We start from the raw sequence: 72,089 nt of genomic DNA, 5'->3' as shown, positions 1-72,089 counted from the left end.
AGGCACAAGTTTTGAGATGGACTCTGAGGCATCTGAGTGACGGCGAGATCAGTGTGTGCTCTCCCCAACACCGCACCCAACTCCACCCCACACCCCTCGCCCCTGCTGAACAGGGCTTGCAGATCAGATCCGAGGTGCGCACATCTGTCCCTGAGTTTCCCCAGAACCCTGTCTCACATGTGTGGACTCCTGAACACACGTAGTCACCTGCTGACTCAGAGGCAGTCTCAAGCTTGAGGAGGATTGCAGCATCAGGGTCTAGTTCCTTGCCATTACCGCCCAAATGGCCAGGCTGTCCCACTTGATTGTCCAGGACATTCGCCCTGTGGCTCAAGCAAACAGATTTGGTGGACCAGCTCACCACTTTGTCTAGAGCTGACATTGGCAGCTGGATCACTGCTGCCAGAGTGGCCAAAATTCCAAGGGGCATATCTCTGTAAGGAAAGGCATTTGGGCTTCACTTGATTGGTTCCTGATGGGGTTTGGAGATCAGGCTGTGGAAGTCGACCCCCACTAGCCAGCATACAATGTTTGTAGGAGGTCACAAGGCTCCAAGCACATGCGTATATCAACTTTTCTGTTGATAGGCTGTGGCCGGCAACAAATTTGCAGGGACTGACTGAGGCTTTGCAATGATTTTGGTGGTCACCTAGTGTGTTATGTTGTCCAGGTCCTTTGCAGGTCTCAGCCATGGCTAGGGCCACATGGAGAGTGAGACCAGAGGAAGGTGGGAGCGCCCCGGGACCACCCTGGATCTTCTTCGGTGTGAGCCTGAGTATTCAGGGAGCAGGGGTCCAGAGACCTGCTGGTATGGCGGGACCGTCGGGGATGTTGCAGGCAGCAGGTGGCCCACGAGGCAAGGAGGCTGGTCTCTTCAGTGGGGAAGCAGTGCAGGAAGGTGAGGCCCAGGAGGAGGGAGAGGTATCAGGGATCCGCATGTGCTCCGGCTGCTGGTGGAAGACATAATTGAGGAGGTTGAAGTGTTGGTGGAAGAGGAGCAGTAGAAGGTGTCCTCATAGGTGCAGGAGGAGAAGACAAAAGAGCAGGGCCAGGAACATCTAAGGCCTGGAGACCTGAGTGAGCAGCCCACGCTGGAGGAGTTGGAAGCATTGGTGGCCCTGCAGATGGAGCTGAGGTCTGCGAATGAGAAAGACCACAGGGCCTAACTGGCTCAGGGGGAAGGGCCATCAGAGGAGAAATGTTCCCTTGGTCCAGAGAGGCACCATCATCGAGGGCATACCTGGCTTCTGTGACAAAGCTGTATTCTTACTGTTGCTTCTTGAAGGTCGGCTGCTCAGGTTGTGGAGAAGGCACAGGAGCAGAAAGAGGGGTGTGGGTGATGGCACCAGCCAGGCGTGTGGGGCCAAGGGAATTGGGGGGCAAGGGAATCTGGGGCAGGTGCAGTCGCAGGCTCCAACAGTACAGCTCCAGCAGAGCCTGGGCATAGCTAGACCAGTTTGGGTGTCAGCAAATGGCTTTGTGAGACTCCTTTTGGCTCACATCTGAACAGAAGCTGTACCATGGGGCAGGAAATCTACATAACCAGTGACAAGAGGGCCATGAAACAGTAGTATTCAATGACAGTTATTGAAATTTTGGATTATCCAGGGAAGTAGGAGAACTTTCGGTAGCCGCAAAACACATCCCAGTCAGGTTGAGAACCTGTGGTTGTTCCCTTTAATGCATTATAAAAGCAGGAGGTTGTCGACACGCCAGGTGGAGGTGGAAGGGGAGACATTCTCCTACAAAGTTAGTTCTGGATGGCTCCAGCACATCCATGCCACCCCTCGTGCAGACAGGGAGCAGTTCAGAGACCCAGTGTTCTCTTGGTAAATGCACAGACAAACGCACTTGCTCACGAAGAAAGCATGCTGCAGGGCAGCAGATCCTGAAGTTTTAAGCAACTGACAAGCCACTACCCAGGACACACATGTCAGGCATACATCAGGAGAGGGCAGAAACATATCCTCCCTTGGGCGATGCAGACAAAGGTCCTAGAGGACCACAGGGTCCCAGAGGGATGAGCGTATCTGATGGTGTGGCAGGGGCTGGAGACGTCGGTGTGGCGGCTAGGAAAGCGGGAGTACCCAGAGCCCTTGCAGATGCCTGTTGCGGGGTGCTTGCTCTGCCCGAGGCTAACTCTGTTACTCAAGACTCTTCCATGCATGACATGTGGCATGACTGGTTCCTTGAACTAAAGCAGATTGTGAACCACCGACAGATGCTGCTCATGATCAGCGAGAAAGATGAAGACTTGCTTAGCTCCGTGAAGGCTTTGAAGGGCAGGGAGGGAGCCTGAGGACTGGTGGCTGGGGGAGCTGGGCAGGGAAGTAGGAGTGAGGGGATTCTATGACCCCAGAGCGTGTGTTCGGTGTGAGCCTTTCGAAAGGAATAACGGTAGATGTTGATGCCTACTTGGCAAACAAGGTGAGGACCCTAGAAGCTTACACCTTCAACTTTTCCATCCTCCTGCTCCTGGCAGGTGCAGGAACTAGGCCATTCCCAGTCCCGCTGCAAGCTGCTATTTTCCTTTTGGGACAAACAAACTTCAGGAACAGAGAGATCGTTAAGGATTAGCACGTTGGCATTGCTGGGATCACCTTGCTGCTAGGGCGTTGTGGGTGGGAGGGAGAGGGAGGTGGATGTTCCTGCTACCTGACTTTTCCCTGTCCTCCCGGACCTGCTTCAGGATATAGGGCATGTACTTCCTCTCCAGTGCATTGGTTCTGTGATGATGAATGGAGAGCTCCAAGCCTCAGGCTGGACATCAGCAGCCTGGACCTCCTTAACTGGTTGTTGGGCCACAACTGTCCAGGATGGAACAGGATTGCTGAGGTGGGTCTTTCTGGGCCCCCCCCCCCCAAGAATGGGCGAAGGATGTTGGTGTCTTGGCCGCCCATGGCAGGACTCAGGCCTGATCATCCCCATGCTGACCTCCCTCCTATGGCCAACAGATCATTGGCGAGGGCCTGTGGGTAAATTCCCTGCAGTACCACCCCCAGGACGAAGGTCCTGCCATGAGAGGTAAGAGATAAGACACAGATTGTGAGGGCATCAGGAGGTGAGGCCTGAAGGCAGATCCGTGTAGAGGCCAGGACCCTCTCTTTTCCCCAGTGGGGAAGCTCAGGCTCATGCCTCCTGGAGGCAGAGCCTGGATTAAGGTCATGTGGGTAGTAGGCGACAGGCTGCGACTGGAGATCTGGGTGCTTAATGTGTCCTATTGTCATTCAGAGCAGCTCTGCTTACAGCATGTGAGACCCAGATCATTCTCATGGAGGCAGAGTGAATTAAGCACTTTTGTCAGCATCATTCTTCCCTGGGTCCTGCTGCTCATGTAGACTGTGTGTCTTGTTTGGAGTTACCCCAAGTATTCATGGTGCTGTGGCCCTGAGACATGCCAGTGCGCTAGGACCGTCAGGTATGCCGCAGGCATCAGGTGGCCCACCAGGTGAGGAAGCTGCCTTCTTCAGTGGGGAGGCAGTGGAGGAAGGAGCAGCCCTGGAGGAGGGAGCAGTGTTGGGGTTCGGCAATTGTTCCAGCTGCTAGTTGAAGACATCATTGAGGAGGTTGAAGTGGTGGCGGAGGAGGAGCAGGGGAAGCTGTCCTCACAGGAACAGGAGGAGAAGCCGGAGGATCAAGACCAGGAACATCCAAGGACAGGAACCTCGAGTGTCCTCGAGTGACTCTCCAAATGTGTGTGGAGCATGGGCTCAGTGGGGTCCAAGTGGGTGGACCCACCTCGGTCGATCCAGCGGCCAGGGTAGGCAAGACCTTCCAGAACCAGCTTGGACCCAACCGGCAGGCAGACCAGCTTCCTTCTCCCTGGGGCCATAGAGGGGTGTCTCTTGTTATTGCTCAGAGTCGTGGCTGCCCAGGAAGGACTCTAAGTTCCATGGTCCTTAACATCCTGTGGGCTGTTACCCGTTTTACCTGTGTGATCTCTTCTTCCTCAGGCAGAACACTTTGGGCTACATGCTTGGAAGAATCAACTGGAGAGGTTCAAGTTCAGTTCATTCGCTCATTTCTGACTCTTTGCGGCTCCAAGGACTGCAGCATGCCAAGCCTCTGTGTCCATCGCCAACTTCCAGAGTTTTCTCAAAGTCATGTCCATTGAGTCAGTGATGCCATCCAACCATCTCATTCTCTGTCGTCCCTTTTTCCTCCAGCCCTCAACCTTTCCCAACATCAGGGTCTTGTCAAATGAGTCAGCTATTCACATCAGGTGGCCAAAGTATTGGAGTTTCAGCTTTAGCATCAGCCCCTCTAATGAATATTCAGGACTGAACTCCTTTAGGATGGACTGGTTGGATCTCTTTCCTGTCCAAGTGACTCTCAAGAGTCTTCTCCAACACCACAGTTCAAAAGCATTAATTCTTCGGAGCTCATCTTTCTTTATAGTCCAACTCTCACATTCATAGATGACCACTGGAAAAACCAAATCCTTGACTAGATAGACCTTTGTTGTCAAAGTAACGTCTCTGCTTTTCAATATGCTGTCTAGTTTGGTCATAATGTTTATTCCAAGGAGCAAGAGTCTTTTAATTTCATGGCTGCACTCACCATCTGCAGTGATTTTGGAGTCCCCCCCACAAAATAAAGTCTGACCCATCTAATTGCCATGAAGTGATAGGACCTTTGTTTTCTGATCATCTTAGTTTTCTGAATGTTGAGTTTTAAGCCAACATTTTCAATCTCTTCATTCAATTTCATCAAGAGGCTCTTTAGTTCTTCACTTTTCTGACGGTGGTGTCATCTGCATATCTGAGGTTATTGATATTTCTCCCAGCACTCTTGATTCTAGAGTGTGCTTCACCCAGCCTGGAATTTTGCATGACATACTCTTCATATAAGTTAAATAAGCAGGGTGACAATATACAGCCTTGATGTCCTCCTCTCTCAGTTTGGAACCAGTCTTCTCTTCTATGTCCAGTTCTAACTGTAACTTCTTGACAAGCATACAGGTTTCTCAGGAGGCAGGTAAGGTGGTCTGGTATACGAATCTCTGAGAAGTTTTCACAGTTTGTTGTGATCCACACAATCAAAGGCTTTCATGTAGTAAACAAAGTAGATGATCCTCTGGAACTCTCTTGCTTTTTTGATGATCCACTGGATGTTGGCAATTTCATCTCTAGTTCCTCTGCCTTTTCAAAACCCAGCTTAAACATCTGGAAGTTGTCACTTCACATACTGCTGAAGCCTGGCTTGGAGAAATTTGAGCACTATTTTGCTAGCATGTGTGTTGAGTGCAATTGTGTGATAGTTTGAACATTCTTTGGCATTGCCCTTCTTTGAGACTGGAATGAAAACTGACATTTTCCAATCCTTTGCCATTTGCCAAAACAGGTATGTGTGTCTCTTTGTGGTCAACTCCAAGAAAACATAAGCATTGCCAAACCTCACGGCATTTACACCTGAAACACACATTTTCTGGTTACTTCCAAAACATCTGTAATCAATGCACAAACTTTGCAAGAGGTCTCCTTCCCCACTTCAGAGGGGTGTGTTCTTTCACGTTCAGATTGACCACGCTCACTATCCAAGCATTAGAACATGCAGGTTAGGGAAAAGATAAAGGACCCCACACCAGAGCAACACAACCAGTCAGGCGCCGTCACACACCTGTAAACAAAGAAGGATCTTACTTTTATCTGCTACATAAAATCTGTTCTGTAGGCACATGATGGGTTTCACCCTGTGTGCTCAGCCTTGTCTGTCCCCTGATTTCTGCAGAGCCTGTCCCTATGATGTCAGTGTGTGGGGTGTTGCACCTTGGGGGTCAAGGCCCAGAGCAAGGGGGTGGGGGTAACGGTGCCACAGGGGGTCACCCCAGTCTGTCACTCCCAGCCTGGGTATCGTTCTGCTTGAGCCACCTCCACGAGGCCTGTTGGGGTTTCCAGCAAATCCTGACCAGGAAGGAAAACAAACTGCACTTGTTGAGTGACCTGGGAGGTGGTGGGGCTCCTCCTGAGCTGTTAGTGGTCCCACCCAGGTCTTTTCCTAACACCCCCATCTGGACCCAAGCCCCTTCCCGCATCCTGCCTCTCCTCCCCATCCATTCTAATCTCCTCCCAGTCCGTGCTGCGCCCCTTCCCTTGTCCTGCATCCCCTCCCTTTACCGATGATCTCCACTGTTCTTATCTCCTCTGGGCCCGTGCCCAATCCCGGGTTCCATTTTCTCTCCCTGTCCTGATCTCCCTGTCCACGCCCCTTCACTTGTCCTGTGACCCTCCCTGGTCATCTGCCCAGCACTCCATTCCCACATCCCCCATCCCCGACCCTCCTACCTCATCCGGATTCCCAGCCCAAGCTCCAGGGCCACTGCACTTTTGCCCCTCCCAATCCAGATGCCCTCTACTGACCTGAGAAGCCTCCATGGCCCCGCAGGTCTGTGAACTGCAATCGCTCTGCTGACCCAATAACCACCACTTAGAACCCTGCTGGGAACCCCTGGGTGGGCACCTTCCTTTCTTCCTGGGGATTGGCAGGACACGTGGCTCCTGGCACTTGCCAGAGCAGGGTAATATGGTTAAAACAACCCACTTTATTTCAGTTTGTAAATAAGTACACTGACTTTTAGAGAAAATCTGTTCATGTCAGACATGAAGTGATTACTGGCTGTGGGTGAATGGGGAGCTTCTCTTCTTTCTCTGGTATTTCCTAAGGACAGTGAGGTAGTGTAGCCTCCATTCGTGGATGCTGGCTTGCTGTACAGCCATCCAGGCTGAGGCCATCTGAGGGCCCAGGGGCCCTTCAGAATGAGTGCTTCCTCTAGGGAGGCCCCAGACCCACCCACAGTGCTGCAGCTGGTCCTGGGGATCCTGTCCCCCGACTCCATGCCTGGGATGCTGGGCCCAAGGTAGCACTGGTCCAGGCTGTGTGCACTCCCATCACCCCGCCTGCCAGCAGGTCATTTTCACCGTCACAAACTGGACCTGAAAGTTCCATGGGCTACTGCTCCTGAGCCCATGGTCTTACCCCACATACCAAGGGAGCTAGTGGCTGACAGGCAGTCAGCCTGTGAACCTGGACATGGCGCCATGGCAGACCAAGCCGCCTCCAAGCAGCAGGGCAGGAGTGTTCCTCATGGGCACCAGGGTCACACTTTCCCTGGGACATTCTGACCCCTTGTCACAGGGGCAGGTGTCACTCAGGCTTCAATAAAGTTGCTGGTGGCCCCTGCAATAGGATATGGTCATGAGGCAAGCTCACCAGGAGCTGCACCACGGAGATGAGAGGGGGAATGTGTGAGCACAGGGGTGGGCTAGGGGAACTACTGGGGGTCCTGGGGGCACTTCTCCACACAGTCACACAGGACACACAGCTCATTTGAACAAAATGAAATATTTGACTGTTTCCCCATCTATTTACCATGAAGAGATGAGAACGGATGTCATGATCGCACTTTTCTGAACTGTGGCTTTTAGCCAACTTTTTCACTCTACTCTATCATTTTCATCAAGAGGCACTTTAGTTCTTCTTAACTCTCTGCCATAAGGGTGATGACATCTGTATATCTGAGCTTATTGATTTTTCTCCCTGAATCTTGATTCCACTTGTGCTTCATCCAGGCCAGTCTTTCTCATGATGGACTCTGCATATAAGTCAAATAGGCTGGGTGATGATATACAGCCTTGACATACTCATTTTCCTATTTGGAACCAGTCTGTTGTTCCATGACCAGTTCTAACTGTTGCTTCTTGACCTGCATACAGATATCTCAAGAGGCAGGTCAGGTGGTCTGGTATTCCCATCTCTTTCAGAATTTTCCATAGTTTATTGTGATCCACATGGTGAAAGGCTTTGGCATACTCAATAAAGCAGAAATAGACGCTTTTCTGAAATTCTTGCTTTTTGGATGATGCAGGTGATGTTGGCAATTTGATTTCTGGTTTCTCTGCCTTTTCTAAAATCAGCTTGACATCTGGAAGTTCACGGTTCAAATATTGTTGAAGGCTGACATGGAGGATTTTGAGCATTACTTCGCTAGCATGTCCGAAAGTGAAACTGTGTAATTTTTTGACATGGTCTTTCTTTGGAATTGGAATGAAAACTGACCTTTTCCAGCCCTGTGGCCACTGCAGAGCTTTCCAAATTTGCTCGCTTATAGATTTCAGCAGTTTGACACCACTATCTTTCAGGACTTGAAATAACTCAACTGGAATTCCACCACCCACACTTGCTTTGTTCATAGTGATGTTTCCTGTTGCCCACGTGGCTTCACATTCCATGATGTCTGGCTCTAAATGAGTGATTACACCATAGTGATTACCTAGGTCGTGAAAATCTTTCCACTAATTCTTAATATCTTCTGCTTCTCTCAGATCAGTTCAGTTCAATCACTCAGTCATGTCAACTCTTTGTGACCCCAGGAATCATAGCACGCCAGTCCATCACCAACTCCTGGAGTTCACTCAAATTCATGTCCATCGAGTCGGTGATACCATCCAGCTATCTCATTCTATGTCATCCCCTCTTCCCCTGCCCCCAATCCTTCCTGGCATCAGAGTCTTTCTTGTGAGTCAACTCTTCGCATGAGGTGGCCAAAGTATTGGAGATTTAGCTTTAGTCCTTTCCAATGAACACCCCGGACTGATAGTCTTGAAAATGGACTGGTTGGATGTCCTTGCAGTCCAAGGGACTCTCAAGAGTCTTCTCCAGCACCACAGTTCAAAAGCATCAATTCTTCGGCGATCAGCTACTCTCACAGCCATACATGACCACGGGAAAAACCATAGCCTTGACTAGATGGACTGTGGTTGGTAATGTAATGTCTCTGCTTATTAATATGCTATCTAGGTTGGACATAACTTTCCTTCCAAGGAGTAAGCGTCTTTTAATTTCTTGGCAGCAATCAGCATCTTCAATGGTTTTGGAGTCCAAAAAAGTAAAGTCTGACACTGTTTCCACTGTTTCCCCATCTATTTCCCATGAAGTAATGGGACCAGATGCCATGATCTTAGTTTTATGAATATTGAGTTTTAAGATAACCTTTTCACTCTCATCTTTCAGTTTCATCAAGAGGCTCTTTAGTTCCTCTTCACTATCTGCCATAAGGGTGGTGTCATCTGCATATCTGAGATTATTGATATTTCTCCCAGTGACCTTGATTCCAGCTTGTGCTTCTTCCAGCCCAGTGTTCCTCATGATGTACTCTGCATATAAGCTGAATAAGCTGGGTGACAATATACATCCTAAACATACCTCTTTTCCTATTTGGAAATAGTCTGTTGTTCCATGTTCAGCTCTAACTGTTGCTTCCTGACCTGCATACAGCTTTCTCAAGAGTCAGGTCAGGTGGTCTGATATTCCCATCTCTTTCAGAATTTTCCACAGTTTATTGTGATCCACACAGTCAAAGGCTTTGGCATAGACAACAAAGCAGAAATAGACGTTTCTCTGGAAGTCTCTTGCTTTTTCCATGATCCAGCGGATTTTGGCAATTTGATCTATGGTTCCTCGGCCTTTTCGAAAACCAGCTAGAACATCTGGAAGTTCACGGTTCACGTATTGCTGAAGCCTGGCTTGGAGAATTTTGAGTATGACATTACTACATTGTGAGATGAGTGCAATTGTGCAGTAGTATGAGCATTCTTTGACATTGCCTTTCTTTGGGATTGGAATGAAAACTGACCTTTTACAGTCTGTGGCCACTGCTGAGTTTTCCAAATTTGCTGGCATATTGAGTTTAGTGCTTTCACAGCACCATCTTTAAGGATATGAAATAGCTCAACTGGAATTCCATCACCTCCACTAGCATTGTTTGTAGCAATGCTTTCTAAGGCCCACTTGACTTCACATTCCAAGATGTCTGGCTCTAGGTGAGTGATCACACCATTGTAATTGTCTTGGCCTTGAAGATCTTCTTTGTACAGTTCTGTATATTCTTGCCACCGTTTCTTAATATCTTCTGCTTCTTTAGGGCCATACCATTTCTGTCCTTTATCGAGCCCATCTTTGCATAAAATGTTCCCTTGGTATCTCTGATTTTCTTGAAGAAATCTGTAGTCTTTCCTATTCTGTTGTTTCCCTCTATTTCTTTGCATTGATTGCTGAGGAAGGCTTTCTTATCTCTCTTTGCTATTCTTTGGAACTCTGCATTCAGATGCTTATATCTTTCCTTTTCTCCTTTGCTTTTCGCTTCTCTTCTTTTCACAGCTATTAGTAAGGTCTCCCCAGACAGCCATTTTGCTTTTTTGCATTTCTTTTCCATGGAGATGGTCTTGATCCCTGTCTCCTGTACAATGGCACGAACCTCTGTCCATAATTTATCAGGCACTCTATCAGATCTACTCCTTTCAACCTATCTCTCACTTCCACTGTATAATCATAAGGTATTTGATTTAGGTCATATCTGAATGGCCTAGTGGTTTTCCCTACTTTCTTCAATTTTAGTCTGAATTCGGCAATAAGGGTTTCATGATCTGAGCCACCGTCAGTTTCCCGTCTTGTTTTTGCTAACTGTATATAGCTTCTCCATCTTTGGCTGCAAATAATATAATCAATCTAATTTTGTTGCTGACCATCTGGTGATGTCCATGTGTAGAGTTTTCTCTTGTGTTGTTGTAAGAGGGTGTTTCTTATGACCAGTTTGTTCTCTTGGCAAAACTCTATTAGCCTTTGCCCTGCTTCATTCTGTGCTCCAAGGCCAAATTTGCCTGTTACTCCAGGTGTTTCTTGACTTCCTACTTTTGCATTCCAGTCCTGTGTATTGCAAAGGATATCTTTTAGAGTGTTCTAAAAGGTCTTGTAGGTGTTCATAGAACCATTCAACTTTGGCTTCTTCAGCGTTACTGGTTGCGGCATAGGCTTGGATTACTGTAATATTGAATGGTTTTCCTTGGAGACGAATAGAGATCATTCTGTTGTTTTCGAGGTTGCATTAGGTACTGCATTTCGGACTCTTTTGTTGACCCTGATGGTTACTCCATTTCTTCTAAGGGATTCCTGCCTGCGGTTGTAGATATAATGGTCCTCTGAGTTAAATTTATCCATTCCAGTCCATTTTAGTTTGCTGATTGCTAAAATGTCAACGTTCGCTCTTGCCATCTCCTGTTTGACCACTTCCAATTTGCTTTGATTCATGGACCTAACATTCCAGGTTCCTATGCAATATTGCTCTTCACAGCATCGGACCTTGCTTCTATCACCAGTCACATCCACAACTGGGTATTGTTTTTGCTTTGGCTCCATCCCTTCGTCTTTCTGGGTTTATTTCTCTACTGATCTCCAGTAGCATACTGGGCACCTACCAACCTGGGGAGTTCCTCATTCAGTATCCTATCATTTTGCCTTTTGATACTGTTCATGGGGTTCTCAAGGTAAGAATACTGAAGTGGTTTGCCTTTCCCTTCTCCAGTGGACCACATTCTGTCAGACCTCTCCACCATGACCTGCCCATCTTGGGTGGCCCCATATGGCATGGCTTAGTTTCATTGAGTTAGACAGGGCTGTGGTCAATGTGATCAGATTGATTGGTTTTCTGTGATTATGATTTTCTGTGATTGTGATTATGTGCCCTCTGATGCCCTCTCGCAATACCTACAGTGTTAATTTGGTTTCTCTTACCTTGAACTTGGTAGACCGTCACAAAGCCAACTTTAGCAGATACCTTTAACTCACCCTTAAAAAAAATAATCACATGAAAAGCTGATAAATTTTTAGATATTAGGGAAGAGTGTTCGCACCAATCAGAATGGTGATTGCCAAGCCCTCTACAAAGGTTAAAATGCCAGATACCATGAAGAAAAGTGAACTCTCCACCTCTGCTGCTGTAAATGAAAATAAAGAAAGCCACTATGGAGGAGAGCGTGGACATGCATCAATAATGAAAATGAGAATGAAGTTAGAATATTCCTCAAACAACACACAGATATAAACTTCAAAGAAGATAAAGATCTAAATGTAGCACAGATACTATGCAATTTTGACGACAATATGGGGGACATGATGTAACATCAATTCCACCAAGTGTGTCCAGAAAAATGAAAAAGGAGCCAAAACTAAGAAAACAGGACTGAATTAACCTTAAAGGCATTTGAACAGCAAAGGAACCCTAAATGAAAAAGACAGTCGTCAGAATGGGAAAAAAAATATTTGCAAACAAAGACGTCCCAAAGGAATAAAGAAGATGAACTGTCATTCAGCCATAACAATAGGAAAGAATGTCATGGGCGTCCTGAGGGAATAAAGTAGAAATGATCGTAGCAAGTGAGGTGAGGGAGACAGGGATTGATATTAGCATATCTCTTGTAGCTGGGATCTAAAAATGGATACAGATAAACTTCTTTACCAAAGAGAAACAGTCTCACAGACTCAGAAAAGTATCAGTGGTCCCCAGAAAGAAAAGACAAAACAAAACTGTGGGATATGGAGTAATGAATTGCTTCAGTTTAACAGACAGAGGCTAATATTATTTTTTAAAAAATCCACCAGGAACCACTGTATAAACAGGCATCCTATTCAACACTCTATAACATCCTATATCGGAAAAGAACCTGGAAGAGTAGATATACACATAGACGTACAAGTGAATCAAGTTGCTGTCGATCCGAAAGAAAAACAAAAAAACTGCCCAAAACCTTATCATTAAGTGACGTACTCCAATTCAAATTAGGAAATAAAAGTATAAAAAAGGATCAGAAAGTCTGACTCTACTGCACTCAGGACATGGTGACCAGGATGGTGTCACATCCCTGCAGCCTTAGCTGGCTTTATTCCCAAGACTGGAGGGCCTCAGTGCAGATGGAGCTAGGAGCACGTTGTAGGATATGTGACCCCAAGCCCTGGCACCACTCATCTGCTTCGTCTTTGTAAATTTGCCTCTTCTGCATATCTCTTATAAATGGACATGTAAAAGTGTCCTTTTGTGTCTGCTTCTCTCACTGATCATTGTGTGTTCAAGGTCCATCCATGACGTAGCCTGTGTCAGAACTTCACTCCTTTTCATGGTGAGTCATACACCACTGCGTGCATTGACCACATGCTGCTGACCCACACATCCATCCATCCACCCACACACCCACCCATCCACTCATCTATTTGTCCACCCACCCACTCACCTATCCATCCACTCATCCATCCATCTAACCACCCACCCATCTATCCATAAATCCACCCATCCATCCACCGACCAATCCATCATCCACCTATCCACTGATCGATCCAACCACCCACCCACCATCCATTCATCCATCCACCATCCACTTATCTATCCACCCATCCATCCATTCTTAAGTAACATCATCAAATCAAATTTTATTATGAACTTATATCCTCCTTCTCATCCCTTGACCCTGAGAATAAATAAGAAAAAAAGAAAAGAAAAAAAGGTAGTCCAAACCTATGTTCAGAGACAGAAGGGAAGGATTTCTGGGTTGTCCCCAGGTGACTGCTAAAGTGTGAATCTCTCCACACTTGCTTTGAAACAGATCACACAGATTTAAAAGAAAAAAAGAATAAGTGAAAGCACACATAAATGACCCTAAATAAATGACCACAACACTGGCTTCATAAAGGCCTGAAAATACTATGAATAACAAACATCAAAGTACTTCTCTAACTAGAGAGGGTCTGTTTGTGCACAGTCGTGTCTGACTCTTTGCAACCACATGAACTGAACCAGTCAGGCTTCTCAGTCCATGGGATTCTCCAGGTAAGAATAAAAAAGGATTGTCATTCCCTTCCCAGGGAATCATCCCAACCCAGGGATCACCCCTGCAGCTTTTATGCCTCCTGCTTTGGCAAGCAGGCTCTGTGCCATGAATACCACCTGGGAAACAACAAACCATCAAATCAAAAGCCATCTTAAGCCTTTCCTGTCCAAAACGGGATTCCTTAAATAAAATGACTTTCAGTTTCTCACATGTGCAGAGACCCCATTTCGAGACACGATTCAGTTCCCAGGACTCAGTGGATATGACTTTCGGGACTTCCCCATGCCCCGATGCGCTATATCTATGCATTCTTAGGGCCACTTGGGGGCACAGCAGACAGGCTCAGAGGGTGACGTGTCCCCCTCCTGGTTTGCCTGCAGAGAGCCACGTCATGATGACATACTGTGTGAACAAGAAGTCACACATCTCTCACAAGGAGTCGAGGCTACTGCAGCTTCTGGTCAAAGTGCTGCCATGTGTCACACTGCTCATGGTGCTCAAGTGATCCACCACCCAGGTGAGGGTTGGCAGGCACTCCTGGGCCATGGACCAAACCCCAGCATCTAGTATCACCCACAGGGGGTATTGTCCTTATCCCTGTTGGGGAAACAGGATTGAGAACAAACCTGCTTAAAGCAGAATTGTTGTTTAGTTTCTCAGTCATGTCTGAATCATTGTGACCCCCTGGACTGTAGTCCGCCAGGCTTCTCTGTCCACGGGATTCTGCAGGCAAGAATACTGGATTGGGTTGCCATGCCCTCCGCCAGGAGATCTTCCCCATCCAGAGAACCTCCCAGAAAGGTAGGAAAGGACACAGATTTACTGTGGAACCAGCCTGAAGCCAGAACTGGGACCTCTGTCTTAAGTCACAGAGGCTGGGGGCGCTGGGAGGGGAAGGGGGAGGCTGGGTCCCGCCTTTTGTGCAGCTGAGCTGACACCAGAGCTCCTTCTTGGTCCCAGATAAGCAATAGCTGAGTTCCCATGTCCCCTGAGGTGGGTTTGCATTTGCACCGTGGCACACCCTCCAGGGACACTTTCTTGATGGCTGAGATGGTCTAGAATCAGCCTGCAATGCACAGGATCCTGGTTTGATCCCTGGGATGGGAAGATCCCATGGAGGAGAAAATGGCACCCCACTGGAGTATTCTCACTTGGGAAATCCCATGGACAGAGGAGCCTTATAGGCTACAGTCCACGAGGTCACAGAGAGTCAAGAGGACTGAAGTGACTGAGAACACATGCAGGCACTCACACCCCTCCACTGTAGTGCTTCTCCAGGGTTGGTTGGGGGTTTGATGGGTGGAGAGGAGCCAGGGTGGGAGGCAGTCATTGTGGAGGATCGAGAGGAGTCAATGGCGGGGGCCCTGTATGTGGGGAGGGTCCAACTGACAGCGGTCCTGTCACTGGCACACAAGCTAGCCAGGGGGTGGATGCAGGACGGGGGAGGGGACAGATGGCCCCTACCTTCCTGTACCCGCACTTGAGGGGCACTCTTATTCCTGTTTTATCTGCTCCCAGACTGGTCCTCCTAAGAGAACAAGAGGCTGTCAAGCACAGCTCTTGCCTTGTGTAACTGCTTCCTCCTGGGAGGTTCCCAATTGCTGGAATCCTCCTCAGGGCAGCTGACTGGCAGAGAACCAGGGCTGGAATGTGCACAAACTACATTCCTGCTTGCATCAGGTGTCTGCAGGCTGGCCTTAAGAGCTCACACCAGAGGAGGGAGCGAGCAGGGGGGCATCCACCAGTGCCCGGGAGTCCTGCAGGACTGGGGTCCCTCTGCTCTGAGGGTCCCTTGGTGCTGGGTCCCTCTCTTCTGGGTCCCTCTCTTTTACGTCCCTCCGGGGCAGGGTCCCTCCATCCTGTGGAGCCTCAGTGCCATGGTCTCAAGTGGTATGCCTGACAAAGAGACCTGGGTGTGTGCACGGGGTGGGGCACGGGTGGTCTTTCGGGGGGTTTGAAGATCATCGTCTTCAGCAGCATTTCATTTAATCCTTGTAGAGGTTGATGGAAAGTACCTGTGTGTAGCTGACAATATTAATATGAATCTTCGCTTTTTCTTTTAATTTGGATTGGGGTGTGTGTGTGACTTCCTCTCCCAATATGTTTTATCCCTTTTTTTTTCCCCCATTATGTCTCTGTGTAGAGAACACAGTACCATTTTTTGCTACTAGTTTATATTAGTTTTTGTTTTCTCTTTTATTTTGGATAGGGAGAATCTATTATTTTCTTTCCCGTTTTTTTTTATCCTTATCATTTTTTTTTTTCTTTTTCCATTATGACTCCTTGTTGAGGACACAGTACGTTTTCTGCTACAAATTTATATTAGGGCTTCCCTGGTGGCTCAGTTGGTAAAGATTCTGCTGGCAATGCAGGTGATTTGGGTTCAATTTCTGGGTTAGAAAAATCTGGAGAAGGGAATGGCAACCACTCCAGTACACTTGTCTGGATAATTACATGACCAGAGGGGTCTGGTGAGCTATAGTCCATCGGATCGAAAAGACTTGGAAACAAGTGAGCAACTTTCACTTTTCAATTTATGTTAAAGTTAATTTGTGTTTTTTTAATGTCTTATTTGTGTGGTGGGCAGATGTTTCTTCCTTTTGTTCTCTCCCCTTGATTCCTTCTTGCCTTTCCTAGTGCTGTTTGTTGGGGTGGGCACAGACGTCCGTGGATCTTGGGTGTCCTCAAGTCCAAGGGTCCAGTTTGGGTGTTGTGGAGCCTGGGCTGTTGAACCCACAAGGAGCTTCCACCCAGAAACTTCATGACAGGAGGGTGAGGCTGGACTCTGCAGGAACAGCCCCCATCCCCCACTCCCATGGCCACAATCTGGACCCGGGCTCTGGGCTCCATGTGACCAGTGACCCTGGAGACCCCGTTCCCAGAAACAGGGCCTCAACCCTGGAGGCACCAACGATGTGGCCCTCTGTTGGGTGTCCTCAGTGCATGCCCAGCCCCTGAGCAGGGGGCTGCCCTTGGTGCCCAGAACAGGTGACCAACTTTTGTGTGCAGGTTCTGAGCATCATGAAGCAGCTGGAAGCCCATGTGAGGACCTGCAGTTGGCGCACATGGAGGAGGGCACCAAGAGGAACTTGCACTCTGGACACATGGTGTACATGACGGCCCTCATGGAGGTAGGGGTGGGGGAAGGGGGTACGGACGGCGTGGTCTTTCAGCCAAGGATACCCACGTCTCGTCCAGGCAGGAAGGGTAGGGCCTCTGAGGGGATGGGCACATGTCCACTCAGATGGACATATGGTCACTCCAGGCAGAAAAGGATGACCTCGAAGTGGAAAACAGGTCCACTCCCGTTAGAGGATGCTGACCTCTAAGGGGACGGAAACACATCCACTCAGATGGACACAAGTCCACTCAGATGGACACATGGTCACTGAAGTCAGGAGAGGCTGACCTTTAAGGGGACAACACATGTCCACTCCTGTTAGAAGACACTGACCTCTAAGGGGACGGACACATGTCCACTCCAGGCAGGAGAGGGCTGACCTGTAACATCAGTCACTCAGAATTCCCGACCATTGTGCGTTTCTGAACTCACACCTGTCCCCCTAGCCTCTGGGGTGTCTCTCAGAATTTAGCTATACCAGGTCCCTGACACGTCTTTTCCTGTGTCCGGTTTTGGGGGTGTCCAGTCCATTCTCTCAGCTGCTGGCCAAGTCACTTAATGTTTCACTCTGGCCTCGGCCCCCAGTGCCCCCACCACAGAACCTAATAACCCTTGAGTTCTGGATGTTATGACCTGGGCCTCAGGGTGGATGTACCTGCTGGCCTCACATGCTCCCTGGAGTACAGACTTCACACAATATTTTAAGCACTACTCTCTGCTGCTGTGCACACATGCACACCCAGGCATATCCATGTACATACAGATACTGAATGCATGCACACCTGCGTGTGCACCTGTACCTACTGGAGCATATACATACACACACAAACACACACCAGAGCAAAGTCACAGCTCCCCACTGCCACTCAGGAGAGGCTGGGTCCCTTGGGAGTAGTTTCCATGTTTTATGTCTTTGTGTGTCAAGAACCCCCACCGGTCTGTAGAGTGGCTGTGCTGGGGAAAGTCCCCACCCACTCCTCTGTCTCTCACTGCAAGGCCCTTCTCCACCACCCTAGCCCAGAACATCCTCACAGAGATCTCGGAGTGACTGGAGAACAACCCCCATTATGTGGTTAACCTGGTGTGCAGAAACTTCGAGGGCATGATTGAGGACCTGAACAAGTACCTGATGGGCTACATCAAGAACATTTTTGGGGACATGCTGTGTCCCCGTGGAGTGAGCAGGGGCCACAGGCTCCCCATGCTCTTGGCAGCGGGGGTGGTGGGAGCACTAGGCCTCACAGTAATCAGACTATCCATTCGCTGCATGAGGCTGATTCAGGCACCAGATTACGCTGCTCACGGAACCCCAGTAATCCATCCACCACTGTCTCCATTCAAACACCCCAAAAACCAGCCATCACTGGCACCCCCAATTAATCCACCCTGCCGGTCTATATTCGGACACCCCCAAAATCCATCAATCATGCCTCAAGATGTCGCAGTAACCCACCCGCCATTTCCTATCAGAAACCCCAATAATCCACCCAACTCGGTTACCACTCAGGCACCCAAATAATTGACCCGTCACTGCTCAAGACACCCACGTATTCTACCTATCACCGTCTCCACTCAGACACCCCAGGAATCTACACACTAGTGTCTCTACTCAGACATGCCAGTAACCCACCGATGATTGTCTCTTCTCACAGAGAACCCAATAACCAGCCCATCATTGCTTCAGTTCAGTTCAGTAGCTAAGTCGTGTCCGACTCTCCGCGACCCCATGAATCACAGCACGCCAGGCCTCCCTGTCCATCACCAACTCCCGGAGTTCACTCAAACTCATGTCCATCGAGTCAGTGATGTCATCCAGCCATCTCATTCTCGGTCGTCCCCTTCTCCTCCCGCCCCCAACCTTTCCCAGCATCAGAGTCTTTTCCAGTGAGTCAACTCGTCACATGAGGTGGCCAAAGTATTGGAGTTTCAGCTTTAGCATCAGTCCTTCCAATGAACACCCAGGATCGATCTCCCTTAGAATGAATTGGTTGGATCTCCTTGCGGTACAAGGGACTCTCAACAGTCTTCTCCAACACCACAGTTGAAAAGCATCAATTCTTCAGCGATCAGCTTTCTTCACAGTCCAACTCTCACATCCATACGTGACCACGGGAAAAATCATAGCCTTGACTAGATGGACCTTGGTTGGCAAAGTAATGTCTCTGCTTTTTAATATATTATCAAGGTTGGTCATAACTTTCCTTCCAAGGAGTAAGATTTCATGGCTGCAATCACTGCTCATAGACACCCTAATAATCCACACACCACTGTAGCATCTCGGACACCCCCAATAACTGACACATCATGTCACAAGTCACCCTAATATCCCCTGTGCACACGTCTCATGGGCACCTGGATGATTCTCCCCCCAGGAGGTGCTGACTCTGCACCAGCTGTGGTCCCAGGCCCAGCAGCTCATCCTGTCGTACAAGGACAAGTCATCCATGAGTCAGCATGCACAACTGTGGTGCTGTATCCCCTACTGGTGGGGGAACCAATGGAGCTCCAAGACCTCATCCACTACCTGAGCACATGAAAAACTGCAGCCACCCAGGTGAGTTCCACCTTCACACCGGGACACCTGGTCACACGCACGTCCTAGCACATGGGGCTGGCTTTGTGTTCAAGTGGAGAAAGGGAACAGGACATATTAGGAAACGTTATTCTGTTCACCACTTGGGGAGCAGGGCGTGGACATCCTTTGGGAAGTTTGCGTCCACCACAGGGGGTCAGGATGTAGACAGGACGTGAACATCCGTGCGGACATTATTGTGTCCACCACATGGGGCCAGGACGTGGATTTCTTTGGGGTCACTGTCCAGCCTGCCTTCCCTCTGTAACAGGATAAATTCATGAGTCCACACCGCTGTGATCCCCTGCTGGCTGAACTTTGGTCTTTGTTGGACATCTGAATTGCTGACTGCCACGGAGGACAACGTCTGGGTGGGTGACGGCACAGCTTGGTGACTGCATGGGCAGGTGACCCCATGGGTTACTGGTCACATGGGCGGGAGACCGTGTGTGTGGGTCAGCGTGTGTGTGGGTCACCGTGTGGGTGGGTGACTGTGTGGGTGGGTGACTGGTTTGAGTTGCTGACTGCAGGGTGGGTTACCATGTGAGTTGCTGACCCAGTGAGTGGGTGACCACGTGGGCGGGTGATGGTGAGAATGGGTAATCACGTGGACAGGTGACCCCATGGGTGGGTGACCACGTGGGTTGGTGGCCACGTGGAGGGGTCAATGCATATGGTAGTGACCCCGTGTGTGGGAGACCATGTGAGTCGGTGACCACATTGTTTGTTTGACCACATGACTCCATGTGTTAGTGACTGCACACATGGGCGGCTAACCCCACAGCCGGCACCATGAACAGCATCCCCTCTCCTGTCCCAGGCAGGCTGTTCCTGGCCGGCATCAACCTCACAGAAAACCTGGAGTTTGTCTGCGTCCACCTGGCCTGGTACCTGGAGAAGCTGATCTAGTGGGGGGCTCCCCTACCTTTGAGCATGGGTGCGCCGCCAGCTATACCAACACCATCGCAGGCGCCTTCATTTGGGCCGACGGGTTTGTTGGTGACTTCATCGGGTTGAACTGGAAGCTGCTTCTGGGCTAATGGAGCCCGCTTGTGTGGAGCTGGGCATTGCATAGGCCGCTCCTCGTTCACATCCTGTGACGTCACTGGGCTGAACTGGTTGCTGCTTCAGGGCTAAGGGACTGCTCATGGGTGAAGCTGGGTATCACGAACCTGGGTTTCAGTCACGTCCTGTGACGTCACCGGCCGGAACCGGAAGCCACCTCGGTGCTGGGGGATGGCGTCCTGAGGAGCTGGGCATTGCGAAGCTACTCTCAGTCCTGTACCGAGGGGCTTTTCATCTGTCCGCTCATCCACTGAATGTGGGTGACTGCTGAGGTGGGGCCAGGTGGCAGGGTCCATGGTCTCCTCTGTCCTCCTTATGTCCTCTGCAAATGCAGGGTGTGAGGTGGTGATTAAAGGTGAGTGCATGACTTGTACAATCACGTCCTCAGGGAGACACACCTGGTTCTCAGGTCTGTGACTTCCCCATGGGAGAGGCAGGGGTGTCTCCTCACCCTGGGCGCTGAGAGTAGCACACGGTGACCCCCAGCTGGGGAGGGGAGGAGGCACTATGACACTATGACTGAGTGCATAGCGATCCCACTGTTAAATCCCTGTTATTAGATAAGGGGCTTCCCTTGTGGCTCACTTAAGAGGGCCTTCTTATCTCTCCTTGTCATTCTTTGTAACTCAGCATTAAGGTGGCTATATCTTTCTGTGACTCGTTTGCCTTTCTCTTCTCTTATCTATTTGTAAGACCTCCTCAGACAACCACTTTGCCTTTTTGCATTTCTTTTTCTCGTGGATGGTTTTGATCACCACCTCCTGTACAATGTTAGGGACCTCCATCCATAGGTCTTCTGGTACTCTGTGTGCCAGATCTAAGCCTTGAATCTCTTTGTCACTTCCAACGTATGCTCACTAGGGATTTGAATAAAGCAAAGAAACAGAGGAAATGAATAGAATGGGAAGACTAGAGATCTCTTCGGAGAAGGCAATGGCAAGCCACTCCAGTACTCTTGCCTAGAAAATCCCATGGATGGAGGAGCCTGGTGGGCTGAAGTCCGTGGGGTCGCTAGGGGTCGGGCACGACTGAGCGACTTCACTTTCACACATTGGAGAAGGAAATGGCAACCCACTCCAGTGTTCTTGCCTGGAGAATCCCAGGGACGGGGGACCCTGGTGGGCTTCTGTCTATGGGGTCACACAGAGTTGGACACGACTGAAGTGACGCAGCAGCAGCAGAGATCTCTTCAAGAAAATGAGACACACCAAGGGAACATTTCATGCAAAGACAGGCACAGTAAAGGACAGAAATGTTATGGGTCTACCTAAAGCAGAAGAGATTAAGAGAAGTATCAAGAATACACAGAAGAACTGTTAAAAAAAAATCTTAATAACCTGGATAACCACAATGGTGTGATCACTCACCTAGAGCCAGACATCCCGAAGTGCAGAGCCAAGTGGGCCTTAGGAAGCAGCAGCTTGAAGAAAGCTAGTGGAGGTGATTAAATTTCACCTAAGCTCTTTCAAATCCTAAAAGATGTAGGTACTGTTAAAGTGCTGCACCCAATACGCCAGCCAGCTTGGAAAACTTGGCAGTAGCCACAGTACTGGAAAAGGTCAGTTCTCATTCCAATTCCAAAGAAAGGCAAAGCCAGACAATGTTCAAACTACCGCACAACTGCACTCAATTTACATGCTATAAAGATAATGCTCAAAATCCTTCAAGCTAGGCTTCAACAGTATGTGACCTGAGAACTCACAGTCCACACACTCAAACAGTTGATTCTAAATGCATAGTGATGCCACAAAGATGGTCAAGGCAAAGACACACAGTGTGATTTTATTTATGTCTAAATCAGAGAAACAAAATACTCACTGCAACGTACAAACTTCTAAGCATGAAGAATCTTATGTTTGAACATGAAATATCCTGCTGAAATTGTAAAATATGTTTAAAGTGAAATTCATTCTTAATTGTCAATTATTTTGAGACTATGGAAAGAAAAAAATAAAATTACATACACTGGGGCTGCTTCAGTTCAGTTCAGATGCTAAGTCGTGTCCAGCTCTTTTCATTGGGGGCTGCTTAAACTTTCACAGATGTTTTTTTCTTAAAAATTCCCTTATAGTTTTAGAGTCATAATTACATATAAAATGATCAGTAGATTTTCTACTATGTTTGTTTTCTGGACATTTTAATTTCCTTTAATTTGTGAATGTGACTAGAATGTTTTTATATTGAGTGAGTATTAAAAATTACTCCTCTCTTTTGTGGAACACACTGTTTACACTACTGTTGGGAGATATTTTATTGCCAAAAACCTTTTCTAATTCAGCTCTACAATCTGGGTTTTCTATTTGTTTTTTCTTTGTTTTGGCTGAGAATTTTCTCATCAATTTTTAGTATCTTCAGAGTTTCTGTTAGGAATATATGTCTGTTGTTGTTTACTTGAAGAGTCATGTCCACCTCTTTGCCACCCCATGGACTGTAAGCCCACCAGTCTCTTCTGTTCATGGGGATTCCCCAGGCAACAATACTGGAGTGGGTTGCCTGCTCTTCTGCAGGGGATCTTCCTGACCCTGAGATGGAATTCACATCTGCTATGGTTCCTGCTCTGCAGGCGGATTCTTTACCACTGAGTGAAAATAGGTCTTGTATGCATGAAACCCACTTTAATTATGAAGTTTCATAATTGGTGAAAAGCAAAGATGGAGAAGCCCAAACAATCATTTATCTTTTCCCAATTAATAAGAAAAAAAACCAAAACCCTTCATTTCAGTTTACCTTCATTTATTTTTTCAATTAATTTTTCACTGAAGGATAATTGCTTTCCAGAATTTTGTTGGTTTCTGTCAAACTCAACATAACAGTCTTTTTAAACTCATAGTTCTTTTCATTATCATCTTATTCTGTATAAATAACTTTTAACATTTCTTACAGACAAGGTATCTGCTGAGAATGAATTCCCCAATTTTTTGCTCATATGATAATATTTCCTTCTCCTTTGTTTTTGAAGGATATTATTCCTGGACATAGAAGTTAACTTCAGTAGTTTTTGTTTTTTTTTTTTAATTTTATTTATGGACATGTTGGACCTATACCATGAATTTACCACTTAAGCTGTATAATTCATTGATTTGTAATTTATTCATAGGCTGAATAAGCATAACCACAGCCTCATTCTAAAATATTTTCATCACTCCAATGGGAAACACTCTGCAGACATTTTCCATTCCCCCCTTCATCTGGGCCCTTGCATTCACTCCTCTATATTTTCGGTCTTTAGAGAATTACCTAATCTGGGACATATGCGTTCACATAAACAGAATAATGCAATACACAGCGTTTTGGTCCTGGCTTCTTTTAATTAACACAATCATTTCAGAGCTCTAGGATATTATAACTTGTATAAGAACTCCATTCATTTAATGGCTAAATAATTTTGCATTGCATGTTTTGTTTATTTGATCACCAGTTGATGGCCATTTGAGTTATTTCAACTTTTTAAACATTTTTAATTTATTTTCTTTTACATTTACTTATTTTTAATTTAATAATTTTTAAATTAATGGTTTTTTCTGCATCTGGTTATCGTAAGATTTTTAGCTTTCCTTTGGTTAATACGGTCTGTCTCATTGGTTGATTTGCAAATATTGAAGAATCTTGCATCCCTTGGAATAAACCCAACTTGATCATGGTTTTTGATGTCTTGTTGAATTCTGTTTACCAAAATTTTGCTGAGGATTTTTTGCATATATGTTTATCAGTGATATTGGCCTGTAGTTTTCTTATTTGGTCTTGTATTTGGTTTTGATATCAGGGTGATGGTAGCCTCGTAGAATGAGTGTGGAAGTGTTCCTTCCTCTGCAGTTTTTTAAAAGAGTTTTAGAAGGATAGGCATTTTCTCATCTCTGAATGTTTGATAGAATTCATCTGTGAAGCCATCTGGTCCTGGGCTTTTGGCTTTTGGGTATTTTTGATCAGAGCTTCGATTTGAAGCTTGTAATTGGGTGGTTCATCAGTTCTATTTCTTCCTGGTTCAGTCTTAGAAGATTGAGCTTTTCTAAGCATCTGTCCATTCCTTCCATGTTATCCATTTTATTGCCATAGAGTTGTTCATAATAGTCTAATAATCCTTTGTATTTCTGCATTTTCTGTTGTAACATCTCCTTATTCATTTCTAAGTTTGTGATTTGATTCTTCTCTCTATTTTCCTTGACGATTCTGGTTAAAGGTTTGTCAATATTGTTTATCTTCTCAAAGAACCAGATTTTAGTTTATTAATCTTTGCTAATGTTTCTTTCATTTATTTTTCATTTATTTATGTTAAGATTTTTACGATTTCTTTCCATGTACTAATTTTCACTATTTTTATTTTGTTGTTGTTCTTCTTTATCCTATGTTTTAGGAGTCAATCGAGGTTGTCTCTTGGATGCTTTTCTAGTTTCTTGAGTTAGGATTTTATTGCTAAAAACTTCCCTCTCTGAACTGCTTTTCCTGCATCCCATAGGTTTGGAGTTGTTGTGTTTTCATTGTCATTTTTTTCTAGAAAATTTTTTTATTTCCATTTTGATTTCTTCACTAACATGTTGGTTATTTAGAAACATGTTGTTTAATCTCCACGTGTTTGTGTTTCTTATGTTTTATTTTCCTTCTAATTGATATATAGTATCACAGTGTTGTGGTCAGAGAAGATGTTTGATACAATTTCAATTTTGTTAATTTTCAGTTCAGTTCAGTTCAGTTCAGTAGCTCAGTTGTGTCCGACTCTCTGCGGCCCCATGAATCACAGCACACCAGGCCTCCCTGTCCATCACCAACTCCCGGAGTTCACTCAAACTCATGTCCACAGAGTCGGTGATGCCATCCAGCCATCTCATTCTCCGTCGTCCCCTTCTCCTCCCGCCCCCAACCTTTCCCAGCATCAGAGTCTTTTCCAGTGAGTCAACTCGTCGCATGAGGTGGCCAAAGTATTGCAGTTTCAACTTTAGCATCAGTCCTTCCAATGAACACCCAGGATCGATCTCCCTTAGAATGGACTGGTTGGATCTCCTTGTGGTACAAGGGACTCTCAAGAGTCTTCTCCAACACCACAGTTCAAAAGCATCAATTTGTCGGCGATCAACTTTCTTCACAGTCCAACTACTGAGGTTTTATTTGGGACCCAAGATGTGGTCTATCCTGGAGAATATTTCATGTGCACTTGAGAAGAAGGTGTATTCTTCTCCATTTGGATGGCATGTCCTGAAGATATCAATGAGATCCATCTAACTCACGTATCATTTAAGACATGCGTTTCTGTATTAATTTTCCGTTTTGATGATCTGTCCATTGGTGACTGGGGTGTTAAAGTCGACCAGATTGTTTTACTGTCAGTTTCTCTTTTTATGTCTGTTAATGTCTGTCTTATGTATTGAGGTGCTCCTATGTTGGGGGCATTGATGTTTACAATTGCTATGTCTTCAACTTATATTGACCCCTTCATCACTCCGTATTGTCCTTCCTTATCTATGGTAATGTTCTTTAAAGTATGATATGAGGATTGCTATTCCATCTTTCTTTTGATTCCCATTTGCCTAGCATAAATTTTTCCATCCTGACCCTTTCAGTCTGTATGTGTCTTTAGGTCTGTAGTGGGTTTCTCGTAGACAGCATGTACATGGGTCTTTTTCTTTTAAAAAAAAAAATTGTGTATTTAGTTTAATTGGAGGATGCTTATTTGCAGTATTGTGGTGGTTTTTGCCAAATATTGAGTTGAATCAGCCATGGGTGTACATGTCTTCCCCATCCTGAAACCCCGACCACTTTTCTCCCCAGCCTATCCATCAGGGTTTTCCCATCGCACCGGCTTTGAGTGCCCTATGTCATGCATCAAAGTTGGACGGGTGATCTATTTCACATATCGTAATCTACATGTTTCAGTGCTAGTCTCTCAAATCATCTCACTCTGGCCCTCTCCCACAGAGTCTAAAAGTCTCCTCTTTATATATGTCTCTTTTGCGGCCTCACATATGTGGACCTCATTACTATATTTCTAATTTCCATATATATGTGTTAATATACTCTGTTGGTGTTTTTCCTTCTGACATACTTCACTCTGTGTATTAGGTTCTAGTTTCATCTACCTCATTGGAAGTGATTCAAATACCTTCATTTTAATAGCTGAGTTATATGTATCACGGTTTTCTTTTCTATTTCTATGCTGAAGGACATCTAGGTTGCTTCCATAACCTACCTGTTGTAAACAGTCCTGCTATGAGCATTGGGATACACATGTCTTTTTCAGTTCTGGTTTCCTCAGTGTGTATGCCCAGCAGTGGGATTTCTGAGTTCTATGGCAATTCTGTTCCAGTTTTTAAGGAATCCCCACACTGTTCTCCATAGTGGCCGTTCTGGTTTGCATTCCCACCAACGGTGTAAGAGGGTTCCCCTACTCTGCAGCCTCTCCAGCATTTATTGTTTGTAGCAGCCATTCTGACCAGTGGGAGATGATCCCTCATTGTGGATATGATTTTCATTTCTCTGATAAGTGATATTGAGCTTCTTTTCATGTGTTTGTTAGTCATTTGTATGTCTTCTTTGGAGAAAAGTCTCTTCTGTTCTTTGTCCCATTTTTTGATTGGGTCATTTATTTTTCTGGTGTGGAGCTGCTTGCATATTTTTGAGATTAATTCTTTGTCAGATGCTGCATTTGCTATTATTTCCTCCCATTCTGAAGGCAGTCTTTTCACCTTGTTCAGAGTTTCCTCCGTTGTGCAAAAGCTTTTAAGTTTAATTTTGTTTAATTTTGCTTGTATTTTCATTACTCTGGGAGGAGTGTCATAGTGGATCCTACTGTGATTTATGTAAGAGTGTTTTGAATATGTTCTCTTCTAGGAATTTTATAGCTTCTAGTTCTGCAATTGAATCTTTAATCCATTTTGAGTTTATTTTTGTGTATGGTGTTAGAAAGTGTTCTCGTTTCCTTCTTGTACCTTTGGTAGGCTGGTTTTCCTAGAACCACTTGTTAAAGAGATTGTCTTTTCTCCATTGTATAGTTTTGCATTATTTGTCAAAGATATGGTGTCCATAGGTGTGTGGATTTTTCTCTGGGCTTTCTATTTTGTTCCATTGATCTACAGTTCTGTCTTTGAGCCAGTACCATACTCTTTTGATGACTGTTGCTTTGTAGTATAGTCTGAAGTCAGGTAGATTGATTCCTCCTCTTCCATTCTTCTTAAGATTGCTTTGGCTATTCAAAGTTTTCTGTATTTCAATACACATTGTGAATTTATTTGTTCTCATTCTGTGAAAAATACCATTGACAGCTTGATAGGGATTGCATTGAATCTAGAGATTGCTTTGGGTAGTATCATTTATTTGATGTTTCTCTTATTTCTATCATTTTCACTAGTGATTCTTCAGATCCACGAACATGGGATATTTCTCCCATCTATTTGTTTCATCTTTTATTTCTTTCATCAGTGTTTTAACGTTTTCTATATATAGGTCTTTTGTTTCTTTAGGTAGTTTTATTCCAAAGTATTTCATTCTTGTCATTGCAATGCTTAAAGGGATTGTTTCTTACTTTCACTTCCTGTTTTCTCATTGTTAGTGTATAGAAATGCAAGGAGGGAGCTCGGTGGAGAAGCCTTGACCAGGCAGGGCTTGGGTCTGCGGTTGCTGCCTTGGGGTGGGGAGTCTGAGGCTGGATCTCTGCCTCTGGGCCTGGGAAGATGGTGCTGGGGTTTGCCCGGTGAGTGAGTTACTTCTGTGCATCCAGGTGGCTCTGCTACTGGGAATCTGCTGCTGCTGCATTGTGTGTCTCAAAGACACTCACACCACACCACAGCTGATCCCGAGCTAGCATCGACTGGCACCGCCCACCCAGAGGGCTCCCCAGCGCTGCGAGTTGGGAGTATGGCGACCCCCACTCTCCAGTCATCCTTTGCACTTAATTACCGGATTAATTTTTAGAGTGTGAAAACCCAGTGGATCATGTTGGAAACACAACAGCAGCCCTGGATCTTGGTTATGGTTGTCTCAAGTTCGGGGGTCAGGCCTACAGGGATGTGGAGCACACTTCCGTGCAGTGCCGGGCCCTGGATGGAATCGAGTGTGCCAGCCGGAGGACCTTCCTCCGAGAGAACAAACCTTGTATAAAGTATACCGGACACTACTTCATGACCACTTTGCTCTCCTCTTTCTTCCTGGGATGCTTTGGAATAGATCGTTTCTGCCTGGGACACACTGGCACAACAGTAGGGAAACTCTTGACCCTTGGAGGACTTTGGGTTTGGTGGTTTGTTGACCTTATTTTGCTGATCACTGGAGGGTTAATGCCCAGTGAAGGCAGCAATTGGTGCAGTTTGGCCCAGAGAGGCAAGGCTCTTGGATTCATCTCCGCAGGCTCAGAACTCCTTGATGTCAGGCCTGATCAGTATTTTCTCTTGTTGGAGAGAATGGGTTTGATTAGGAAGGTGGCTTCAGACTGGATGTTCGACCCCAATTTGACCTTGCAGACTAAAAATGACAAGCAGACACTATTGTGGGTATCCAGTTTCCAGTTGCATCTTTCCTCGTGTACCAAAAATATAAAGGATAGTGATTAACTTTAAAAAAAAAAAAAAAGAAGTGCAAGGAATTTCTGTGTATTAATTTTATATCCTGCAACTTTTCTATAGTCATTGATTAGCTGTCATAATCATCTGGTTGTGTCTTTAGGGCTTTCTATGTTGAGGATCATGTCATCTGCAAACAGAAAGTTTTACTTCTTCTTTTCCAATTTTGATTCCCTTTAATTTTTTTCTTCTCTGATTGCTATGGCTAAAGCTTCCAAAACTATGTTGAATAGTAGTGGTGAGAGTGGACACTCATGTCTTGTTCCTGACTTTAAGGAAAATGCTTTAAATTTTTCACCTTTGAGGATAAAGTTTGCTATGGTTTTTATCATATATGACTTTTATTATGTTGAGTTGTGTTCTTTCTATGCCTGCTTTCTGGAGCATTTTAATCATAAGTGTATGCTGAATTTTGTCAAAGGCTTTTTCTGCATCTAAGAAGACCATCATATGGTTTTTATTTTTCAGTTTGTTAATGCAATATATCACATTGATTGATTTCCAAATATTGAAGAATCTTTGCATCCTTGGGATAAACCCACTTGGCCATGATGTCTGACCTTTTGAACATGTTGTTGGATTCTGTTTGTTAAAATTTGTTGAAGAGTTTCCATCTATGTTCATCAGTGATATTGACCTGTAGTTTTCTTTTTTTGTGGCATCTTTATCTGGTTTTGGGACAGGGTGATGGGAGACTCATAAACTGAGTTTGGGAGTTTACCTTTTCCAATTTTTTGTAAGAGTTTGAGTAGGATAGGTGTTAGCTCTTTAATTGTTTGGTGGAATTCACCTGTGAAGCCAACTTGTCCTGGGCTTTTGTTCGTTTGAAAATTTGTTTTTATTACAATTTCAATTTCTGTGCCATTGATGGGGTCTCATAAGATTTTCTGTTTCTTCCTGGTTCAGTTTTGGAAAGTTAAAGCTTTCTAAGAATATGTCCATTTCTCCCAAGTAGTCCATTTTATTTTCATAAACTTTTGATAGTCATCTGTTATAATCCTTTTTATTTTTGTGTTGTCTGTTATGATTTCTGCATTTTCACTTCTAATTTTGTTGATTTAATTCTTTTCCCTTTCTCCTTGATGTGTCTGGTTGCTGGTTTGTCTATTTTATTCTCTTCTAAACGAACCAGCTTTTAGTTTTGTTGATTATTGTTATAGTCTGCTTTGTTTCTTTTTCACTTCTTTCTGCCCTAATTTTTATGATTTCTTTCCTTGTACTAATCCTGGGGTTGTTCATTTCTTCTTTTTCTAGTTGCTTTAGGTGTCAAGTTAGGTCACTTATTTGATGTTTCTCTTGTTTCTTGAGGTAAGCACTTATTGCTATCAACCATCCCCTTACCACTGCTTTACTGAATGGCATAGGATTTGGGTTCCCGTGTTTTAATTTTCTTTTGTTTCTATGCATATTTTGATTTCTTTTATTATTTCTTCTGAAATTTGATGGTTATTCAAAAGTAAGTTGTTTGGCCTCTGTATATTTTTATTTTTAATAGTTTTTTTTTTTTTCCCCGTGAAGTTGACATCTAATCTTAACTCATTGTGATCAGAAAAGACGGTAGAAATGATTTCGATTTTTTTGAATTTACCAAGGATAGATTCAGGACACAGAATGTGATCTATCCTGGAGAATGTTCCATGTGCACTTGAGAAAAAGGTGAATTTCATTGTTTTGGGACGAAATGTCCTATAGATATCACTTAGTTCTAACTGGACCATTGTATCATTTAAACGTTGTGTTTTCTTGCTAGTTGTCTCTTTGGTTGATCTATCCATTAGGTGTGAGTGGCATATTAAAGTCTTTTACTCTTACTGTTTTACTGTTAATTTCCCCTTTCCTACCCATTAACATTTGCATTATACATCGAGTTTCTACTAGTTTTGGTGCATATATATTTATACTCATTATATCTTCTCTTGGTTTTGTCCTTTGGTCATTATGTAGTGTCCTTCTTTGTCTCTTTTCACAGCCTTTCTTTCAAAGTCTATTTTATCTGATATGAGTATTGATACTCCTGCTTTCTTTAGGTCTTCATTTGCATTACATACCTTTTTCCAAACCTTTATGTTCACTCTGTATGTGTCCCTTTGTATAAGGTGGGTCTCTTGTAGACAGCATGTGAAGGGGTCTGCTTTTCTTGTCCATGCCTCTGTCCAATCATCAATCGACCTTTTTCCTTGGTGCATTTTCTGGTAAACTGTAGACATCAGTATGTCTCTCCGTTCGTATTTCAGAAAGAATGCCATTAGGTAGTGAGCCATGCTTCTTTCCAGCAATTTTCTATGTATATAAACTTTATATAAAATGAAATATATCAATCATTTTCTTCCAAGTCATGTTAATTTTTAATTGAAGTATAGTTGATTTACAACGTTGTGTTCAGTTCAGTTCAGTTCAGTTGCTCAGTAGTGTCCTACTGTTTGCGACCACAGGAACCGCAGCATGCCAGGCCTCCCTGTCCATCAGAAACTGCTAGAGTTTACCCAAGCTCATGTCCATTGAGTTGGTGATGCTATCCAAACATCTCATCCTCTGTCATCCCTTTCTGCTCCTGCCATCAATCTTTCCCAGTATCAGTGTCTTTACAAAAGAGTCAGCTCTTATCAGGTGGCCAAAGTGTTGGAGTTTCAGCTTCAACATCAGTCCTTCCAGTAAACACCCAGAACTGTTCTCCCTTCGGATGCACTGGTTCGATCTCTTTGCAGTCCAAGGGACTCTCAAGAATCTTCTCCAACACCACAGTTCAAAAGCATCAATTTTTCAGTGCTCAGATTTCTTTACAATCCAACTCTCACATCCATACATGACTACTGGAAAAAACATAGCCTTGACTGGATGGACATTTGTTGACATAGTAATGTCTCTGCTTATAATATGCTGTCTATGTTGGTCATAAACTTTTTTCCAAGGAGTAAATTCTTTTAATTTCATGGCTTCAGTCACCACCTGCAGTGATTTTGGAGCCCCCCAAAACAAAGCCAGCCACTGTTTCCCCACTACTTGCCATGAAGTGATGGGACCAGATGCCATGATCTTAGTTTTCTGAATGTTGAGCTTCAAGCCAACATTTTCACTCTCCTCTTTCACTTTCATCAAGAGGCTTTTGAGTTCCTCTTCACTTTCTGCCATAAGGGTGGTGTCATCTGCATATCTGAGGTTATTAATATTTCTCCCAGCAATCTTGATTCCAGCTCGTGCTTCTTCCAGCCCAGCGTTCGTTATGATGTACTCTGCATATAAGTTAAATAAGCATGGTGACAATATACAGCCTTGACGTATTCCTTTCCCTCTTTGGAACCAATCTGTTCCTTCACATCCAGTTCTAACTGTTGCTTTTTGAACCTGCATACAAGTTTCTCTAGAGGCAGGTCAGGTGGTCTGGTATTCCCATCTCTTTCAGAATTTTCAACAGTTTATTGTGATCCACATAGTTACAGGCTTTGGCATAGTCAATAAAGCAGAAATAGATGTTTTTCTGGAACCCTCTTGCTTTTTTGATGATCCAGAGAGTGTTGGTAATTTCTGGGTTCAGTGCAATCCCTATCAAGCTGCCAATGGCATTTTTCAAAGAGCTACAAGAAACAATTTCACAATTTGTATGGAAATACAAAAAAACAAAAACAAAAAACCTCGAATAGCCAAAGCAATCTTGAGAAAGAAGAATGGAACTGGGGGAATCAACGTGCTGGACTTCAGGCTCTACTACAAAGCCACAGTCATCCATACAGTATGGTACTGGCATGAAGACAGAAATATAGATCAATGGAGCAAAGTAGAAAGCCCAAAGATAAATCCACGCACCTATGGACACCTTATCTTTGACAAGGAGGCAAAAATATTCAATGGAGAAAAGACAATGTCTTTAACAAGTGGTGATGGGAAAACTGGTCAACCACTTTTAAAAGAATGAAACTAGAACACTCCCTAACACCATACACACACACACACACACACAAAAAAAAAAACCACCTCAAAATGGACTAAAGATCTAAACATAAGACCAGAAACTATAAAACTCCTAGAGGAGAACATAGGAAAAACACTCTCTGACATAAAGCACAGCAGGATCCTCCATGACCACCTCCCAGAATATTGGAAATAAAAGCAAAAATAAACAAATGGGACCTAATTAAAATTAAAAGCTTCTTCACAGCAAAGGAAATATAAGCAAGGTGAAAAGACAGCCTTAAGAATGGGAGAAAATAATAGCAAATTAAACAACTGATAAGGAATTAATCTCAAAAATATACAAGCAACTCCTGCAGCTCAGTTACAGAAAAATAAAGGACCCCATCAAAAAATGGGCCAGAGAACTAAGCAGACATTTCTCCAAAGAAGGCATACACTTGGCTAACAAACACATGAAAAGATGCTCAACATCCCTCATAATCAGAGACATGCAAATCCAAAACAATGTGGTACCATGTCTCGCCACTCAGAATGGCTGCTATCCAAAAGTCTACAAGCAATATATGCTGGAGAGGGTGTGGAGAAAAGGGAACCCTCTTACACTGTTGGTGGGAATGCAAACTAGTACAACCAATATGGAGAAGAGTGTGGAGATTCCTTAAAAATCTGGAAATAGAACTGCCATATGATCCAGCAATCAGACTCCTGGGCATAGACACTGGGGAATCCAGTATTGAAGGAGACACATGTACTCCAAATTTCATCGCAGCACTGTTTATAATAGCCAGGATATAGAAGTAACCTAGATGTCCTTCTGTAGACGAATGGATAAGAAATCTGTCGGACATATACACAATGGGGTATTATTTAGAAATTAAAAGAATACATTTGAATCAGTTCTAATGAGGTGGATGAAACTGGAGCTTATTATACAGAGTGAAGTAAGCCAGAAAGAAAAACACTAATACAGTATACTAACGCATATATATGGAATTTAGAAAGACGATAAAGATAACCCTGTATACGAGGCAGCAAAAGAGACACAGATATATAGAACAGTCTTTCGGACTCTGTGGGAGAGGGCGAAGGTGGGATGATTTAGGAGAATAGCATTGAAACATATATATTATCATATGTGAAACGAATCGCCAGTCCAGGTTTGATGCATGATACAGGATGCTCAGGGCTGGTGCACTGGGATGTCCCAGAGGGATAGGATTGGGAGGAAGGTGGGAGGGGATTCAAGATGGGGAACACAGGTACACCCAGGGCAGATTCATGTCAATGTATGGCAAAACCAATACAATAATATAAAGTAAAAAAATAAATAAAATAAATTTAAATAACAGAAAACTCCAGGAAGCTGGAAGGTGTACATTAAAAGAATTATGGGGTGGCGGGCAACTCACTCTGCATTCACCTATGTGCATTTCTACATGTACTTTTCAATAAACTATTTACTTTACACTGAAATATATATACAGAATATATATACAGAGAGAGAGAGAAAAAAAAAAAGGAAAAAATAAGTGAAGGTGGGTGAAGAAGTGCCATGATGGGCGAAGAAGCAGCCAGGACGTCTGGGGCTGCACCTGGGGCTCCAAACAGATGAGTCAGACATAGGCTTAGTCAGCCCTGTAAAGACAACAGGGACACATCTCTCGAGCTGTGATTGGAGGACTCAGGGATCCCCAGCACGTGCTCAAAGCCAAGGTCACTAGGAGGGAAGCACAAGCAAGGCGATTCTGCTGCCAAATAAGCCTGTTTGCCTTGGGCCAGAGGGAAGGTGATGCTACTTTTTTTAATGGAAACTGTAGTCTGTGGATTTTGGGAAAAGAATTTGGTCAGTGCACGGAGGGTGGAAAAGTAAGCAAAAACCATGATTATTTTCACCACCGTTCATATTCTAACCCATTTCCTCCCCATCATGTTTCAGCACCTATTTTTAAAGCTGGAATTATACTTCCTGTGCATTTTGGTTTTCATTGTTCTTTGCTGTGTACTTTCCCGAATATTTTATTATAAAAATTTCCAAACATTCCACAAAGTTGAAAAGCTTTTCTAGCTATTTATTTTTCCTTTGTCATGTAATTGCCCATTTGTCCATCCCTCTATCCATCCATGAATTCCTCTTATTCCCTGGTGCATTTTGGGATAAATTGCAGTCATCAGTATGCATCTCCATATGAATTTAAGCAAGCTTGTCATTCAGTAGTGAGGTATGTTTGTTTACAGTAGTTTTCTTTGAAATAAAAACATTATGTACAATGAAATGCACCCATCTTTTTTCCCCAGGTTTGTTATTTTTTTATTTTAGGTATAGTTGATTTACAATATTGTGTTAATTACTGATTCACAACAAAGTGATTTATTTACACACATAAGTGATGGCATTCCAGTTGAGCTATTTCAAATTCTGAAAGATGATGCTGTGAAAGTGCTGCACTCAATATGCCAGCAAATTTGGAAAGATCAGCAGTGGCCACAGGACTGCAAAAGTTCAGTCGTCATTCCAATCCCAAATAAAGGCAATGTCAAAGAATGCTCAAACTACCGCACAATTGCACTCTTCTTACATGGCTGTAAAGTCATGCTCACAATTCTCCAAGCCAGGCTTCAGCAATATGTGAACTGTGAACTTCCAGATGTTCAAGCAGGTTTTAGAAAAGGCAGAGGAATCAGAGATCAAATTGTCAACATCCGCTGGATCATGGAGAAAGCAAGAGAGTTCCAGAAAATCATCAATTTCTGCTGCATTGACAATGCCAAAGCCTTTGACTGTGTTCAGTTCAGTTCAGTTCAGTCGCTCAGTCGTGTCCGACTCTTAGCGACCCCATGAACCACAGCACGCCAGGCCTCCCTGCCCATCACCAACTCCCGGGGTTCACTCAAACTCATGTCCGTCGAGTCGGTGATGCCATCCAGCCATCTCATTCTCTGTCGTCCCCGTCTCCTCCTACCCCCAATTGCTCCCAGCATCAGAGTCTTTTCCAGTGAGTCAACTCGTCGCATGAGGTGGCCAAAGTATTGGAGTTTCAGCTTTAGCATCAGTCCTTCCAATGAACACCCAGGATTGATCTCCTCTAGAATGGACTGGTTGGATCTCCTTGCAGTCCAAGGGACTCTCAAGAGTCTTCTCCAGCACCACACTTTGAAAGCATCAATTCTTCGGCGATCAGCTTTCTTCACAGTCCAACTCTCACATCCATACATGACCACGGGAAAAACCATAGCCTTGACTAGACGGACCTTGGTTGGCAAAGTAATGTCTCGCTTTTTAATATGCTATCTAGGCTGGTCATAACTTTCCTTCCAAGGAGTAAGCGTCTTTTAGTTTCATGGCTGCAATCAGCATCCTCAGTGATTTTGGAGCCCCAAAAAATAAAGCCTGACACTGTTTCGAATGTTTCCCCATCCATTTCCCATGAAGTGATGGGACCAGATGCCATGATCTTTGTTTTCTGAATGTTGAGCTTCAAGCCAACCTTTTCACTCTCGTCTTTCGCTTTCATCAAGACGCTTTTGACTTCCTCTTCACTTTCTGCCATAAGGGTGGTGTCATCTGCATATCTGAGGTTATTGATATTTCTCCCAGCAATCTTGATTCCAGCTTGTGCTTCTCCCAGCCCAGCATTCCTCAAGATGTACTCGGCATATAAGTTAAATAAGCAGGGTGACAATATACAACCTTGACGTACTTCTTTTCCTATTTGGAACCAGTCTTTTGTTGCATGTCCAGTTCTAACGGTTGTTTCCTGACCTGCATACAGGTTTCTCAAGAGACAGGTCAGGTGGTCTGCTATTCCCATCTCTTTCAGAATGTTCCACAGTTTATTGTGATCCACACAGTCAAAGGCTTTGCCATAGTCAATGAAGCAGAAATTGATGTTTTTCTGGAACTCTCTTGCTTTCTCCATCATCCAGCGGATGTTGGCAGTTTGATCTCCGGTGCCTCTGCCTTTTCTAAAACCTGTTTGAACATCTGGAAGTTCACGGTTCACGTATTGCTGAAGCCTGGCTTGGAGAATTTTGAGCATGACTTTACTAGCGTGTGAGATGAGTGCAACTGTGCGGGTAGTTTGAGCATTCTTTGGCATTGCCTTTCTTTGGGATTGGAATGAAGACTGACCTTTTCCAGTCCTGTGGCCACTGCTGAGTTTTCCAAATGTTCTGACATATTGAGTGCAGCACATTCACAGCATCATCTTTCAGGATTATTGGCTATTTAGTGGTATATTACTTAGCCTCCATGTATTTGTGTTTATTATAGTTTTTTTTTTCCTTGTTATTGATTTCTAATCTCATGGTGGTATGGTCTGAGAAGATACTTGATACCATTTCAATATTCTTAAATTTACCATGTCTTGATTTGTGACCCAAGATGTGATCAATCCGGGAGAATGTTCCATGTGCACTTGAGAAGAAAGTGTATTCTCCTTTCAGATGGAATGTCTTATATGTGTCAGTTAAGTCTATCTGGTGTAGTGTGTCATTTAAGACTTGTGTTTCCTTATTAATTTTCTTTCTTGATGATCTATCCATTGGTGTAAGTGGAGTGCTAAAGTCCTGCACTGTTTTTGTGTTACTGTTGATTCCCCTTTATGGCTGTTAGCATTTGCCTTATGTTGGGTGCATATTTACAATTGTGATACCTTCTTCTTAGATTGATCCCTTGATCCTTATGTGGTGTCGTTCCTTGTCTCTTCTAAGAGTCTTTATTTTGAGTCTGTTTTGCCTGATACAAGTATTGCTGCTCCAGCTTTCTTTTGATTTTCATTTGCATGGAATATCTATTTCCATGCCCTCATTTTCAGTCTGTATATGTTCCTAGGTCTGAAGTGGGTCCCTTGTCAACAGCATATATAGGGGTCTTATTTTTGTATCCATTCATCCAGCCTGTGTCATTTGGTTGAAGCATTTAATCCATTTACATTTAAAGTGATTATCAGTATGTATGTTCCTGTTACCATTTTCTTAATTCTTTTGGGTCTGTTTTTGTAAGTCTTTTTCTTATATTTCCCACCTAGAGAAGTTCCTTTGGCATTTGTTGTAAAGCTGATTTTGTGGTACTGAATTCTCTTAGTTTTGGCTTGTCTGTAAAACTTTAGATTTCTCTGTTGAATCTGAATGGTATCCTTGATGGTTAGACTAATCTTGGTTGTAGTTTTTTCCCTTTCATCACTTTAAATGTATGCTGCTACTCTCTTCTGGACTGCAGAGTTTCTGCTGAAAAATCAGCTGATAAGTTAATGGAGTTTCCCTTGTATGTTATTTGTTGCTTTTCTCTTGCTGCTTTTAACATTTTCCCTTTGAATTTAGTTGTTGTTAGTTTAATATGTGCGTTGTGTGTATCTTGTTGGGTTTATCCTATATGGGACTCTCTGTGCTTCCTGGACTTGGGTTTCTATTTCCTTTCCCATGTTAGTGAAGTTTTGGATTATAATCTGTTCAAATATTTTCTCGCATGTATCTTTTTGAATTATAGTTTTGTCTGGGTATATGCCCAGGAGTGAGATTGCTGGGTCATATGATAATTCTGTTTTTAGTTTTCTGTAGAACCTCAACACTGTTTTCCATAATGGTTGTACCAGTTTGCATTCCCAACAGCAGTGTGGGAAGGTTCCCTTTTCTCCACATCCTCTCCAGCATTTGTTATTTGTAGGCTTTTAAATGATGGCCATACTGACAGGTGTGAGTAGTCCTTCACTGTAGTTTTGATTTACATTTCTCTAATTAGTGATGTTGAGCACCTTTTCATGTGCCTGCTGGCCATCTGTTTATCTTCTTTGGAGAAATATATGTTAAGGTTTTCTATCCATTTTTCGATTGGGTTGTTTTATGTGGTTGTATGTTTTCATTTAGCTTGGGTAGATCCCTAAGAGTGGAATGACTGGGTCATATGTAACTCTAGTCTTTTGAAAAACTGCCAGACTATTTTTCCAAAGTGGGTTTCAATGTCTTACATTCCTACCAGCAGTGTACAAGGGTTCCAGTGTCTCCAAGGCCTCACTGATCCTTGTTATTCTCTGTCATTTTTGTTGCAGCCATCCTAGTTGATGTGCTGAGTGTAGTTCCTTTTCAATTTAAACTTTTAATTTTGCATTGTAGTTTAGCTGGTTAACAGTGCTGTGTAGTTTCATTGGGAGTGGCAGAGAGTATTCCAGGCAAGTGTGTGTGTACATGTTCAATCGTGTCTGACTCTTTGCGACCCCATGGACTGTAGCCCACCAGGCTCCTCTGTCCATGGACTTCTCCGGGCAAGAATACTGGAGTGGATTGCCATTTACCACTCCAGGGGATCTTCCCAACCCAGAGATTGAACCCACACCTCTTTTGTCTCCTGCATTGGTAATTGGATTCTTTACCACTATGTCACCTATTGCACTCATCTCAGACACTAGTAAAGTAATGCTCAAAATTCTCCAATCCAGGCTTCAGCAATACGTGAACCATGAACTCCCAGATAGTCAAACTGGTTTTAGAACAGGCAGAACCAGAAATCAAACTGCCAACATCCACTGGATCATCAGAAAAGCAAGAGAGTTCCAGAAAAACATCTATTTCTGCTTCATTGACTGTGCCAAAGCCCTTGACTTAGTGGATCACCACAAACTGTGGAAAATTCTTAAACAGATAGGAATACCAGACCACCTGACTTGCCTCTTGAGAAATCTATATGCAGTTCAGGAAGCAACAGTTAGAACTGGACATGGAACAACAGACTGGTTCCAAATAAGAAAAGGAGTACATCAAAGCTGTATATTGTCACTCTGATTATTTAACGTATATGCAGAGTACATGATGAGAAACGCTGGGCTGGAGGAACCACAACCTGGAATCAAGATTGCCGGGAGAAATATCAATAACCTCAGATATGCAGATGACACCAACCTTATGACAGAAAGAGAAGAGGAACTAAAGAGCCTCTTGATGAAAGTGAAAGAGGAGAGTGAAAAGGTTGGTTTAAAGATCAACATTCAGAAAACTAAGATCATGGCATCCGGTCCCATCACTTCATGGCAAATATATGGGGAAACAGTGGCTATTTGTTGGGGCTCCAAAATCACTGCAGATAGTGACTGCAGCCATGAAATTAAAAGATGCTTACTCCTTGGAAGAAAAGTTATGACCAACCTAGACAGCATATTAAAAAGCAGCGACATTAGTTTGCCAACAAAGGTCCATCTAGTCAAAGCTATGGTTTTTCCAGTAGTCATGTATGGATGTGAGAGTTGGACTATAAAGAAAGCTGAGCACTGAAGAATTGATGCTTTTGAACTGTGGTGTTGGAGAAGACTCTTGAGAGTCCCTTGGACTGCAAGGAGATACAACCAGTCCATCCTAAAGGAGATCAATCCTGGGTATTCATTGGAGGGACTGATGTTGAAGCTGAAACTCCAATACTTTGACCACCTGATGCGAAGAGCTGACTCACTGGAAAAGACTCTGATGCTGGGAGGGATTGATGGCAGGAGGAGAAGGGGACGACAGAGGATGAGATGGTTGGATGGCATCACCGACTCAATGGACATGGGTTTGGGTAGACTCTGGCAGTCGGTGATGGACAGGGAGGCCTGGCATGCTGTGGTTCATGGGGTCGCGGACTCGGACACGACTGAGTGACTGAACTGAATGTCACCTAAGTTTCAGGTGCACAACAAATTTACCCCCCCCCCCAATATATATACATGTATCCATTCTCCCTCAAACTCTCCTCCCATCCAGACTGCCTCATGCCAATGAGCAGAATCTCTTGTGTTATATATAGTAGGGCCTTATTGGTTATCCGTGTTAAATATTGCAGTTTGTGTACCTGTCAATCCCAAACTCCGTAACTGTCTCTTTCCCCCAGCCCTTCCCTGGTAACTATAATTTCATTTTATAAGTCTTGAGTTTTCCTGTTTTTAAATAAGTTCATTTGTATCATTTGTTTTTAGATTTTAGAGATGTCATGATATTTCTCTTTCTCTGACTTACTTCACTCAGTATGACAATCTCTAGGTCCATCCATGTTGCTGCAAATGGCATTATTTCATTCTTTTTAATAGTTGAGTAATATTCCATTGTATATGTATACCACATCTTCTTTATCCATTCCTTTGTGGATTGACATTTAGGTTGCTTTTATGTCTTGGCTATCGTAAACAGTTCTTCAGTGAACACTGAGGTGCACTGTATCCTTTTGGACCTGTTTTTCTCCAGATATATACCCAGGAGGGGGATTGCAAAGTCATTGGTAGCTCTGATTTTAGTTTTTATAGGAGGCCCCCATACTATTCTCCATAGTGGCTGTACTAGTTTACATTCCCCCCAACAGTTTAGGAAGGTTCCCTTCTCTCCATAACCTCTTTCAGCATTTATTATCTATGTCTTTTGATAATAGTCACTTTGAATGCTGTGGGGTGATACCTCATTTTGACTTGCATTTCTCTAATAATTAGAAATATTGAATATCTTTTCATGTGCCTCTTGGCCATGTGTATGTCTTGTTTGGAGAAATGTCTATTTAGATCTTCCATCCATTTTTTGATTAGGTTGTTTTGATTATATTAAGCCTCATGCGCTGTTTGTAAATTTTGGAGACTAATAACCCCTTGTTGGTCATATCGTTTCCAAATATTTTCTCCCAATCTGTCGGTTTTTTGGTTTCATTTATGGTTTCCTTGGTTGTTCAAAAGCTTTTCAGTTTAATTAGGTTTACTTTTTTGTTTACTTTTGTTTTTGTTTCCATTCTCCTGGGAAACAAATCAAAGAGGATACTGCTGCACTTCATGTCAGAGTGTTTTGACTGTGTATCCTCTAGGAGTTTTAGAGACTCTAGTCTCACATTTAGGTCTTTAACCCACTTTGAGCTTATTTTTGTGTATGGTGTTAAAGAATGGTCTGATTTCATTTTTTAACATGTAGCTGTTAAATTTTCCCAGTGCCATTTGTTGAAGAGACCATCTTTCCACCATTGTGTGGTCTTGCTTCCTTTGTCATAGATTAATTGACCAAAGGTGCATATGGGTTTATCTCTGGACTTTGTATCATGTCTCATTGATCTATGTTTCTACGCCAGTACCATCATACTGTTTTGATGACTATATAGGTCTGTAGTATAATCTGGAGTCAGGGAGCCTGATTTTTCTTAAGATTGATTTGGCTCTCAGTGTAGTTTTAATTTGTACTCCTATCACAAGTAAATTTGAGTGTCTTTTCACATAAGGCCATTTAAGATCTTTTCTGGTGTATTGTCAATTCATGTCTTTGCCTTATTTGTAAATGGGAATTTTGGACTCCGCCCCGCCCCACATTTCTAGTTTATAGATTAGAAATAGTACTTTTATCTGTGAGGTATGTTGCAAATATTTTCTTTGTTTGTATTTTTAGCAGTATTACTCATAATAGCCCCACACTGTGAGTGGACAAATAAAATGTGATCTATACATATAGAGATATGCTCAACAACAGAAAAGAACTGTGTATACAAGCTGTAACATAAATGAACTTCAAAAACCTGATGCCCAGTGAAAGAAACCAGACACGGGAGATTGCATACTATATGATGTCGTTTATATAAAACATTTAGAAAAGGCAGATAAGATAGAGACAGAATGTAGGTTAGTGCTTGCCTGGGTCAGGGGGTTAGAGTATGAAATGGGATCAACAGTAAATGTGCATAAGGGATCTTAGTGGGGTGATAACAAGGTTCTAAACTGGTTTATGGCCATGTCGCACAGCTTGGTAAATTTGCTAAAACATCACTGAATGGTACACTTAAAATAAGTATATTATATCTAAAATATACCTCATAAAATTAGAAAAAAATTTATATTTTTATATTTATCAACCTTTTATTACATCTACATTTTGAGTCAAGTTGGGAAAGCTGTTCCCTACACTCGGACTGTAAAATAACTCACCCTGGTTTCTTCCAGTATTTGTATGGTTTATTTCTTTTTAAAATCCAGATCTCACATCCATTTGACATTTGTTCTTCTATATGCTAGGCGATTAGGGATCTACCAAATGGGTATCCTGTTGCCTCAATATAATTTATTCAAAAGTTCACCTTTGCCCAGTGATTTGAGATGCCATTTCTACCATATGTTTGTAGACTTTCTATTCTATTCCATTGGTTTGTCTAATAACGCATTAGTACTATTCCTTTTTAATCACGGAGGGTTTATGTTTTAATATCTGATAGCGCTAATTCACCCTTGTAACTTTTCCTTTTCATTGTTTTCATGTAAACTTCAGGATCAATTGGTCTAGCTACATTAAAACATTTTTATTTTCACTAGGATTGATGAAATTTGTTAATTAATTTAGGAAGAACTGACATTTCTATGATGCTATGGGTTGATATTGGTCCACCAAAAAGATATGTTGAAGTTCTAACCCCTGGTACCATGCAATGTGACCTTGTTTGAAAATAGGGTCATTGCAGATGTAATTGGTTAGGTCATTACTGGAGTAGGGTGGGCCCTTAGTCCAGTAAGAGTGTTCTTGTTAGAAGGAATTCTGCCTCAGGTTTTCACAGTACAGCCTTGAGATTCCAGCCTGCTGGCCTGTGCCCATATGAATATTTGTTGTTGTTCAGTAGCTCAGTCATGTTCAACTCTTTGTGACCCCGTGGACTGCAGCAGGCCAGGCCTCCCTGTCCTTCACCACCTCCTGGAGTTTGCTCAAACTCATGTCCATCGAGTCGATGATGCCATCCAACCATCTCACCCTCTGCTGGTCCCTTCACCTGTCCTCAATCTTTCCCAACATCAACTGATTTTCCAGTGAATCAACTCTTCGCATCAGGTGACCAAAGTATTGGAGCTTCACAGCAGTCCTTCCAATGAACATTCAGGATTGATTTCCTTTAGGATTGACTGGTTTGATCTCCTTGCTATCCAAGGGACTCTCAAGAGTCTTCTCCATCACCACAGTTCAAAACATAAATTCTTTTTCACTCAGCCTTTTTTATGGTCCAACTCTCACATCTGTATATGACTACTGGAAAAACCATAGCCTTGAGTATACTGACCTTTGTTGGCAAAGTGGTGTCTCTGCTTTTTAATATGCTGTCTAGGTTTATCATAGTTTTTCTCCCAAGGAGCAAGCGTCTTTTAGTTTCATGCCTGTACTCACTGTCCGCATGATTTTGGAGCCCAAGAAAATAAAGTCTGCCACATTGTTTCCCCATCTACTTGCCATGAAGTGATGGCACCAGATGCCATGATGTTCGTTTTTTGAATGTTGAGTTTTAAGCCAGCTTTTTCACTCTCCTCTTTCACCTTCATAAAAAGGCTCTTTAGTTCCCTTCACGTTCTGCAATTAGGGTGGTGTCATCTGCATATCTGAGGTTATTGATGCTTCTCCAGCCAATCTTGATTCCAGTTTGTGCTTCATCCAGCCCAGCATTTTGCATGATGTGCTCCGCATATAAATTTAATAAGCAGGGTGACAATATACAGCCTTGTTGTACTCCAATTTTAAACCAGTCAGTTGTTCCATGTCCAGTTCAACTGTTGCTTCTTGACCTGCATACAGGTTTCTTAGGAGGCAGGTAAGGTGATCTCGTATTCCCATCTCTTTTTAAGAATTTTCCTGTTTGTTGTGTTCCAGTCAAAGACTTTAGCGTAGTCAATGAAGCAGAAATAGAAGCTTTTCTGAAATTCCCTTGCTTTTTACTATGATCCAATGGATGCTGGCAATTTGGTTCCTCTGCCTTTTCTGAATCCAGCTTATACATCTGGATGTTCTCCGATCACATACTATTGAAGCCTAGCTTGGAGGATTTTGAGTATTACCTGCTAGCATGTGAAATGAATGCAACTGTGCTGTAGTTTGAACATTCTCTGGCATTGCCTTTCTTTGGGATTGGAATGAAAACTGACCTTTTCCAGCCCTGTGGCCACTGCTGAGTTTTCCAAATTTGCTGGCACATTAAGTGCAACACTTTAACAGCATCATCGTTTAGCACTGAAAGCACTCAGCTGGAATTCAGTCACCTCCACTTTGTTCATGGTAATGCTTTGTAAGGCCCACTTGACTTCACATTCCAAGATGTCTGGCTCTAGGTGAGTGATTACACCATCGTGGTTATCTGGGTCATTAAGACCTTTTTTGTACAGTTCTTTGTGTTCTCACCACCTCTTCTTTAGTATCTTCTGCTTCTGTTAGGTCCATACCATTACAGGAACCAATTCCTTCAAATAAATCTGTGTATATATATATGTGTGTGTGTGTGTGTCTGTGTATTTTTCCCCATATATTCTCAGGAGAACACTGACTGATATATGTGTTGTTTTTCTATTCAAGAAGAAGATGTCTTCATTTGTCAAGTCTAGTTTTCTGTCTTTTAAGAGTAGTTCAGAATTGAAACTTGTTCTCTGTATCCATGATTCTAGATATAACATTCTGGGCTTGCATGGTCTTTCCTTGGGTTTCTTGAAAATGCTATTCCATCCTTGCAATACTTTGTATATTACACATGAGCGGTCTGATACCAGGCAGATTATCTTATTCATATAAGTAATTTGACCTTTTGCCCAGAAGCCCTAAAGATCTTTTGTCTTAAAAGTCTAAAATGTTACTAAAATATGTCTCAACATTGGTAGATTAATGTCAGTTTTCCGAGGTACCATTTCAATATGTAGAGTTTTCTCTTATTCGTGGAAAATTTTCTTGGATTATTTTAAAGAAGTTAATGTCACCAAAGATTAGACACACTGAGATCATGTGCCTCCTGACATCATGAGCAAATATCAAACCAACCCCAATTGAGGGACATTCTATAAAATCACTATTACTCTTTCAAAAGTGAACTGGTGGTCCAGTGGTTAGGACTCAAGTGCTTTCACCGCAGGGCCCCAGGTTCAATCCCTGGTCAGGGAACTGAGATCCTGTAAGCTGTGTGGCATGGCAATGAACCATCCCAGATTGAAGGAGCAAGGACAACCAAATAGGAACTGCATTTCTGAACTGGATCTGTGTCCGGTAAAAGGTCACTAGTAGGACAAGTGACATAACTTAGTAACCAAAGTTTGTTCCTATTATTTGCAGCCAAGAAACTAGCCAATACCTATCAGTGGTACAATGATGGGTCCAAGCAGAGTTCCTTGAATTTAGTACTATTATTATAGTTTACATTAAACATGCATAAACATTAGAGCATGTCATCCCAGTGAATGTTTTCACAGACCTGAAATATTACCATGCCCATTACATAGATGAAAAACTCTGATTCACAGAGGATTAAGGGATTTGCCCAAGATTGTTCAGCTAGTAAGTGGTGAATCAGTTAACTGAATTCATCTGTATTTCAGTCACAGTGCTTCTTAATTAATGCCTTTTTCTGACAACTCTTATCTTTCCAGGAAACTACTGCATAGTCACTCAGTCATGAAAGGACAGATAGAAACCTACCTGAAGCCAGATGCCACTGCATGTTTTGGAAATTGTTGATCATCCATTGAAAAGTAAGTTTATGATGCTCCATATTTGGTACCAGTGAAAATGGATATTCCGTATGTAATTCCTTCAAAAGAGACATAGCCAAAGAAAGTCAATTCTCTATTATTCCTGATAGAATTTTATCTGCCACATGTAGAATCTCAGATGTTTTATATACTTGAAATATTCCACCAATTAGATATGAAATGATTGGGTTTTCTCTTTCACTGTCAGTGGAATAGTCTGCCACAAGCCTGACTCTCCTGCCTCTCACACAAATCTCCACATCGTGATTTATGTTCCTGAACAAATTAGACTTAAGAGCAAATCATCAGCAACAGGTATAATAATCTTGGCAGAACATTTATTTTAATTAATTGCTTTCTGCCTAACATAGATGGGTGCTGGTGCCATTTACCCTATATGGATTAGTGCTGTCATGTGGGTAATTTTTTTTCTTCTTCTAGAACTTAGTCTCACCAGTTTTAAATTACAAAGGCATTGGTTTACTTCACATTTAATCATAACAATCTAACTTCTATGGCAATATTTATATAAGAAACTTGTGGAAGAAAAGTGGATTTTAACCACTCTGCAGCATTATAGATCCCTGTCCCCTAGACATAGGCCCTGCTGGGTTCCATGGGGGTCAGGGTGTCCCAGGTTAGATAGCTGGAAACACCCTCACCCTCATGAGCTTGGCAGGGGGTTGTGGTGGTGAATACTTGAGTGACTTTAGGATAACTAGTTTTTCTTTCCTGTGCAGTTACCAGCTTCACTATTTATAGTTCAATGAGAGGTGAAAAGAAAAGAAAACATTCTATGGAAGTTTACGACTGTAACTGTCAAAGGTATCTTGTGGTGGCAGAAAACACAGCTAAATAGACTCCATTTCTCAAACATGTTAATTAGAAATGATATGATGATTTTTGCGAAGAAGAGAGACACAGCTAATTCTAAACCCAAGTAGGGTTCCCAGGGGCAAGGCTCTAAAATAACTACATAAGCATGAAGCTCAAAATTTTAATTGGGTAAATCATAAGCTATAAGACTTAAAAACTAACCCTTAAGCCTTTTACCTTATTAGTGGTCCTTCATATTCTAATCAGTATTTAATAGTTGCACAGTCACTTTTTTAAACACTATAGGGAAATTTAAGCCTTCCCCACCTGAAGTCTAGTGTGAATTTATCATATTCTGTATAAATTCAACAGTAAGCATAGAAAGTAAAGTGTCTTCCTCATATTGGCAATGAAATCTCAGGAGGTGCAGTGGGAATAAGCAAATGCAAAAAAAAAGTTAGTATAACAAAACAGCCAATTACGATCAAAACCCTGTTTAGGTTTTTAAAATATAAAATTGACACAGTATTGAACTGACGCAAATTTTGAATCATTATTAACTTTATTTACCACTCTTTATAGATGTTGATCCACTTTCACATAAAAATAGGGATTATCTACTTCCACTTAACATTCTATATAGAACGATTTTGTACCGTAAACCAGAGTAACTTACACAAGGGGAAAGATGACTGAAATCATGCCCCAAGATGTCCCCCAAATGTTTTTGTGTGTGTGATTACAAGTGTCTTAACTCCACAAAGCTAGTTTCTTCTTAGATTAATGTAGTATGTTTAATACCCACACTTGACCATTCAGATCACCAAGGTTTCAGAGGAGATTTAAAAAAACAGCTATCATCTGTCAATCAGATGCAACTGAAAATGTGAGTGACTATGTAAGCACATTCACAGTTAATAGCTGCTTGAAGTTAAAAACCTTTTCTTGTTTCAGAGATATTTACATTAAGACATTTACAAATGGTTCATAGTATATAACAGCCCAAATGTCACTTTTAACCTGTCCTGTGTAAGGAAGTTAAATATTTCAAATTCAGTGCATTTTCCCAACATAAATAACACAAACAATGTTTTACATTACAGTGCATATTTCCAAATAGTAAATGGAATGAAATTATATTAAATGGTTATAGCATCATATTTAAGCATATTATGGAATCTATATCACACAAGTCAACTCACATCAATACTATATAATTCACTCTAAAAGAACATCACAGGCAAACACAAGAGAACAAAATTTGATTTTTTATAAATCTGACATGTACTATCTAGTTTAAACTACAGTGAAAGATTTAGTTTAGTGAAATAGCCAATTTTCAAACCTTCTTTCTTTCCAAGTTTGGCATAGGGAAAGTTCAATCCATTTGAATCTTCTGGTTTGTCATCCTATAAATGATGCTATCATATCCAGGATCCACGTTCCAAATATTGTAACAGGTGACAATCAGAGTCAAGGCCAAGCCGATCATTATCCAAAGTACCAGGTTGAAAACCACTGAATATTCAAAATTATATTTATATGCAAGGTTATAGGGAGTTGAGGGGTCCTTCTACAATAAAAGAAAAGATGGAAGAATATTGTTAGGAAATTATCACAATTTGATAGCCATGATTAATTTATCTATCAAACATACTAAGTGGCATAAGAGCTACATATATTAGGAACTAAGAAGGAGGACCCTTCATGGAGAAGATAAACACTCTTGGTGGAAGCAGAAAGTGTCTCAACTGCTTGAGAAAATTTGGCAATACCAATAAAGCTGACGGTGTGCATATACGGTGATGCAGCCAGTTCATACCCTAGGGAACACTTGTATATGTGTAGCGAGAAATGTACAAGGATGTCTATCAACAGAATGGATAACTGGCACATCCGTGCAATGGAACATATAGCAGTAAAATGACCTCAACTACTCTATCAGCATGCGTGACTCTTAAATACTGAGCCTTTGCTCAGAGAAAAAACAGTATGATTCCAAACAACACTGTTTAAGCCTTAATGAAGTGAAAGTGTTAGTCACTTAGTCGTATCTGACTCTGCGATACCATGGACTGTAGCCCACCAGGCTCCTCTGTCCATGGAATTTCCCAGGCAAGAATACTGCAGTGGGTTACCATTTCCTTCTCCAGGGAATCTTCCTAACCCAGGTCTCCTGAATTGCAGGCAGATTCTTTACCATCTGAGCTATCAGGGAAGTCCTTAAGGATAAATACATCTGTATTAAAACTGTAAAGAAAAGCCAAGGAATGGTTAAATAGAGAGAGCAGTTTCCTCTACGTGGGGAAGGTAGAGGAACAAAACAAGAGGGCGCTTCAAAGGAACAGGTACTACCTTCAGCTTTAGAGTGTTACATGTTAAAAATTCTTTAACTACTGTTACATACTTTCGTGTTGTGTGTGTGGAGGGTGTATCCTGCCAGGGAGGTTTTACATTCATTTCTACTGGGTGGGGGCCACCCCTCTTACCAGCTTAGGACCAGGGTTTGTGTTAATATCTTGACCCGAGGCTTCCCTAGGAGACAGTCCACCACCCCCAACACATACCCTGCCTGCACAGCACCCAAGTGGACTTTCTGTCTCCCTTTGCTGGTGTGTGCATGCTAATGTCACTCCAGCCACGTCCGACTCTTTGCGACCCTATGGACTGTAGCCTGCCAGGCTCCTCTGTCCATGGGATTCTCCAGGTAAGAATACAGGAGTGGGTTGCCATGCCCTCCTCCAGGTGATCTTCCTGACCCACGGTTTGAACCAGTGTCTTTTACGTCTCCTGCACTGGCAGGCAGGTTCTTTGCCACTACCACCACCTGGAAGTCCCCCTTTGCTGGTAGGTAGGCTGTTTTCTTGGAGAAGGAAATGGCAACCCACTCCAGTGTTCTTGCCTGGAGAATCCCAGGGATGGGGCAGCCTGGTTGGCTGCCGTCTACGGGGTCACACAGAGTCAGACACAACTGAAGTGACTTAGCAGCAGCAGCAGCAGGCTGTTTTCTAATCTGCCCTCTCATTGTGGGCATGGCCCTTTTGGCATCCCAGCTCCACAAGGAAGTCTCAGTTCCAGTTCCCGACAGACAGCCAGTCCTTGGTAACCCAACTGGCAATATCCTCAGGATACCCTGGTTACTACAGTTCTTCAGTTCCCCTTACTTTCTTGAGAGTTAAACTATGCACTCAAAAGGGTAATTTTTTTTAATCGCCCATTATCTAGATGCTCTGTCATGTGAAAATTTTTCGGTTTGTCTAGCCTGGGGTGCTGTTTTAAACAGAGGTTCTCCCACTCCTATTTAGGATGAAACAATCTCAAATCAGCCATGTCCAGATTGTCTTGGACACACATTACCTTTGAGTATCTCACTCTTCAGTCCCATGGGGCCCAAAGGAGAGTGTCCATAAAAGACTGAGGATCTGACTGTTCTGAGATAAAGCCAGCTATAAATAATATTCTTGGCCACACGATGCTTCGGCTGTGTGCATGTACTCTTGTTTTACTAGGGCTGGCACCCTTGTCTACGAGCCTCTAAATGCTTAAAAAGCAAAGTAAGATCCAGGTCAAAAATCTGTAGAATTATAGAGAGTGTACATAGCAGGAAAATGAGAGACCATACCACAAAGACAATGTGCCTCTCAGAAAAGCAGATTCCACAAGTTGAGAGCACCACACTCCTCCTGAACGTTAATGTCTGACATCTCCTTGTAATACCTGTATTTGAATTATCTCACCAGCTCTGACAGATTTGCTTTTATCCCTAACAAAGTACATTATCTGATTACAACCCCAAAGAACTGAGCATCACTTACAAAACACAATACCTCCATGAATAAGAAACCTGATTGCTCATGCATACTGCCCACAAGTGATACAAGATTTGGTGGGTTTTTTAAGAGTTCATTTTACACTTTGAAAGCATGATCCAAAAATGTACTCACCACTTGTTTTGTCTCAAGGATACTCCTCGTCTTCCTCACAAGGGATGTGTCGAATGATCTGACAGTTACTAACTCTACCACTGCATTCCTACCATAGAGACTGTACATGTCATCTGCAAACTGAAGCGTTATCGGCATTATTAAGAATCTCAAAACACATACTTATTAAAATTTTTGTAAAGCTTCAGTGCACCTACAAGAACAAACACAATTACCTATTGGCTCATGAAATGCAGTCTTAAAATAGGCAAGTCTTAAAGGTTTTGATTATGTTAAAATATTCAGAAAACTTAAGATTCAGCTCAAATACTCAGACTAAGAAAGTAGTCACTGAATTTGTTGGCGTATAAATTGGGAGCAGGGAAGTGGAAAAGGAAATCTTTCTAAGTGGTCTCTGGTTAATCACACCTACAGAGGTTTTAACTGAACCCTCACTGAAGGGCTGCAGGTGAATAACTTCAAGGGCAGAGGAAAAGTAGCATTTACTAGTATCTACTCCATGTCTGGTGCTGTGCCAAGTGTTGTTCTTTGATTATTTTATAGGGTTTAATGGGGACAGCATTTCAGGGAAGATGAAAGTCCTGGCAATGGATGGTGGTACAGCTGCACAACAATGTGAATGCTTTTAGTGCCACAGAACTGTACACTTACAAATAGTTAAATGGTAAATTTTACGTTAGCTATATTTTACCAATGATGAAAAGAAAACTCTAGGTGTACTAGAGTTATCAATCATTTCCTATGCTGCCTCTGCCAGCATTAGAAAGAGATGATCTCTGGTAATTCTCTGGTGGTCCAATGGTTAAAATTCAGCTCACTGCCAGGGCCCAGGTTCAATCTCTGGTAGGGGAACTAAGATCCTGCAAGCTGTACTGCACAGCTCAAAGAAGGAAAGACACATTGACATCCCACTATATACCTGTGACCTACCATCTCCATCCTCAGTTCTCAAAGAAGGTGAGTAAAAGACTTCCATTAGTAGTATTTCACTAAGCAGATTTTCCCATTAGGAAGTGAAAAGTCAAATGGTCATACTCTTAACTGCTCACACCCCATTGCTGATTTACCTTTTGCAGAGCATCAATAAGGATCTTAGTGGCATCTCTAAATTGTTCAGAGTCTTCCCCATAATGTTTCCCAATTTCATCCAGGCCTGCTAGCTCCAGTGAGTATAAGTCAGGAGAATGATCCTTGGCTAGATGCTTATGTCGAGACAACTTTGAACAAACAAAAGGAAGTGGATAAAGTAATGTCAAACACAGCCAGTTGGCGTTTTACACCTAAGAGGTATAACAGGGGCACCCCAGTGTATCACAATATGGGCTTCCCAGGTTGCTCAGTGGTAAAGATCCACCTGCCAATGCAAGAGATGTGGGTTCGACCCCTGGGTGGGGAAGATCCCCCGGAGGAGGAAATGGCAACCCACTCCAGGATTCTCGCCTGGAGAATCCCATGGACAGAGGACCTTGGTGGGCTACAGTCCATGGGCCCACAAAGCGTCAGATACGACTGTGTGACTGAGCATGCATGCACAGACCACGATATACGAAGTCTGTGAGGGTGGCAAATGGAACCGGTTAAAATGGGAGTTTCTGAAATCTAACACAGATCTTAAATTTTTAGAAGCAATTATAATACAAACTTGTTTTAAAATTTCTTAAAAATCTCAGATATGGGCTAGGGTATAAGAGAGCAGGTGGGTGGACCAGTCTGATCCTAGAGAGAGACAAGCCAAAGCCATCAGTGCTTACCTCCCACACCACTAGCACTACACTTCCACGCTCCCCAAACCAACCCCATTGAGAGTTTGGGCAACAACTGTAGAAGACAGCACACAGGTTAAGTTTTTCTATTTCATCATAGGATTAAAAAAAAAAACACAACATTCACCCCTCCACACACCAAAAAAGAACATATACAGGCATCTTTATTCCCTTCCTGACTTGGTTGACAGCACTGTTAGTCAAAACGGTATTTTCTATTGAGGTCTATTTTAGACCCAAAGATAAAGATACAGTAATTAACTCTTAATATCTGAGAAGAAATCAACAGGTCAGGACTACAGCCAGGGAGGCCTTACTCCTAGGCCTGTGTACTTGGAATATCGCTCCTAAAAGTAAAAATGCAGAGTAATGTGTTAACATGAGGTGAGTTCAAAATCCCCACCACCACCAATTTCTCAACTTCCATGGAATCATAAATCTAAGGCATATGTAAACTTTTTGATTGGTTTCATTACCATTCAAGGAATCTCTAGAAATGTCTTCTGAAGCCAGAATAAATGGAACTGACAAATGAGAGTAGCCTACTTACCAAACTTGAAATATCACGTAGCACTTGCAGTTCAGAAAGAAAAAGGAGATCAACCTGCAGAGAGCAGGAAGAAATGAGCATGATCTTAAATATGCATCCAAGATCTGTATTTGCCATCTATCAGGCAAGGAACAGGATGTAACAGACATTAAATATATGAGTGAATTTATGCAACTGTCCTCCATTTGCTAGGTTCATTTCAATTGAAAATGCTTATAGAACAGTACTTCCTAACAAAATGGTGATGTCATTCTCCAGCACAGAGACTACCTCTCAATAAGTTTATTTTTGATAAAGCCATGATAAAGCATCCAAACTCTAAAGTGGTTTTTCCTGAGGGCATCAGAATATTCTGGCGCACTGCAACAAGGTCTTGCCAATAACCTCATTTGCTCACATCCCTTGAAGAATAAAAGGTGGTAGTCCTGGTCATCCAGAGTAGGTGAAGAGAGGCTACCACAAAGGTGGCATGCCGTGTGGTTAAGAGGGTGCATGAACAGGTGAACAGGTGGTAAAGCTGACATACAGGAGTCAAAGGAAGGGTAGCACCCTACACTGGACAGTTGAGAATGAATAGAAAAATGAGGCAACACACCAGAAGAGGCAGTGAATCATAGCTCCCGCATTACCAGATCTACCCAGTTCCACCCACTACTAAAGTAGTTACTGTGATTTCTGGCCTGTCAGGATTAACTGGTGGCAATCCTTGCTCTAGTGTGTCATACTATTTACTATAGCTCAGCTCACAAAGAGTTCATGAGAATCATTTTTTTTAAATTACACTAAAGGAAAAAAAGAATCTACTCCAGCAGGAAGCTTGTAAAACTTTTCATTTTCTAAAATTTCAAGTTTGCTCTAAAGTCAGAGGCATGAGAAATTAGTAATATTCATTCATTGATTTAATGACTACACTACTTACTTCATTGTTTCTACTCAGAGAATTGAGGGGAAGTGAAGTGAGAACAGAGTTTTCTTGAAACAGTCGATTGCGGAGCTGTCTAAGCGTTACTGAGAGATCTTCAAAAACTGAGTTTGCCTTCCCCACCATGTACACTCTCTGGAAGAAGAATCCAAAATTGTATTACATTCTGAAGATTAATTCCAATATACCAAGGTCTATCAGCATTTTTCATAAAATTCATTTTAAATTTTCATTAAATACTGAGAGCTTATTTTTCAAAGCATTTAAAATAAAAACTATCACAACTTACTTCCTCACTGGGAGCCAACTGCAAAACCACAGGAGTTTCTTCAGGAAATAAGGAGTGAATGGAATTTGCCATGCTGTCAAGACTAAAAGGAACTGCCTGAAATTTAAGAGTGAGACCTTAATTATTATCTGAACCCAAATAGGAAGAAAAATCATTTAAATAGTATTAAAAAGGGAGCCTTAAAAAAAAGTACCAGCATTCTCTATGGAAACTTAAAAGACCCAAATCATATCCAAATACAAAGAACCTGTTTGAGGATACTCAAGATTAAACAGCCCCTAGTGGGCCAATGCACTCCAGTACTCTCACCTGGAAAATCCCATGGACGGAGGAGCCTGGGAGGCTGCAGTCCATGGGGTCGCAGAGTCGGACACGACTGAAGCGACTTAGCAGCAGCAGTGGGCCAATGAGTTTGTGTCTCCAAACTGCTTAAAAAACTGGCAAAGTTAAGGACAAAACACTATCTTGTGCAAAGGATCACTTTCAGGTGGTCATCGTGTGCTCAGCCCCTCAGTCGAGTCCAACTCTTTGCGACCTCATGGACTGTAAGCTCCTCTGTCTATGGAATTCTCCAGGCAACAATACTGGAGTGGGATGCCATTTCCTCCTCCAGGGGATCCTCCTGACCCAGGGATCAAACCCATGTCTCTGGCATCTCCTGTACTGGCAGGCAGGTTCAGTTGGTCATTCAGGTATTTTTTTAGCAGGAACACATTTTGTTTCAATATTGATAAAATGTGCCATAATGAATGTATACTCTACAATAATTTAACTTGCATTTAAGAGGTGAAGGGAATTTGAGGACTTGAATTTGACTGAAAGAAACAGACCTCATTTTTCACTTCAAAACTTTAAAAATGTTTAAGGGATGGGAGGGTGGTTCAAGAGGGAGGGGACATACATCTATCTATGGTTGATTCATGGTGATGTAGAAACCAACACAACATTGTAAAGCAATTATTCTCCAATTCAAAATATATAAAAATTTTAAAATAATTTTTAAAAAAGGAAAAACTGTTTAATAAGGTGTAGGGTTTAGTCTTCAGATAGCTGAAGATTCTTAGGCAAGAGACAAAATATGTCACAAGAAATCTGAATGTGAAATTTACCTTGGGACCACATGGTATTAATAAAGTGAAATTAGCAATTGTACTAATAAAATGTACTTTTCCCCTGAATTTCTTGTTAAAGTGTAACATACATATGGGGCTTCCCAGGTAGCTCAGTGCTAAAGAATCTGCCTACCAATGTCGGAGACACAGGGTTTGATCCCTGGGTCGGGACGATTCCCCTGTTGAAAAAAATGGCAGCCCACTCTGGTATTCTTGCCAAGAAAATCCCCATGGACAGAGAAGACTTGTGGGCTACAGTCCCATGGGGTCACAAAGAGTTGGACACAACTGATCACACACGCACACAACATACATATAATATGGTGTGTAAATCTTGGCTTAACAGTTCAGGGGATATTTATAAATGGATATTCATATAGCCCCACCAGATCAAAATAAAACATCAGCACCCTACAAGCCTCTCTACCCACTCCCTCCCCCCGCTCCAAGGGTAATCAAAATTCTGACTTCTACTCCCACAGACCTCTTTCTGCCCCCACGTTATGTTTTCAAAGAGATAATGGTAATTTTTCCCTCAAAAAGTATTTTATTCTCTTCATTATTAAAACAAGCAATAGAGTAGCAATGTTTTTGTTTTAATAGAGATTTCTCAGAATGATTTTTTTCAGTACTTTCTTTTACTATTGAAAGGTTCATAAGGAGCACGTTAATGTGGGTCAGGCAGAAATAAATTAGTAACTGTGAAATGAAATTAATTTTTCTCTCTTACTCAATGCATATCAACTCTTCCCCAGATTCTCTTAAAATAAGTTAATGATTAACTGAAGAAGGGGAAGAGAGTTCCAACTTGCAAAAGCATCCTTTTTATAAGCATCCCAAGTCAGCCACAAATGTGCTCCCTTTGCAATCCCACAGTCAACTTCCTTGGGCTTTGGAAGGAATATGAGAACACGTAACACAAACTCTCCAGCCTCATTTCACCTCAGTGGCATTCATGGCAGGAAAGTTGAAGATTAAAGGTGACATGTCCATAGCAATTAAACTGGAGAAGCTACTGAGTCAGGTGAACGCCAAACTGGGAAGGAAAAGAGGATACAGAGCCGCTACACTGGAAAAGGGAAAAAAGCTCATGCTTAAAACTGTATTATAAGGATACGCACATGTTTGTCCTAGAGAAAATAGAATTTCTGTATCTATAGAACTTGAAAATAATGGTAACAGCTAGCTAATCAAATAGAAGCTTCATTAAGTGGAATTCTGAAGCTTTTGTTTGTTTTGGGATGGATTTTTTCCCTTAGAGGCAATCAGTCAGGGTCAAGCAGTAACATGAGCTCTCTTCAGTTTCTACTCATGTAAAATGAGGCTACTCTTTTTAAAATGTTTAATTTCGGATTGTAGGCTAATGAAAATCTGAAGGGTATTTCAGATTTTTTAATATATTTTTTAAAAGAGATCTTCTACAGTGATTTTCACAGAAAATCACACACAGCGAGCTACTTAATAATCTTTGTGAAGACTAAGAAAAATGTTTGGGTACTTCAAAATCTCTGCTGTAGTTTTCTCAACCCATGAATTATTTAGGATTGTGTCTGTTCCAGTATCTGTTCTTATTGACTTTTAAAAAATTTTATACACATGCCACTTAAGAGACCAGTAGTTGTGTAAGATATTTTATGAAAATAAGTTTGCCCATTTCCTATTCCTCTGAGGTACTCACTCTCTTTCCTCCATCTTTTTTCCTCACTTCACGTTAACTTTTTTCAGTTTTATTGAGATAATTGACATACATCACTGTATAAGTTTAAGGTCGATGACATAATCATTGTGAAATTATTACCACAGTAATAATTACCATCATCACACAGATACCAAAAAGACAGAAAAAAAAGAAAATTTTTTTCCTTGTGATGAGAACTTAGAATTTACTCTTTTGACAGCTTTCATGTGTGTCACACAGCAGTGTTAACTACACTCATCATGCTGACAACATGACATCTTTCGTACCTACCTGTAGCATTCACTTTCAAATCCTTTGTTTCCTTTTCTTTCTACCACCATCTCTAAATAATGTGTTTATATTGCTACATCTTGATTTTTCAATTTTAGGCATTACCTATTTACTGTCCATTATAGAAGATGAGGATTTAGCTCTCCCACATCACCAACCAGAGCCCTATCTCCTTACACGCAGTTTCTCTCTCTGCACCATTCCAATAGTTATATCATAAATCATTTTATTATGTCTATTTAAACAGCATTCTCAGCCTAGCTTCATACTGTGCAATTACTGCTTTTCCCTTCTTGCACTTCTCATCCCCAATGGCAATGATGAGGAATCTGCTACCATTTTACTCTCATTCCTTTGTCGCGACACTATCTTTTCTCTCTGGTAAGACTGTCGTGTCCTGGATGGGTCTTCAGTTTCACTCATATTTAGGTGCTGATTTGACTTTAGCCCACTCCAGTGTGCTCTAAACCTGAGGCCTCATACTCTGTGCTTGTTCCTATCATTTGCAGTCATTTTTTAAAAGTATCGCTTTGGTTTTTTTTTTTCAGGTTTAACTGCACTGTGCTCAGAGAAGGTGATTTATATGATTTAACAGATACTGACCATATCTGTTGAGCTTTGCCTTGTGGCCTAGTGCATGGTCATATTTTGGGTAAACATGTCATGTGCTTGGAGATAATGTATACCAGACCACAGGAAAAGTCTGAAAAACACCCCCCTCCCAAATCAGCATGGTATATACCAGTGTTATAATGCAATGCAATTAGAAACTGAATAATTAAAAATTATCCTGAAAGAACCCACATGTTAAATAACTCATGGGTTAACGAAATCAACATAAATTACAAAATATTTTTAAGTGGAAATGAAAGTACCGCATCTCAAAAATAACTTTAAACTACCTGTAGTTTCTAGTCATTCCTTTAACTTTCTATTTTAATATACATATATATTTTCAAGCCTCTTTTTGAGACTGGTTTTTATGTAGCTCTAGGGGGATGAATTGTGTTTGTTGGACCTGCTAACTTTCTCATGGCATTTCTTTCCCTTCAAGGGTTTGGTAAGTTCAACTCAATTCTTTTTTTACCGAAACAGCCCTGGATTGTGGACATATCTGTGTGGGGTGGATTGTGTGAATTTGAAGCAGCTAACTGCACAGTATAAGCCCATAGTTCAGATTGCTCATAGGGGGCTCTTTGCGTTCCACAGCTAAGGGTGGCAAGACAGTTCCTCTGTGGTAGCCCTGGGGCAACTGGGGGTTCCTTTCAAGAACAAGACAGCATTTTTATAGCCCCTGGCTTTCTGTAAGGAACACAATTTCCCCTTCACCTCCTGCTCATCACTGTGGCTTCTATATTTTCTATTCATATCTGGCACCTGTGTGTATCCCTTTCTTGCTTTCAATTTTAGTTATACACGTAAAGATGTTTGCTGACTTCCATATGCTTACAGTAGAAGGAGGGCCTTTCACAACAGTTCAGTCGGCCATATTGCCTGAAAAACCAGTAAAGGCATAAGTGAGTCAGCAAGACTGCCCCTAATCTTTTCCTTACCAAAATAAATGATAAAATTCTGAAGGGAAGGTGATGAAATAATGCCGAAGAATATGTCAACAGGTTACACCCTCAATTGGTTTCTCTTTTTCAATCCTCTGACTATTCTCAGAGTGGGGCAATTTCTTGACCTCTTACCTTAGAAAGTACACTCATGCATAGCAAGCAGCCAAGTTTCAATCAATTTGCAACCATCGTATAATTAAAAAAAAACGAAACTGCATTTTACTTATCAGGGCATTAAAAGAAAGATGAGTGCTTAGAACACAATCCATAATGACGGCTGACAAGACAAAATGTTAAACGCATCCCTTTAATTCTTTATAGTAAATACTCACATTCTCCAAAGGGTACGAAATGACACTGCCTGGGAGTAGAGCAAGCTTGTCCACTCCTTTCACCATCACCATAACAGTAGCCCGAGGACGGTGGAATAGGTTACCTACTGCAAGGCCCGGCCAAGAAAGGTCCTGCACATTGAAAAGCACGAAACTGTGCTTAATTATCAATCCAGGAAACCATTTCCCCAGTAACATCTGACAAGCAGAATTAAGGGGTTCTGGGATGATACCAGCAATGAAAACCCATAGGGACAGCAAACATCTTATTTAAGGCAGTAGCTGCAGTCTCCTAATTGAGGATGCTGAGTTCTACCGTCTTCATTTTAACTGCCACAGACTGGAAACAGTGAAGTCTAATAATAAGTCGTCTCAAACCTTCTGTGGAAAAAAGCATGCAAGTGCACAAAATGTAGGTACTTTCCAAATTCCAGATTATGAAATACTTTCTCCTCCATGTAACTGGATATTTTCTTCCCTCACGTCAACCTTTGACCTTATCTACTACAATGTCACGTTTCTCTTTCACAGTGACACAGCAAGACTACCATTAAAACATTCTCTTTAGACTAAGCACTTTACAAATAAAATTCCTGCTGAAAGTGACTTGTAGTTTATTAATAATTACTTCTAAAAGTTATTTTGACAGCCATTTGTAGTCAAAATTAAGTTCGTAAAAAACAAGGTACAAATTTCATACTTAAATGTAAACAACCAGACACGTTCATGCAAGGAGCTCCACCCAGAAGCCCAACCTAGAGGCAGTTCCCGTGCACAGCTTCTTGTTTCAAGGTCACTCAGGACCTAGGAAGAACATTTCTCTGAGTGACTGATGATGTCTACTGCTGCTGCTGCTAAGTCACTTCAGTCGTGTCCGACTCTGTGTGACCCCATAGACGGCAGCCCACCAGGCTGCCCCGTCCCTGGGATTCTCCAGGCAAGAACACTGGAGTGGGTTGCCATTTCCTTCTCCGATGATGTCTAGAGACCACCTCAAAAGCATCAAACCTTGAAGTGGAAGGAGACAGGGAAACAGAACAAACTCCATCTCCTTTCTGCCAGCTCCCTCATGTTGACTGGATCTAGGCCCTCTCCGCAACAATCACACATAAGCAGTCGGTTACTATAACAGGTTATGACTACTGACCACATTATTTTCCTAAACTCAGGTAAGATGCATATACATTGCATCATTCATAATAAATTACAATGGGCTGAATGCTTGTGTCCCCTCAAAACTCATGTTGAAATCCTAACCCCTCAATGTGATGGTATTAGGAGGAGGGGCCTGAGGGAGGGAACTAGGTCATGAGGATGGAATCCTTATAAATGGGATTGCTGCTACTGCTGCTAAGTCGCTTCGGTTGTGTCCGACTCTGCGACACCATAGACGGCAGCCCACCACGCTCTGCCATCCCTGGGATTCTCCAGGCAAGAACACTGGAGTGGGTTGCCATTTCCTTGTGAAAGTGAAAGTCGCTCAGTCGTGTCCGACTCTTTGCGACCCCATAGACTATACAGTCCATGGAATTCTCCTGGCCAGAATACTGGAGTGAGTAGCCTTTCCCTTCTCCAGGGGATCTTCCCAATCCAGGGATCGAACCCAGGTCTCCCGCCTTGCGGGCAGATTCTTTACCAGCTGAGCCACAAGGAAAAGGCCCCTTATAAAGGGGACTCCAGAGGGCTCTCTCTACCACATACAATAAGAAGTTGGCACTCTGCAACCTGGAGAGGACCTTCACCATGCTGGCACCCTGATCTTGGACTTCCAGCCCCTAGAACTGGAAGAAATAAGTGTTGTTTATAAAACACCCAGTCTGTGGTACTTTGTAATGGCAGCCTAAACTAAGACACAAATCTATCCATGTACTGCAAAAAACCAATAGATTTATACATCCTACTAACAGTAGGACAGATGCATTCTCTAATATAAAGGACGTCACTACTATGAATAAACGATTACATGGTTAGTGTTTTATAATGATTTGCTTTCATAACCAAGCTTGGAACACTTACCTAAAATCTCCCTGGCTACAAATAAATTTTTTACTTTTATAATCTGTACCTATGTTTGCCTGCTGCTTTCTTGCTCTATTAACTGAAATTAGCAAAAATCCTTTCAGAAGCAGCTCCAAATATTTTTTAAAAATACACATACTTCTTTCACAGAGAAGCCCATGGACAATGCAGCTACGTCTGGGATTCGAACTCCTGAAATAGGCCAATTTCCATTCCGGAAAACAACAGACCCTGGTGATCTTAATATACTGAATTTGTTCCCTAAGACACCTGAAAAGAAAACAGATTAATAATCAGTATCACAAATTTCTGCAACCATGCGGAAAAATTGTGAAATACATACTTTCCCATTCTCCATTGACTTAGCATACTAAATGTTGAATGGACAAAATGCTGAATCCTAAACATCAATAAATTCTTTTAGAAAGGATCACTGCACGAATTTAAGTCCATACCTTCTGCTATAGCAAAGCAATGAAACAGGATTCACATAACGATGTAGATGCCTTCCTGCAGATGGCCCCTAATCAGGGCCATGTGACAATTTGGCAAGAATTAGAAATCAGTAGCATTTCTCCAGATTTTCCAGAACAAAAACCAAAACCCTGACCCCCGACTAGAAAGGAAGAAAATTAACTTGAAATCTCTAAGTTATTTCTACCACCGATTCTCTCTTCAAAGTGCAAATTCAAAAAATTTCGAGTATATCACTCTGAAATTTCAGCCAGTTAGTCTATCTTAGGATAGATCCTAGCTTTCCTTATGTCCCACAGGCAAAGCTAGTGAAATGAGAACTGTCAAATGGGGGGTACACATTACCAGTTAGAAGGTATAATACTTCAGACCGTAGAAACAAAGTCCGGGACATAGTATTTACAACGAACATATTAAGAGGCTGAGAAAAGGTAGACTCCTATACCAAGAAACTGCTGCTTCATGCAGGCATCACCATGATACCTGAAAGGTCACCCATCCTCTATCTGAACACGACTAGTGAACGGAGACGCCACCTCAACCTGCATTTGCCAGTAATCATGTCCATAGTCCCAACATTCTAATCCTTTACGAAGCATAAGAAGTTGGCTTCCCAACTTGGCACAGACCCTGTACCGGAAGTTAGGTGGCTGTATGGCTGGGGGCATAAAAAGCTGGCCCTGCACAATACGAGTCCCATGAGGGCAGGGGTTTCGGTTTGTCTTGTTCACACAATAGCCCCAGGGTTGAGAACAGTGCCTGGCACACTGGAGCTCCATAAATACTTGTTGAGAGAGTGAATGAATGAAGCTACATCTTGACTAGCCCTTTTCCCTCTCAACTGGCTCTTTTATTTGCGCACAACTTGTAGGGTGCTCCCATTCTAAAATCCAAACCACAGAAACTCTCCTTTGGTCCTACCAGCTCCCTCCTGCCTCTGCTTCCCTTCAGATGAAGAACCACCTTGGAAGAGCAGGCAGCCACCACCTGGCTCCTCTGCTTCTTTATCTCCTATATGCGACCTAACCCACAGCTTCTGACCCCACCACGCCACTGAAAGGACTCACCAAATCCCAGAGACAGTTTGCAACCCTCCATTTATGTAACTTCCCAAGGCGGCTGATTCTGGCAACTGTGTCCCTGAAACTCCTGCCCTGGTCTCCCTAAGCCTGGGCCCCTGGTTTTCCTCCCAGTCCCTCTGGCTGCTTTTCTCCCCAGTTTCTTCCCCTTCCTCTCCTTTAAAGCAGCGACATGAAAACTTGTTAGATTTCAACCCTTCCAGTACGAAGCTTGAAAGTATTCCCAATATACATATGTCTACTTAAAAAGTATACATTCGCAAATTATAACGTAACAGTGGATTCATTATATATTAGGAAGCACACAAAATCAAGCACACTCCACTTTGGAGATCTGCGGCTCCATTCTTGACCCCCACTGCTTCCTGTTCTACGTTGGCTTCCCTGCCTGCCTGAACCCATCTACTCCCTAAGGCTCCAAACACCAGAAACACACTCATGGTTCCCAGATTTTCATTTTCAGCCTGGATTCCCCTCAAGCCTTCTGCCTAGATATCCACCAGTCTGCTGAGCATTTCCTTTCACATTCAATGAGTGCTTCAAACACAACAGGTTCAGAACTGAACTTGCCATTTTCCCACACACGCCTCCTGTATTCTCTGTATCAAAGGATGACGCCACCTTCCAGCCAGCTGCTTGAATTAATCATCTTTAAACCCTTCCTCAGCACCACAGCTCATCAACCTCGGAGTTCTGTCCATCTTTTCTTATCTCCCGAGCCCTTTCCCCTCCACGTCCAGGGCCCTCCTCAGGCCCTCGTCAGGCTACACAGAACAGGCCTCCTTGTGACCGGTCATGCCACTTTCTGATCCAGTCTTCCCAGCACCTTTTCAAACTACAGATCTGAACGTTCACCCTTCAGCTCAACCACCTTCACTCAGTGCCCAGAGCCTGAGACAAAATCCAAAACATAAACACACAAGGCACTTCACCACCCTTGCTATGCAATCTCTGCAACTTTAACTCCTATACGTTTCAGCACCACCAAACTCGTTGCTCTTTTGCTCTCACATCTCTGTGCTTTTACACACACTATTCTGTCAAAAATGCCTTTTCTTCCCACCCAAACTGTTCACACATTTACCTGTGAGGCACCTGGCCTAGGGAAATTTCCCCCAGACTCCCCAATCTGGGCTAGAGGTTGAGAAGCCTTCCCTTTGGGAACGCCCACCATACTGTGTTGTCATCTCTGAATGAAGATGAAATCATCATGTAAAAAGCTAAACAGGCCCTACTTTTGACCTCTGAAGTATCCCTGACCAAATCAAATCCTTCTTCAACATGACATCCCTTCACATTCCATGTGTTCACCCTTGGCCTTTCCCCTCCAAGCTAACCATCTGAATTGTTTTTCCAAATACTCCTCATGACCTGGTATTCACTTCTAGTTCACTTCACTCTCTCCCTGGTTTGGTATCGCCGTTTTAAATGACATATTTTTTCCTCAAATAGAGAAGTCAGATCTCTTAAAAGATGTTTTCCATTAAGTCACATTTAGTCACTGTGGAAAACAGTAATTTAACCTCATCTGACAAGACCACAAGAGTGAAGAAGCTGACAGGATAAGATTCTTGGTCTATATGAACTAGACTTTTCTAGTTAGGAAAGCAGGTTCAAACCATGTACAGAAGCAATTATTTGCCTCAGACCAAAACTTAACAAAACCCCCCCAAACCTCACTGATCACAGGAAGATCAATTATAACATTAAAACATGAATTTCAGCAAGATGTTCAGTTAAATCACAGTATTAAAGGGAAGATCTTTACATTTCCAAAACCAAGTTTAAAAAATTAAATTCTCCTGAAGTGCCCAACTAGACAGATCAGAACGACCTTGCCAGAGCCAAAAGGAACAACACGACTCTAAAATTCTACGGTCATGAAAACAAGCCAACTATCATCAACACAACACTGGGCACCTCCAGGGATGGAGAAGACCTGTAGGCTTCAAAAACATCAAAGGTCTGTATCTCCATGTAAAATTAAACCACCATTCCCACAATGAAGTGTCTAAGAACTTCACAGAGCAGCGGCACAGGCCGTCTACAGATCTGTAACCTCTAGGTTTTAAATTGGCACACTGGGGAACAGGGACCCATTCCTCCAAACTGCTCTCGATGTGGTCTCATGGTCACCGCTCTCCCTGCCCCTGGTTCCAGCACCCATCGCTGCCACATTGTCACACCTGTGCCGCAACAGGCACAGCAGGAAAGGCCTATGCTTTGGAGCCCACTGATCTGGGTTCAATCTCAGGATTGCTGCTTACCACTTGTGTGCTGTGGGGTAATTTATCTAGGCTTGACCGCTCTCCTAAGGACTGATGCAAAATTAAATTACTTACATGATACACGGTAAGAGGCTAAATAGGAACTGACTGGCATTCCCCTTGCTGAATATTGCGGAACCTAGATTTACGGAGAAAGCTACCATTTGACATGTGACCCCCAAGAATGTGACTCATGTCTTAGTTTCCAAATCCCTAAAATTGAGAACTACTGCAAACTTTCTGGAGAGGTACTTGGACCTCTCCTTGAGAAAATAATCACACAAAAACAATTATTAACGCTCCACTTCCAACTTTCGTATCCTGAAACCGTGGGGAGGGGGAGGGGGGATTTCACCAATTACTGATGACAACTGCTAGAAATGAAGACACCAAAAAATGCCAAGAAAAGCAGCAGCGGAGGGCACCTGGGACGTCGGCCTCTTCGCAAAGGGCTGCGGCTCATCAGCGGATTGAGAAATGCATCCCGCTCCTCCGAAGCGCCTCCCGAGGCGGAAGAAGCCGGAGTGAGACAGCGGGACGCGCCTTTCTCGCAGAGGCGGAAGGTGCCCCAACGCAAGCCAGCCCCGCCCCGCCCGGCCCAGTCCCTGCAAGCCCGCAGGCCGAGCCGCCGCAGGCTGGCCCACAGACAAGACCGGCTGGGGCGAGGCCACCGCCGGCTGCCCGCACTGCGGCACACGCCGCACTGCCCACTGCCGCCCACCCTCGGCTGCCCGCGACCCCCGAGCCCGGCGGCCCTCGGAGCTGCCTCGCGGGGCGCGCCCCGCCCGCTCCCGGGTCCTCACCCGTCACCGAGAAGGACAGGAGCACGACAAGCACAGCCATGGTTCCGCGGCGGTGCAGCAGCGCAGGGCTACGCGGAACTGGCCAGCGGGACGCCAGCGACCAGCGCAGCACGGGGGGCAGAAGCGCTCCGGCTCGCCCCGGCTCCCAGAGCCCGCCCTGTCGTCGCCTCCGCGGGGACGGTCGCCGCCGTCTCCACCAATCCCTAGCTACGCCGCGGAACGTCGCTTGGGAAACGTCAGCGTGATGGGAGGAGCCTCACATGATGGATGGAAGGCCCTACCAATGGCAGGCCACGATCGCCGAGGCGGGCAGGCCCTCCCCGGCCCGTGACGAAGGGTCATGAGATGGAGGGTAGGGCTGGGGATCGGGGGCGAAGGGGGAAGGACGGAACTTGTCAAGGGGTGCAGAGAGCCCCAGAGAGACCACATGGTTGGGCTGCCTCCCGGGTGTGGACCCTTTCGCGAGGCTTGAGTGACAGTCTCCTACCAGGGTGTCCGTCTGTCGCGGTCCCGTGGTCCCGCCCCGCGAGGGGTGCAGCTGTGAAAGCTGCAAGGCTGGTTTGGGTTTCGCTCTAACAATTACACAGATGCTGAGCACCTGCTTGGAGGAAGCCAGGCGCCGCGGGAAATCCCAGCACTCCAAGGAGGGGTGCCAGATAAACTACAGGACGCCCAGTTACGTTTGAATTTCAGATACACAACGAATAATTTTTAGGATAAACGTCGTGAATATTTCATGGGACATAACTTAAACTAAAAAAAAGTTATTTGTTGTGTATCTGAAATGCAAATATAACTGGGCGTCCTACATTCTGATTTGCTAAATCTGGCAAACCTTAGACTTACTGCTCTACCCAAGAGTTAATTACATTAGTTAATTATTTCTTTCATCCAACCTTTAGTATGTGAAGGCTGCTGCTGCTGCTGCTGCTGCTAAGTCACTTCAGTCGTGTCCGACTCTGTGTGACCCCATAGATGGCAGCCCACCAGGCTACCCCATCCCCGGGATTCTCCAGGCAAGAACACTGGAGCTAGACAGAACTAATTTGGCTAGTATCCTCCCTTCTCACATCTCATGGGTTGTTTTTTTTAACCTCGATATGAAGCAAGAAGTGACAATGTATCAACTGTGTTCAGAAAACAGCTGATGGACTTGAAAGACGGATGAGGTTTCAATATGCATGGATAGGAGTTATTTCAGATAGCAAAAACTAAACTACGACAGGAAGAAAGCCTGTCAGGTTAAGCATTAACTGTTTAGTTTAAGTTCAAAACATCAACTCTAAAATCACTGACTTGAAAAAAATTAATATCAATAAGAATTTAATCATTTTTAAACCATTTTTAAGCATGATGGAATCATTTCTCTTCATATCAACTAAAATTTCATTCTTTGTGCATCTTACTACATACTGTAGAACAGGTTCTAGACAAAAGTCCTACAAAATTTTGTCTAAACTTTATTTAGGGGCATAATCAGCTAAAAGTAGAGCACAACTCTTGCAATTTCATCCAGCCTGAAAAGCAGGGAGAGGAGTGAATTTTTCTGTTCCTGAAAGAGTTCTGCTGCTGCTAAGTCACTTCAGTCGTGTCCGACTCTGTGTGACCCCATAGACGGAAGCCCACCAGGCTCCCCTGTCCCTGGGATTCTCCAGGCAAGAACACTGGAGTGGGTTGCCATTTCCTTCTCCAATGTGTGAAAGTGAAAAGTGAAAGTGAAGTCGCTCAGTCATGTCTGACTGGTAGCGACCCCATGGACTGCAGCCTACCAGGCTCCTCCGTCCATGGGATTTTCTAGGCAAGAGTACTGGAGTGGCTTGCCATTGCCTTCTCCGTGAAAGAGTTCTAGGACATTCTTATTTCTTTTAATTTGATGTAGACCAAAAATGTTATAGACTGGAACATAATATAAATCCTGCCTATTCCTCCCCACCCAGGAAACCTGAAAATCTCGCAATCTTTCATACTCTGTCTTGAGAAATGTCCTTTTTTTGAGCCCAGGGTGAATAGCTTATCCTTTAAATCTAAGACCCCTTTTCATCTGAGGTCTCAAAGGGGCATTGCTGCTGCTTATAGCCTTGAAATTCAACAGGATAAATGCTGTAGGAAGGCTTCTCCTTGTATCATAGATTGAGAAATTGAAACCTGGGGGAGGGCATATGTACTCAAGGTCACATTCTGAATCCTCAGCAGTTCTGCTTTGTGAACACAGCCCTTCTGATTCAATCTTTAGCGCTCAGCAAACATCCGGTGATGTGCAGTTAACTTTTTCCACTGAAGCATTTTGAGATGGATATGCGTGCCCAGGATAATATTTGAAGTAATGACCCATGTGTTAGCCTAAAAGAAACCTCCTCCCCCATTCTCGGCACACCTCTCCTCCCAGGCCAAATAGTCAAGACTCCAGCCATCTACTGCCCAAACGGAGGACTCTTGGAGAAGAACCAGAAAATAAAAATGTCAAATTCCTGCTTCTTGAGTTCCAAAAGGAGAGGGCCAGATAGAAGACTTGAAGAAACACATAATTTAGTTTGCTTCTCTAACTCTGCATCCCACCCCCTACCCTGCTGCTGCTGCTGCTGCTGCTGCTGCTAAGTCACTTCACTTGTGTCCGACTCTGTGTGACCCCATAGACGGCAGCCCATCAGGCTCCCCCGTCCCTGGGATTCTCCAGGCAAGAACACTGGAGTGGGTTGCCATTTCCTTCTCCAATGTGTGAAAGTGAAAAGGGAAAGTGAAGTCGCTCAGTCATGTCTGACTCGTAGCGACCGCATGGACTGCAGCCTACCAGGCTCCTCCGTCCGTGGGATTTTCTAGGCAAGAGTACTGGAGTGGCTTGCCGTTGTACCCTCTACCCAGCTCCCGTTAATTCCAGCAGTGAGTTCTGAGTGATCCCAGAGAGACCATGGTGAGATGGTCTGGTCCCTGTAAATCAGCCATCAGGGAGCCCTGTGGAGCCCTGCTCAATGAAAATTAAGGATTTTTTTTTTTTTCAAAAGACACAATATGCAGAATGGTAAAGTGAGTGTGAGCTGAACCCTGTGAAAGTAATCTGAGATTTTACATCCCATTTGAAGGGGAAAAGGGGAAAAAGCTTCTTTTCATACGGTTCAGCTCCAAGCTAGCAGGACCCAGTTGACAGCACCTTGGAAAAGGAAATCTGATTAAAGTATGGATTCCAGTCAATAATAATGTATTAATATCACTATTGGTTCATTAATAGCGACAAATGTGCCCTACTAATGTAAGCTGTTGATAATAGGGAATGAGTGTGAGGTATATGTAATATCTTCTCAATTCTTCTCAATCTAAAATGTTTTGAAAAATAAAGCAAATTAAAAAAACCCACAAAGTGAAAATATAAGTCCCCAAATGGGAAAAGATCAATTATATCCAGAAAGTGGAAATTGCTCCTACAAATCAGTAAGACAGAGACAGAAAAATGGGCAACTGACTTGAATAGATACTTTACAAAAGAAAAATACAAAAGACCAGCCACTATATAAAAACATGGTCAACTGCATTAATAGTTCAGTTCAGTTCAGTCGCTCAGTCGTGTCTGACTCTTCACGACCCCATGAATCACAGCATGCCAGGCCTCCCTGTCCATCACCAACTCCCGGAGTTCACTCAAACTCATGTCCATAGAGTCGGTGATGCCATCCAGCCACCTCATTCTCTGTCGTCCCCATCTCCTCCCACCCCCAATCCCTCACAGCATCAGAGTCTTTTCCAGTGAGTCAACTGGTCACATGAGGTGGCCAAAGTATTGGAGTTTCAGCTTTAACATCAGTCCTTCCAATGAACACCCAAGATTGATCTCCTTTAGAATGGACTGGTAAAATGCAAATTTGAAACCACGAGATTCCAACATACCACTTGACTGGCAAAAGTTTAGAAGTCTGACCATGCCAAGTGTAGGCAAGGATGTGAATCAACTGAAACTCTCATAACATGGGGGTGGAAGTATAAACTGGAACAACAGCTTTTGAAAACATTGCCTTGTCTATTAAAGCTGAAGAAATACCAAACTTATAACCCAGCAGCTCCATCCCTTAGAAGAAATACTATAGGAACATGCACTTACATATTAATAATAAATTATGGTATATTGATTAAATAAATTGTGGTATATATTTCATACAATGGGATGCTATATCATAATGAAACTGAATAAATATAAATAACAGATTATGTATATCACATTTATACTATATAAAAATAAATGAATAGTTTGACTCCATTTATATAAAGTTCAAAATCAGGCAAAAAGAAAGTATACTGTTTATGGATGCAGCATAGATGGTCAAAGTATAAAGAAAAGCAAGGAAATGATTGCCATAAAAATGCCATGCAAGTTACCTACGGGGTGGTATAGAGGGGGCTATGTCTAGAAAGGACATGCAGGACTTTCCTGGTGATCCAGCAGTTAAGACTCTTGCGCTTCCCATGAGGGGGGTGTGAGTTTGATCCCTCATTGGGAAGCTAAGGTCCCATATGCTGTGCAGTGAGGCCAAGAAATTAAAAAAAAAATTTTTTTTTTACAGGGACATGCAGAAGGATTTGGGGAGGTTGGTTATTTCATAATGACCTAGGTGGATATTGTTACACTAGTGTTCGCTTCATTATCATCGATATTTTGAACACTGATATATGTTTATTTGTGAGTTTGAGTGAACTCTGGGAGTTGGTGATAGGCAGGGAGTCCTGGTGTGCTGTGATTCATGAGGTCGCAAAGAGTCGGACACGACTGAGCGACTGAACTGAACTGATGATAAAAAAAAGTTTTAAAAATCTAGCTTGCTTCTTGGAATCTTGAGGAGCTGTATCTCCCTTTGACTTGGTAGGAATTATTTTTATTTGATTTCAGCTTATGTTTGGAGATTCTTGTGTTTACAAAACACGTCTTCAGTGAGGGTGGAAGTTTCCAAAGAAAGGCCAGAGTTGTGGTTGGCCTATTTATGGCTATCTTAACAAGAAATCTTAGAGCTGGTATCTACTAAGGGAATTCACTACAGGGCAAAATCCAGGCTTCAGCCTCCCAGTCTGAGAACCCCAGTTTTGTAAGTGTCCGAGAGGGAATCTGGCTCCATGACATTGACCCCAAACAATAAAGTTGTAGGTTCTTAATGGTGCAAATACCATTTTGACATATATAAGTACGTGGTAGTCTGCATATTCATGACAACCTGGTCAGCGTATTCTCCCCAAAAATGCAAGTGACATAGGAATCTTAGTTACCCCAAATCAAGTTGGTGAGTATGCAACCACAGCAAATATTTAACGCATGAGGTTCTGCTGTACCCATCTCCATAGATGGAACACACCTGCTGGGCAAACTGCATGTTTGTACTCAGATTGACGGGGTACTATAATAAGCCCCCTTTGGGGGACGACTGTACGGACAATACCTCTCCATTCGTGAGAACTTCCCACCCCCTTCCATGGTTTCAGCTGTGTTTGTTTTCCTGATTAAACTCAGAGACGGAGTGCAATCTTATTTCCAAGTTTCATCTCGTTGAGCCACAGGTTACTGACTTCCGTGGCTTTGCGTTAGTTCTCTCCACCCCCACGCCTTGAAAAACCTAATCAAAAGCACCATGTTGGGACCTCCCTGGTAGCGCAGTGGATAAGAATCTGCCTGCCAACGCAGGGGACACAGGTTCAATCCTTGGCCTGGGAATGTTTCACATGTCATGGAGAAACCAAGCCTGTGTGCCACAACTACTGAGCCGATGCTCTAGAGCCCGGGAGCCCCAACTACTGAGACGGTGCCCCCATAGAGACTGTGCAGCGCAAAAAAGAGTAGCCCCCACTCTCCGTAACTAGAGAAAGTCTGCGCAAAGCAACGAAGGCCCAGTGGAGCCAAAAA

At 43.1% G+C, this 72,089-nt stretch overlaps 1 protein-coding gene and 1 pseudogene across 3 annotated transcripts; one reads left to right on the top strand and one right to left on the bottom strand.

Annotated features, from left to right (window-relative positions):
* The first annotated feature begins 20,278 nt into the window (after window positions 1-20,278).
* On the top strand, window positions 20,279-29,873 carry LOC129557904 (TM2 domain-containing protein 2 pseudogene; annotated as a pseudogene).
* LOC129557933 (renin receptor-like) lies at window positions 23,406-66,401 on the bottom strand. 3 transcript variants are annotated; one of them, XR_016037003.1, is made up of 11 exons: window positions 66,218-66,401; window positions 61,734-61,864; window positions 59,576-59,707; window positions 54,604-54,699; window positions 54,312-54,449; window positions 53,393-53,446; window positions 52,147-52,296; window positions 51,080-51,199; window positions 48,481-48,708; window positions 46,267-46,378; window positions 23,406-32,183 (listed from the first exon to the last, which is right to left on the bottom strand). XR_016037003.1 is itself a non-coding variant. In XM_055428579.2 (9 exons), exons 1-9 carry the CDS (start codon window positions 66,255-66,257, stop codon window positions 48,514-48,516), a joined length of 1,056 nt encoding a protein of 351 aa, XP_055284554.2. In that variant the 5' UTR covers window positions 66,258-66,401; the 3' UTR covers window positions 47,679-48,513. The 3 variants fall into 3 exon arrangements, 1 of the variants encoding a protein (XP_055284554.2); XR_008686358.2 differs by lacking the exon at window positions 23,406-32,183 and adding an exon at window positions 34,384-35,565; XM_055428579.2 differs by lacking the exons at window positions 23,406-32,183; window positions 46,267-46,378 and having other exon boundaries at window positions 47,679-48,708.
* Between the last annotated feature and the right edge of the window lie 5,688 nt (window positions 66,402-72,089).

This window comes from Moschus berezovskii, chromosome Y (assembly GCF_049115385.1).
Source record: "Moschus berezovskii isolate FMDL1 chromosome Y, NW_MosBer_1.0, whole genome shotgun sequence".
NCBI classification, from domain to species: domain Eukaryota; kingdom Metazoa; phylum Chordata; class Mammalia; order Artiodactyla; family Moschidae; genus Moschus; species Moschus berezovskii.
Note: the sequence above shows the minus strand (reverse complement) of the source record. Positions and strands in the feature narration are given on the sequence as shown.

Excerpts from the sequence above, each read along its gene's own strand:
- LOC129557933 (XM_055428579.2), bottom strand. The coding sequence starts at position 66,257 with ATGGCTGTGCTTGTCGTGCTCCTGTCCTTCTCGGTGACGG. Across the intron at positions 54,450-54,603 it reads AGTTGGCTCCCAGTGAGGAA|AGAGTGTACATGGTGGGGAA; the intron begins GTAAGTTGTGAT and ends TTCTTCTTCCAG. Across the intron at positions 53,447-54,311 it reads CTCTGAGTAGAAACAATGAA|GTTGATCTCCTTTTTCTTTC; the intron begins GTAAGTAGTGTA and ends TGCTCTCTGCAG.